This window comes from Pan paniscus, chromosome 3 (assembly GCF_029289425.2).
Source record: "Pan paniscus chromosome 3, NHGRI_mPanPan1-v2.0_pri, whole genome shotgun sequence".
In the NCBI taxonomy this organism is placed as follows: Eukaryota; Metazoa; Chordata; class Mammalia; order Primates; family Hominidae; genus Pan; species Pan paniscus.
The window spans coordinates 130,458,931-130,531,019 of record NC_073252.2 but is presented as its reverse complement, the minus strand read 5'-3'; positions in this window follow the sequence as shown (position 1 = coordinate 130,531,019).

The window sequence follows — 72,089 nt, the reverse complement described above, 5'->3', positions numbered from 1 at the left end:
CAGGCACATATACATTGCATTTATTTCTAACAGAAATATCAAGGTAGCTCAATAGCAAAATGACTTTTTATCAAACCTGATATAACTGCATAAATATATCAAAAAATAAATGTCAAGTCCTGTATTAGAGACTCATAAATGTAGATTTGAAATGACCATAGAATTAAATATAAAATCAAAGCTATAAAGCATCTAGAAGAAAGTATAATGAAACATCTTTGCAAACTCTTAGTAGTTAACACTTTTTTTAAAGAAAACACAAAAGTCACTAAATATAAAAGAAAAAAAGGTAAACATAACACAACCAGACTAAAAGCGCCTTTCAAAATATTCCGCTACAAAAATTAACAGGCGAGCTATAGTTTGGGAAAGTATTCGCACCATGTACATCTGTCAAAAGTCTTTTGTCCAGAATACATAAAGAACACTTACATAATTACAATAAAAGAAAAAATGGCTAAAACACTTAGACATTTCACAAAAGTGTATAAAAGCCAATAAGTACATGAAAGCATTCTTAGCATCATAGGTCATCATAAATATGTTAATTTTAATCACAAAGACGTCTCATTTTATATTTTCCAGAATGGTTAAATTTAAACAACAAACAAAACAACAACAAACCTGACAGCACAAAATGTTGACCAAAATGTGTGTGAAATCAAACCCTCATACCCTGCTAACAGATAAGTATAATCAGTCAACTACTTTGAAGTAGTGTTAAGCTCACTTTTAAAAGTTAAACACAGATTTACTGTATAATATATGAAGTACACTGCTAGGTATTTACTCAAGAGAAATAAAAGTATATGTCCATAAAATGTCTGTACAAAAATGTTTCTACAGTTTATTCATAACCACCAAAAACTCACACCAACCCTAAAGGCCATCAAATGGAGAGCTGATAGGTAAATTATTTCATACTAAGTACAATGAGATTCTGTTCAGTAATAAACAAAAAATAAAATATTGATACATATAACCATGGTATGAAGCTCAAAAACATTATGTTGACTTAAGAAGCTTTAGAAAATTGTACACAGTGTGTGGTATACCATTTATTTGAAATTCAAGAAGAGAAAAAAATAATGTAAGAATGTGCAATATTAATCTCTAATAATAGAAATCAGAACAGTTGTAGCCATATACAAGATGAGAAAGATAAGAAGTTACGAATAAATTCTGGGTGATGAAAATATTTTATATAGTGATTAAGATGGTCAGTATATGGGTAATCACTTATCAAAACTCATTGAATAAGAACTTCACATCTTTGAATTTTGCTATAAATAAGTGTGCCTTAATTAAAATCAAATACTTTTAACTCAGTAATCTAATGCCTGGAAATTTATAGAAAAAAATTAAAAAGGAATTATGTGCAAGAATATTTATCACGTTATTTGTAATCAGGAACCCCTGGTAATAAAGTAAATGCTTCTCAGTAAGAAATGGTCAAATAAGTCATTCTATAATGAATTATGCCTCTAACGAGAAATCAAGCCTGAACTCTTTTAAGGGTTTTGCTAATGAAATGTTTGTGGCAAAACCACTCTCTCTCTCTCTCTCTCTCTCTCTCTGTCTCTATATATATATATATATCTGAGAGTGAGATATCTACCTATATATATAGAGAGAGATACATATATCTATCCATGTATGTAGATAGATAGATAGATCTAGATCTATAATCTATAGATCTATAATATATACATACATAATATATAGATATATAGATATATAATATATAGATATATAATATATGTAATATATAGATAGATCTAGATATAATATATCTATATAATATATAGATAGATCTAGATATAATATATCTATATAATATATAGATCGATCTATCTATCTATCTATCTATCTATCTATCTATCTATCTGGATAGATAAAGAGAAGAAAAGTTCCATGAAAAGTTTGGATGCAACACCTTATTCCAGTGAACAGTTTGCAAACTGAGGAGACACAACCTTCAGTGTAGAATGTAGAATAATGTGTTGCAGAGAACAAAGGGAAGATTCAGGTTTTACAGCAAATTTCGAACCCGGGTTCCTAATCTGGTCAATTTTTGCAAATGAAGGATTGAAAATGGCTTATTTTTATTGGTTAGTGTAGTTGAGTTCTGATTGGTCAACTTAGATAAACCCTAATTGGTTGATACAGCCAAACCATGATCAGTTAGTACTTTCAAACCCTGATTGGTTGATTGCCAAGACAAAACTAGAAGTTTCTGTCAATTTTTTTTTTTTTCCAAATGGGAAGGGGAAGGTGGTGCTTTCTGGCTGCTGTTTACCTTGGCATGGCACTTGCAACAGGAACTGGATTGGTTTGATTGGAGAAAAGTCAGTCCTGTGATGCTTTTACATCTTTCTGAGAGCACAAAGTACATACATGACTGCTCCTTCACTCAGTTATCACCACCTGGTTCTGTTTTAAGTCTGAGAACCACAGTTAGCCATAGGGAGTCCATTTTGTCTCTCCCTCTCTCTATTTCCTCTCTCTTTGTAAATGTATGAATGTAACATGCCAAATCTCAATTTGTTCTTTACTAACTAGTTTGTTGCCATGAACTCATACAATGTTTGAAATACAATGTGAACTATAACATTGTGCATATATCAATGGCTACCAAACCCAACAATTTGCTAAATGTCACAAAAGATACTGGCTCCATCAGGTCTAGAACATTAGAACAAAGAGCTTTGTTTTTCTAGCTTTTACTGTAAAGGATATTTTCCCAATTAAAATTATGAAGCCCTATGCATTTGTTTCAAGGTACATTTTAGAATTTGTGTACTTTCAAACTATTTAAATATGCAACTAAAATACTTTATTAGTGATTAATTTTATGTAAGTTTACTTATATGTTCATGAAATTACTCAAATCATATAAGAATAGCATTACTTGTAACTTTAAAAATATCATGGAAACATAATAAAAGCACCTTAGGTAAACTGTTTATGATCTTAACATTTTCATTAAAGCCCAATACAACTTAAGTAAATTGAATCATTTAAAAATGTAAAACATAATTACATAGAGAATAATGTGCATTATCTAGTGAGTTTCCCAGTAATTCTAATATTATATCTAAATATTAGAGATAAAAGCTAAAAGACAAGTTGCCAAGTAGAAAACTTGAAATTGGGGAGAAAAGAAAAATAAGTCCCATGATAACATAGAGAAGACAAGAAAATAGCAATCTGGTTTAGTGATAGGAGATTTCATTTTCTCCACAAAAACTGTAAAACTTTTGAGAGGTGTAGGACAATAAAATACAAAATTATGGATGAAATAAAGAATTATTGACCTTCTGTGTCAGAAATCCTAATAGGAATGGTCCTATCCAATCTCAGAGAAAATGTGCAGTTAGTAGATTAGAAACAGCAAAGCTGCTTGGTTCAAGTGACCTCGTGATTAAATTCAATATAAGTTAGAACAGTGACCTAAATGCTATATCAAACTATAGCTTGAATTCTCAAAGGCATATTTTGAAAGCGTAAGAAAAGGAATGGGGAAAGTGGTCTAGGAAATAATAAAGCTAACATAGCAAGAATAGAGGAATTAAAAAAGAGAAAGAAAAACAGAATATGGGCAAAGTAACTTCACAGGATAGCCACTTTTAATATATTTTTCTTTAAGGTGAATAAAGTATTCCTCTGCTTTTTTTTTTCAATGATTTATTGTCTTGGTGGTCATCACATATTAATGTCAGCAATAATTAAATTTCATATTAAAGCAAGCTGGATGCTCCTTCCCTGAAGAATGAGTACAGGTTAGCAATAATTCTTATTGGATCATAAAGCTCTTCCTTAGAAAATGGAACTAAAAAATTATTCCCTAAATCCTATCCAAAGGAAAAACCTCACAAGTTTTATTAAGTTGTTAAATAAAACAGCAGGCAGAATTGGGAAACTCAGCAAATGAAATAAAGAAATTTTAAAATGTAGAAAATTAACTTTTTATTGAAGGTAAAATTACATTATAATGTGCAGGAATGCCTGACTTAACCAGTACCTGGCCAATCAACTATCTATCAAATAGCTGGTGTTGCCATAAAACTAACAGTCCTAAGTGTAAGTTAGGAAGGCTATATAGACTTCTCTGAGGTCCCCTAAATTAGAACTTTATTAGTTTTTTAAATAAAATATTAATGCAAGAGATATAGGCTCATAAAATTACATAATCTAATTTATCAAGAATCAAATTATAAGGAACCTATAGTTAGAGTGAGGATATCTTTTTTAACAATACAAATCAGCTAAACTAACAATGAAATTCACCTGATTATTCATTATTTCCTAAGAACTACTAAAAAAAGTCTTTTTACTCTGGTTGACCATAATTATAAAAACCTGTTTTAGCCCTTTTATTCTCATTGCTTTAACATATATGCTCAAAGGCCAGCATTCAACTTCAGAATGATATTGATTATCCAATAAAAACCAACATTGTCCTTTACATTGAATTTATTACAACTATATTTTACATTTTTAAACAAAATTTTAGGTAAAATTTACATTTTTCTGCACAACTTTATTCTCTTCACGAGTAGTAATAGCAAGTTATGATTTTGTAATTTTATAGATTTTTCCAAAGTCCTCCAAAGTTGCATTTGATTATTTTGTAACTAAACATAATTGTAGAGGACTGTGTTTATTGAGATAAATTAGTGGTAATTAGTGTGCAAATGAAGGATGATTTTACAGTTATAGTGGCTATATTTTGTTTTTGTCTAGATACTTTTATTATATAAATGATAGAATCTCATTTATGTGTAATTTAGCTAATGAAAACACATTATTCTACACCATGCCCTTGAGTGTTCACTATGAGCCAGGAACTGTATTTTGCAATCTCAAAACTGTATCTAATTTTATCCACATTACAGTCTTATTGAGTTGGAACGTTTATCACTCTTATTCACAAAAGAATAAACTGAGAGATAGAGTCTGAGTAAATTATTCAGTCATATAGCCATAGCAAGCATATAGGTCTTATTTTTCCAAGCTGCTTCTTGTTAGAAAGCATTAACATTTCTAAAAAATGCTGATTGCAGTGTCCTTTCTGTGCAACCTTTATAATTGTTGCTATATCTATGTATAATCTTTATGATTAAATGTATCATCCAATATTGCTATTCAGGTTGACCCACTTTTTACTCCAAGAAAACTTAAGTGTGAAAATTTCATATTATCATAAAGGAAAAAACAATGTGCACTGACATGAAATCAGAAGAACTATATAATATAAGTGATGGCAAAATATTATTATATTTAACATTTTAAATGTATTTTAAAAGCTCATGATAAAGTAAATTATTCTTTAAATGACTCTGTCAATATTTCTTATATAGAAAATAAAAGTATTCATAATTGTTTATTATCAGCTTTATATCACTGATTTTAAAATAATTTGAACTTTTAAATTTTACTAGAGTAATGCCTAAGCTGTATTATTACAAAATTAAGATGAGAACTTTATGACTTAAATAGAGAAAAAATTATTACTCTATCTTATAAAAGTATTTGGAGAGTTCAGATGCAGAACATGTGGGGGCAGGTGGATATCATCTGATATGGTCTGGCTATGTCCTCACCCAAATCTCATCTTGAATTGTAGTTCCTATAATCCCCACATGCCATGGGAGGGACCTGGTTGGAGGTAATTGAATCATGGCAGTGGTTACCACCATGCTGCTGCTCTCGTGATATTGAGTTCTCATAAGATTTCATGGGTTTATAAGGGAATTTCCCCCCATTTTGGCTTGGCACGCTCCTTGCTGCCACCACGTGAAGAAGGATGTGTTTGCTTCTCCTTCCTACGTGATTGTAAGTTTCCGAAGGCCCCCGTTAGCCATGCTGAACTGTGAGCCAATTAAACCACTTTGCTTTATAAATTACCCAATCTTGGGTCTGTCTTTATTAGCAGCATGAGAATGGACTAATACATCATCTTTGGCTGCAAGATGGCTGCAGCATTTGTCACCCAATCTGTTAGACATGACCAAAATAAGGAACATGCTTATGCCTTTAAGTGTGTGACTTTGAAATGTCTTACATCATTGCAGAATCTCACATACTAATGGGGAAAGGGAAACTTAACATTGCAACAAAACCTGAGACGTTTAATTCTGGGTTGATGACCATCTGCCTAGCCAAAACTCAGAAGGAGAAATATTGATGTAAAACTAGCAGTGCCAACACTAGTTTACTGTTTTACATTTTTTAAACTTTTATTTGAAGTTCAGGGGCACATTTGTGGGCTTGTTATATAGGTTAATTTATCATGGGGGTTTGTTGTACGGCTTATTTCATCACTCAGGTATTAAGCCTAGTACCCATTAGTTATTTATTCTGATCCTCTCCCTCCTCCCAGCCTCCACCTTCTGATAGTCCTCAGTGTGTGTTGTTCGCTTTATCTGTTCATGTGTTCTCATCGCTTACCTCCCACTTATAAGTGAGAACATGAGGTGATTGATTCTTCTGTTCCTGCATTAGTTTGCTAAGGATAATAACACAATTAAGTCTTGCTGTTATCTGGCTTTAACAATCCACATCTTGCATATGTGTTAGTAGAAAAGGCAGAATATATTTGAGTGTCCTCTATGAAAATATTACAAGTTGAGAATTATTTTCTGGACATATGGTTATGAAGAAAATTTTTTCCAGCACTTTTTTTAAGAAACTCTCTGAATCATTCTCCATAACCTGATCTTTAGAATGTGTTCAACTATTTAGTTATAGCTTCAAAGTTTTAAGAAATAAGTTTTTTCCACTTGCTGGTGCCATCAGGTTTTGGAAACATTTTAGAATACTTTTTAGAAAGTCTTTAAGTGTTTCTCCATAATATCCAGAGATTCTTCAGATGAAAATAACCTTACCATTTAGATAATGAAAGAGACTCACTTAACACAATCAAAGTATGTAAGCTGTGACTCCATCTTTCTATTATATTCATTCTCCCTTGTAGAGGCAATACTGAGAGACTGCTTTGTATGGCCATATTTAGGATTTTCAAATGAGAAACTGTATTTAGAAAATATGCAGGTTTTAAAGTCATTTCTATTTATCTATATACTCTTGCATAATGAACTTTTTGCCGAAGGAGGACTGAAGGTCTTTCAATTAGAAAATGTGAATGAAGAATTAAAAAGGCTACTGCTGACGGATTTTGTTTGAAAAATAGACATTTGTAGTCACTGGTCCAATCTTTGAAACCGAAAAGAAATACTGCTGCTATGTAAGACAGTATGAAGGCTCCCACAAAATAAAAATTAGAGATTCCATACGATCCAGCAACTCCACTTCTATTTTTCCAAGAAATTGATGTTGAAGAGATACCTGTACTCCTATGCTTATTGCAGCACTGTTCACAATAGCCAAGATGTGAGAACAGCTTAAATATCCATCAAAAATGAAGAAGTAAAGAAAATTTAGTTTATACATACAACAGAATACTATTCAGCCTTAAAAACAAGAAAAATTATGCAATACTCAACAACATGGATGACACTTGAGAATATTATGCTGAATAAAATAAGCCAGTCACAGATGAATATTGCATGATTCCACATATATAAGGTATCTAAAATAGTCAAATTCACAGAATCAGTGAGTGAAGTGCTGGTTGCCAGGGCCTGAGGACAGGGAGAAGGTAGGGGTTACTAATCTGTGGGCATTGTTTCAGTTAAGCAAGATGGATGAGCTTTAGAGATCTGCTGTACAACGTTGTGCCCAGAATGTATGTCAACAATATATATTGTGCACTTAAACATTTGTTGAGAGTAGAATTCATGTTGCATTCTTACTAAAATAAAATATTTTTAAAAGGAAATAAGGTAAAAATAGAAAAGTTGTAGGAATACTTGGCCTGCACTTATTTTAAAAGCTAGAAATATTTATCTGCTTAATTGAGGACAATGATATAAATGGACCAGAAAAACATACTATATACTACCTATAGGAAACTAGGTGTACTGAATGTCCATGTATCTATTCTTTAATTATAATATTATATAATACTTATTTATCAATCACCTCTTACACAGGGTTGGGTAACATAACAAGAATACAATAAAAATCTAAAGAAATAGTTCCTGGACTAAAAAAATGGTAGTATTATGTGGGTGAGTGACATTAATAAAATAAGCACACTACATAAAATTACATCTGTGACAGATGCAAACAGAGAAAGGTCAATGGTTTTATAAGTGACTGAATTATTTCAAGAATGGTTGACTGAGGCAGGGCAAGAGAGCATCACTCATTGAGAAAGAAATAAAGTTACACATGAGGAATAAGAGAAACAACTAGTTGAAGAAGGAAGATGAAAACACTGGCAACGTCATAGTTGAAACAAGTCCTGAACTCCAGAGGTAAATCTTATTTCAAGTAAATGACAGTTCTGACTGGGCAAATTTGGACCAACCACTTTGCTGAAATAGATGAGATCTCACTGATTTCAGCAATAGGGCCCTACTGATAATCATGAGTGTAGGATCAGTATGATGCAAAATTCATAAATGCTATGTACTGATTAATAGGTGGTTTTGCCAGAGAAAATTTGTGTACCTCTAGAAGTAAAAAGAGAAAGAATGAAGGCTTCCTGGGTGACTGTTCATTTATCACTGTGCTTTCCGCAAGTCTCTACAAGTTGGACCTTTCTTCCCACTCCCTTACCATTCTGAACTTTCTGTAGTATGAGCATATTTCTGAAATTACTTGCTTGCTGGTTTGTCGCTTACACTAGACTGTGGATTTCTCAACTGTAGTAAATTTATTACCTTCATTCTTTTCTCAGTTATAAATATTCTTGTGTATATGCTAAGTAGATATTTAATACAAATATTTTTGTGTGTATGATAGGTAGACATTAAATGTTAATGAAAAATTATTGAAAGAAAAAATAGTAAATGAGGTAAGGCTGGAAAACTCAAATGCCAGTCATTCAGTTAGAAAATAAAAATGTCCACCATGGCACATGTATACCTATGTAACAAGCCTGCACGTTCTGCACATGTATCCCAGAACTTAAAGAATAATTCAGAAAAACAAAAAATAAAAATAAATAAAAATGTTTTACGAACTCTAGACAGTATGTATACAGCATTTCTTACAATGAAATATAGAGGATTATAATCTGAATTTAATATCTTCTCAATATACTATACTTATACTCTATAATCTAAGCTAGAAATCATAAAAATTGCCTTAGCAAGTACAATCAAAAAATTCAAAGTATTTACATCAGTATGCTAATATATTAACTTTTAGAAAACACTAAGAAATTATTACAAAATCACAAGTTAGAGTCATAACACATTCAGGGATTATTTTCTGGCTTTTACTGCTTTGAATCAGGCATAATAAAAACACTACCTCTTAAAAAGCATGAAGCAATGTAAATTGAACCTATACAAAGATGTGTGTTTCATTGAGTTTAATGGCTTTTCTATTGAAATAAAATAAATTATTATAGTTCATCAGTTCGCTATAGGTTATGTAATATGTGGCATTAACAATCACAAACGCAATGCAACTCAGGATATACAGCCAGAAGAAAGGTATTATTAATACTTTTATGACTGTGTGTAATAAAGTGAGAAATATAAGCCAAAACTTTCTTAATTAAAAAATTGGTTTTTTCTTCCTTTTTTTTAAAAAAAATTTTTGAACTATGATGTTTACACCTTGTGATGGTTAATTTTGTGTGTCAACTTGTCTGGGTGCGTCTATGATGGTAGTTCCAGAAGAGATTAGCATTTGAATATGTAGACTGAGTAAAGAAGATCCCTCACCAATTTGGGCAGGCATCATTCAATTCTTTGAGGGTATGAAGGACAAATTTTTCCTATCTCTTCTTGAGCTAGGACATCCATCTTCTGCCCTTAGACACTGGAGGTCCTTGTTCTCAAGTCTTTGTACATGAACTGAAATACACTGCTGGTTCTCCAGCTTGCAGATGGCAGGTCGTGGGACTTCTCAACTTCAATAATTGTGTGAGGCAATTCTCATAATAAATCTCCTCTCCTCTATTGTAGTTATATATAAATATCCTATTGGTTCTATTTGTATGCAGTATGCTGACTCACACATCCCTCACTGAAAAACTGAATAAGTATTTATATTTATAAAAGCATTTTCTCTGTCCTTTAACTTAAAAAAAATTAACCTAAAGATATTAATATACACTTTAAGTAGAATGCTATGTTCAAGAATAGAAACTAGCTAAAGAAAATTGGCACCTTAATATTAGTCTTCAAATTCAATATGTGCTATATACCTCATTTTTTTGTTTTGTTTTGCTTTTCTTATGTGGTTATGTGTGTATGTGTGTTGTCATTCTTGTACTACCCCAAAAACAATGAGATTGTTAATCAATCTACACTAGTGTTACATCATCTCTAAATTCTCTCACTCATCCACTCTTTCTATATATATATAAATGTGTGAGTTTATATCTGTGTATACATATATGTACATATATGTGTGCATATATATATGCACACCTGCATATATATGCATATACATATGCATAAATATAGATATACACAGATATGTCTTTTTAATATCACTACAAGTAGTGATTCATTCAAATTCACTGTACACTGATCAAATAGTATGCTGTGAAGTGAAAGTGAAACCTTCTAAAAAACACATTATTGTTTATTAGACAATTCATACATTTATTCCAGCCCAGTGGCTACAGCATCAGGTAAAATGACTTATTTCTTTTTGATACCTAGCAAGTTATAATTTCTTTAACGTTCTGAGGCTACAGAATTACAATACTGTAAACCATAGGAGGATCATTTTCTTTTAATAGCTATGCCAAAATGCAAAAAAAGTGATATACAGGTTAATACATGTATTTTAAAAGGTGAGATGAGAAAACTGATTGTTTATACAGGAGCTTACTCCACAGGTGATTTCATGAGCAGCTTTCTGTTTGCTCTAAAATTCCTTAGGTAAAACAACACAAACAAATAGGGGATATCTGATGTTACCATAGCACATTACCAGGTACTAAAATTCTGTTGACTTGTCACTTAGAATAGATCTGCAGGCCAGGCGTGGTGGCTCCCAACTATAATTCTAGCACTTTGGGAGGTTGAGGCAGGCAAATTGCCTGAGCTCAGGAGTTTGAGACCAGCCTGGGCAACACAGTGAAACCCCGTCTCTACTATAATACAAAAAAATTAGTAGGGCATGATGGCACACGCCTGTAGTCCCAGGTACTCAAGAGGCTGAGGCAGGAGAATTGCTTGAACCCGGGAGGTGGAGGTTGCAGTGAGCCGAGATTGCACCACTGCACTCCAGCCTGGACGACAGAATGAGACTCCGTCTCCAAAAAAAAAAAAAAAAGAATAGATCTGCAACTTGAAAACTTGAATGTAGGCATTTGGAACATCAAGAGAAAAGTAAGGAACACTGTTTAGCACTGTTTAACAATGACGCTTCAGCATACATTAATAAATATATAAACATAAATTAAAAAGTGGATTATTTTATTGTTCATAGCCTGCCAGTCACAGGTGAGGCTAAGACCCAAAGAAGAGCCTTAAATACACACAGTGGAGGTACAGCTGAGCTCATGAACTCTCTAGTGGAGTAACAAATGTGCAAACTTTGCTTCAGCCAAAAATTTAAATTTATTTTACTTGAGATAAAATTTATTTACTTTGTCAGTTTTCTTCTGAGAAAAATCAATACTAAGTAAGAATATTAGATTTGGCAGTGCTTTGTAAAAAATGCTTTGTCACTTAGTCACATGGCAAGTTAATTTAATTTTCAAAAGAAACGGAGATGAGGCAGGTCTAGACTTGAGAAATTACAAAAGTCATTTTGGTGGCCTTCTACGTCTATTTGCTCATATTCTGTATCTTTCCCAAAAGCACAAACACCATTGTTACTGCTCCGTAGCTTTTCTTTGAGCACTGCCACATTCAAAGATTAGTTCCTCCCATTTTAAATCCATGACGTTTGTTTCTGATTTATCTTTTTTTTTTTCTCTCATCATGGCCTTGCTAGATTTGTGTGATTAACGGTTTTACAATATTTTGGATACTTCCATTTTACCAGAATATTTCTTAAAAAGTGGAAGTTTAAGTCTTGTTATAGGTTGAGAAATACTGTTTAGGCAGGACAGTTTTGTACATATTTTCTGTTGTTTATCAAGCATATTATGGAATGCTAGAAGCTTGTCTAACGCTAAGCAACTTTCCTGCTAAAATTGGTGGTCACATTGTTTGACAGATGGTGATCTATCATAAAACTTTCAATATGAGTAATCAAAGAAGACTTTTCTGAGGGGATGACATTGAGCTGAAATATGAATATAAGAATATTCAGCCAGACAAATATGTGGTATAGAAATTAAGCATATTGCAAGCTGAAAAAAACAAGCAAAACATGTAAGTTGGGAATGGGATATTAATGTTTGTTGTGAGTAAGAAAGATGTTCAGCAAAATTACAGCTTTATGAGGGACAGGGAGGATATGGAGAGATGTAGTTACAAAGACTATCTAGGGGAAGGTCATACTAGGCTTTGATAGATATGGCTCGAGGTGGGGATTCCAGTTCTGAATAAATTGTTTATAGCAATGAAAAGGCATTACAGGGCTTTAATCAGAAGAATAAATGGTATAATTTTGTACTTAAGACTGTCTGTCAAGCTTGCTTTAGAGATAAAGATTGGACTGTAAGATAAAATGAACAGAGGGGAGTATATTATATGGAGAATGGGAGAAAATATCCCAGGGGAGTGATAATGATGGCTTTAACTCAGGTGGTAGCAACGGCAGTAGTGAGAACACTATATTTTAGGGTGTATTTAACAGGTAGCACCAATAGATCTTTCAGATAAATTTCATATGATTTATTTTGTGTGGGATGGGTATAATCAGGATGATTTTTAGGCCTGGGGAATTGGGTAAATGAGTCTAGCATTTACTAATTAATATGTGGAAGAATTAAGTGAAAGCAAATTTGGGAGTTGGATGTAGAAATTCAGTGATTCTGTTTACATCACATTAAATTGGATATGCCTTTTAGACAGCCAAATGGACATCTCAGGGTGGCTGTTGTTTATGAGTCTGGCATACTAGTCAATATCTATCATAAAAAGAGAGATTCTGTGGTTAATATGTATGAAAATGACATATTAATTCATAGGAAATATGAGCCATTGTAGGAAGAAAACATAGATACAAATAATAAATATGACAATTAAATAATACCAAGAGTACTAAGAGATTCAGTAGATGAAAATTGGAAATAAGCCATAGGCATTGGTGAGCTTGCTATGAGAATTTTCAGTGGCATTATGAGAAGGAAAGACTAGTTGGAGAACCTGGAGAAGAGAACATGAGATACTATTTGAAGATAAATAAGACAGATGACTTTTTTTCTTTTTGAGAAAATCTGCTGGTAAGTAAAAAAATGAGGTAAATGATATGAAAGGAAGTTTAGTGTATTCACTCTTAATTCAGATTTTTATATAAAATGGCTGATATAATACAGATAGAAAATCATAATTCAAGAGAGAAAAATAATTAAGAAGCAAAGTTATTTATTTACTTAAGAATAGAGTAGAGGAAATGAAGATGAGGTTAATTCTACTAACTGTGCATTCAACCTGACCCTGAATGTAACCATAGCTACTTTCCAAATCTTTTCCTTCTGAAAACAAAGATTTCATATTTTATAACTATACTTCCTCAGTCATAATTAATTTTCTTTATCTCATCACTGAAATTATACTTTTTAGATAACTATTATTAACTTTTAGATGGTAGATAATGAACATATTCACAATGCCATTAGCAATAAACATTGAGAGAAAAAATATGATACCAAAGAAAGGAGACAAAATTTTATAAGTGGATTCCTTGAACAATTGAGATTTGAAGGGCTTACCTACAAATGTTACAAACTTGGGGTCAATGAACAATTGTTATGTGAATGACATGACCTAGAAAAGTACATGATCTATTCAAGCACAGATATTCAGTGAGCCTGGCCTCTCCTTTGTAAAATGTAGTTATAGGAGAAGCCTGAAAGACAGTTCAAAATAATAGAAAGATTTCTGCTCAGTCTAATATTAATATATTCAATCTCCTTAAAATACTATTACTTAAAACAGAGTTTCTTAGCAAAGATATTGCACAATGGTATGAGTTATAGTTAGAGATTTTGTGAATGAACATGACTGAAAAAATATACATTTTTTGATTTTTTGCATACTGCAAAATGCTAGGGCTTGCCCTTATGAACCTCTACTGTGCAGGCATGTTAGCAATTTTGATACAAATCTTTTGGTTTTCTATGGCAGTGCACACTAAGTAGGATCATGTCCATTTGATTTAGTCAATTCTCAGGTTTTGACTTAAAACATAGGCAACAGCTGAAGGTAAACTCTTCTACAGAAAGAAGAACCATTGGCTGGTGATGCCATCCTCTCTCTCCTGAATTAACTGCCACCAACTGACTACCAAGAGAGAACAAACTGCTGCTGTAAGAGAACATCAAAAGATGTTTTCATTCTTAAAAAGAATTTTTTTTTACATTCCTTGATTCAGCTTCCCATAGCATCTTACTGTTGTGAATGGTGCAAAGCATAAATTATATAGTTAGATATGAATTACATGGTTAAACTTTCATATACAATGGGATTTAATAATTTAGTTTTATATAATGTCCTTCTGTTTTTATATTAGATTTTAGTTTATGTTTTACAAAGACATCTGAAGTTCCAGTGTGGTAATTTTTGAAAATTAGTTATGTTTCAGGAAAGGAAGACTCCAGGCCTAGGGCCTACAGACAATTCTGATGAGGTTTATGAGGAAAGACGATATAGTCATTTCTCTAAAATAAAAAGGAACACACAAACACACAAACACAAATATGTCTTTACAATGAAGCTAGTTTTTAGTGAATTTCATAGGAGCTGGTACTCTTCTATTGTGTAAAATTAAAAATATACCTAAAATCATAGTCATTTGAGAAGTAAATGTATTATTTCATGTGAATATTGAAATCTCATTAAATTTTAACTACATTGTTAATAAAAAGTCTCAAGGAGCAAGTTTGTTGACAGAACTTATTACCCAGACAAAGATAAATCATAGATTTGGTGAGAATCTTACAATGAGGGGAAGTAATATTATAGTTAGCAAAAGCCTACAAGAAAATGAAAATTTTCCACTCTCAAAGAGCATAATAAATCATTGTGTCAATAGCATGTCACATTAGGCTGAAGAGATTTTCATTAAGAAAATACACAATAACTTCTTTAGGTGGCTGAATCAATTCCTTTTACCAATAAATATTATGATATAGCATTTGTAAATGTCAGAAAATTTAGAAAATTTTTTCTAGAGCATCAGGTTATCCCAAACTAACAATCTGAGGCTCATTTAATATTTTTTCTTTATATCTGGAAACAAAAGATATATCTTGAAGGAAATGTGTCAGAATTTGTACTAATGTGGCCTCATCAATGATTGACTCAAAGAAAGTTTTAATTCTCTTATGAAAATGCAAGAAAGCAAGCAAGCAAGCAAAAAAGAAAAAGGAAGTTGACATCAAAACAAGCTACTTTCTTCACAGAGAAGAGCTAATGTCAAAATTCTTGTAGTTTTTTAATTTTATAAATAAAAAAATAAAATTCTGAATGATGCTATGGATAACTTCATTAAACAAAGACCAGCTAACTCAAGAATGTGTATTTTATTTATTTATTTTTTAACTTCGTGAAAACGTGGTCAAAGAGCATATAGACCTGTTACACACAGAAATTTGGCAATATAGTAGAAATATTTTCAGCCAGGAGTTTGAGTTGGAGGTGAGTTCTGAGAGTACTTTCAAGTAGTCGTAGGCCATATTTAGCTGAGTTATTTGAAGATAAAAACTGAGTGCCCAAACTAGCCTGCTTAGTCTATTTTTATAGTCACATGAACTACTTGACTCTGAAAAAAGCTCTGGAGAACGTTTTTTACTTCCGGTGAGATAATTTCGGGATTTAAAAGGAAAGTAACTCTTTGGAAAAAATTATGTGGTAAAAGGAAATTTTAAAATGTTGTTTTATTGCTTCTTTGGCTTAAGTGAGAAGCGATATCACCAAGACTCAAATTTTATTAAAATTACCATATTTTTTCCTCTCTTTCAAAACCAGGGTTTGGCTGGTAATGGATCCTTTCAATGAAACTTTTGCAAAGCCTGACAGCTTAACTTGGAGGGAAAAGAAAGAACTTTGTTAGTTGGAGACTGATAATTTTAAGAAGATGTAGAGTGATCAGATAAAATATAAGACACTCGGTTAAGTATTCTCACCAGAAAAGAAAATACAAGTATGTCCATTTATGCAAACAAAATCTGTCTTTTTCTTAAGTTTGTTCCACATTTAAATATAGAAAACATTAAGAACAGGTTTTACAATAAAGTCATAAATTTAGTTGTTTAATTTTACTTTTAAAACCAGTATTTTCATTGTTCTTTTTTTTTTATTTCAATAGGGGTAACAGGTGGTGTTTGGTTACCTGAATACGTTATTTAGAGGTGATTTCTGAGATTTTGGTGTATCCATCATCTGAGCAGTGTACACTTCACCCAATGTGTAGTCTTTTCAAAATCAGTAGTTTTATGCATGTATGGTCTTATACCTGAAATCAAGGTAGCAAAATATGTGGTAATAGTTTCATAAATGCTTAGTGTTTTTTGAGCCTGATCATAGTCAACAATAAAATTAAAAGTGTTATATAAAATTGTCTTAACCTAAATTTTCATTCATATTGAGCTGACTTATAGCTTTAGTAGCTTTGCTATACAATGTTGTTAGTCAATTTTCATGTTGCAAATAACATTAATTAAAAGCAATTTATAAACTTCGTTAAATCTGCTGAGCCAATCTTTATATAAATAAATCCTATTTGACCTAGGACAGTTATTTAAGATGAAAAATTGTCTTATGTGTTGAAAACACTTTTTTAAAAAAGTTTTAAAATTCTTAGAATGGTAAGCAAAGCTTAAATACCTTTTTAATATGAATAGTTGGCTAAAAGTAATTTTCAGCTTTACATAAGTAAAACAAAACACTTTTGCCCATATCATATATCACACATTGTGTGTCCTTAGTATCTGCATAGTTGAAATTTTTGACAGGATTTCTGGGTTAACTTTGGAAAGGCTAAAAAATCATGTTGAATTTATTTTTTTAAAGAAATAACATGAACTTTACTTACGTTACTGATTTACATTAAGGTTGATAACTTTTACGTGAAAAAGAAGAATCATACAAAATAAAGGTCTAACATGCTGTCCAAAATGAAAATATAATTCTGTATTTGAGAAAAAAATGGTGATTATAATTACATTCTTATATCTACAGCTACCTGATGCTGATACACTATGAACTATAAATATAATAATTTCTACACAGGGGATCTTTCAGACCTGAAAATTATTTCTAGGGATGCTACAGGAAAACAGAGGTCTTTGTCAATTATACCACTTAGTTGATGGCACATTCAAACATCTCTTTGCTTTAACTTAAATGTCAATTTTTCTCTTCTTCATCCTACAGTTGATTCCTTTTCTCACTAAAGTAATTAACATATTCTGGAACACAATATTCACAGGATCTACCAAAATGGAGGTTAGAGTCTGATAAAGGAGAACTATATTAAGTAATAGTCTCACAAATAAATGATTATGCCTTCTAGTAGCAATTACGGGGGAAAAGAATTTTGCTTTAAAAATAAATTACGAAGGTTCTAGTTGACATGCAAATGTCAGAAATGGCTTTTCATTAGTGATCTGAATAACGGTGCACCAGGAAAAAATTGGATGGAAGGGTTTTTAGGGTAAAAATGCCCTGTGGAATAAAAATACTTGATGTCATAAAGAAGCTTGAGAGTAGAGTGTTACGCCTGGAGAATAGTTGTCTTAGATTCAAATATATGTGGAAACCCAGTAGTAATTGGTAAAAAAAAATTGTCATTGTTGTTGTTTGAGAAAGAAATCTTTCTATTCATAGCAAAGCTTATTACAGGAAGGAAAACAAGTGTAACCTTAATGAAGAGATTACAGCAATTCTCTTGTTAAAAAATGACCTTTAATTATGAGTTGTATAGGTACTGAAAAAAAGAGACAAATGGATAAGCTTGAGAAATATTTTATAAGCAAAATTTGATTTTTTATAATTAAGATAAAAAGGTATAATAAGGCAGAGAGGAAGATATTATGGGTAAAACATAGGTTGTTGCCTTAAATTACTTAACTAATGAATATGCTTATTTGGTTTCAAAAGGAGAATGTTCAGTTTGGAGCTTTTTGATGTTAAGATAGCTGAAAGACAGTCAAATGAATGTCAAGGAGGCATTAGGATATACAATCTGGATCTCTGAAGAAGTATCAATATTAGATTACTAAATTTAAATATTCTAAAATAGAAACATTACTTAAAGCCATTTGAATGGGTGACTTCTCTAAATGAGAAAGTATATGTAGAGTAAGAATAGAGAAAATTCAAGATACAACTCTGAATAACTTCTGTTATTATAGTATAGTTAAGGAAATAGGTTAACGAAGTTCAAGTAGCCAGAGAAACAGTAAGAAATTAAAAGTGTGTGTTGTCATTAAATCAGAGGATGAAATTATTATAAGAAAAAGGTCATGTGTTGTACAGAATGCTGCTGAGAGATCTAGTAAAACAAAACTAAAAATTGAGCATTGTAAAGATCAATGTGGAGATTACATTGGCAATGTGAAAATCAATGGCAAAATTAGCAAAAAAGTCTTGATATATTGGAAAGAACAGAATTTCAACTCATGAATGAATCGAGTAGCATATATGAATATTTTCAAGAAAATCACCTGTTAATAAAAATAGATGAAATTTTAGTATTTGAATCAGTGGAGAAAAACAACAAGCACTTTTCTTAAATACAGAAAGTACTAACACACATTTGAATAATGATGGAGATAAAATCATTACATTAGGAGAAGGTAGGTTGCAGGAGGAAAAGAAAAAAAAAGCAAGGAACTATACCTTGAGAAGTAGAGATAGGATGAAGCTTGATCTTTGATAGTTATTTTGTATGTAATTTTAAATATCTGCTATAGACACAAACATGTATTGGATATGCACAGCTTAAATGCAGAAAATAGAAAATTATTATCACACACACATTTTCTTAGTATACTTTCTCTATTAAGATACTCAGAAATTAAGCATGTGTGTGTGTCTGTGTGTATGATTATCTCTATATCACTCTCCATAGATAAAGAATGTAAGTTCCGTTGGAAGAAATTCATTTAAGTTAGTAGCTTATATTATGCTATTTTTTCATATCCTAACCATTTAAAAAATAACCTATTTTTTATATTATAAACTTTCTTCAGTACTTTTTTATCTAAATGAAATTAATAACATAAAAATCACGATCTTAACCATTTAAGTTAACAAGTCAGTATTTGTAGTGTGTTCAGAATGGTTTTCAACCATCCCCACTAACAGAATTTCCAAATAGTTTTATCAGCACAGAAAGAAACCACATATCTACTAAAAGTCACTTCCAGTTTTCCCCACCTCCATCTCTCATCAACCATTAATGAACCTCCTGTCTCTATGGATTTGCCTACTCTGGATATTTCGTATAAATGGAATCAGACAATAGGCAGTCTTTTGTGTCTAGATTCTTTCATTCAGCATAATGTTTTCAAGCTTCATCAGTGCTGTGGAATATATAAATATCTGTTTGTCTTATGTGACTGAATAATATTTCATTATATGGATACATGGCATGTATTTTATCTGTTCATTGGTTGATAGACATTTGTATTGTTTTTGTTTTCACTTTTTGGCCAGTATGAATAGTGCTGCAAGGAGAATTTCTACTACATTTTGCGTGTGTGTGTGTGTGTGTGTAAGTACCTAAGAGTGAAATTGCTGAGTAGTATGTTCATTTGTTTAACTTTTTGGAGAATTGCTAGATATCTCAAAATAGATCTGACACGTTACATTTTCATTAGCAATGTATGAGGAATTCATTTTCTTTCATTTCACATTCTTTATTGGTTATTTGTATATCTTCTTTGGAGAAATGTCTATTCAAATCTTTTGCCTGTTATTCAATTGGATTATTTGTCTATGTTATTATTGAATTGGAAGAGTTCTTTATATAATCTATATGATAGACGGTGGATATGTAATTTACAGATATTTTGTGGTTGGCCTTTTAATTTTTTTGATAATATCTTTTGATGCAAACAGTGTTTTTTTAATTTTGTGAAAGTCCAATATATCTATCTGTCTTTTGTTCATTATGCCTTAGAATGTCATATTTAAGAAATCATTGCACAATCTAAGGTCACAAAGATTTACACTAATGTTCTTTTTTTAAGTTTTGTAGTTTTATTCCTTACAATTATGTCTTTGATCAATTCTGAGTTACTTTGTGTGTGTGTGAGTGTGTATATGATGTTGGATAGGGTCTAAATGCAACTGTTTTACATATGAAAATCCAGTTATCCCAGCACTATATGTTGGAAGACAATTACTTCCCCATTTAATTGTTTTGGCATTTTTTGGCAGTGCTGAAAGCAAAGCTTAAGGAGCAGGACAAGTCATTTAGGTGCCTTTGAGAAGAATACTGAAAACGAGAAGCTGCATGAAGAGGGCCACCAAAATAAGCATTGTAACTTTATATATCCATAGATGTATGTTTTTATTTCTGTACTTTCAATTCTATTTAATTGATCTATGTCTATCAAAATGCAAGTATCACACTATTTTGATTATTGTATCTTACCAGTGAAATTGGGAAGTGCAATTCCTTCTACTTTGTTATTTTTCAAGATTGTTTTGGTTATTTGGAGTCTCTATTTTCACGTGAATTTTAGAATCAGCTTGTTAATTTTACAAAAATAGGCAATTGAAATTTTGATGGAGATTACATTGAATTTGTAGATTAATTTGGAGAGTATTACAATCTAAAGAACATTTTGTACTCCTATTCATAAACATGGAATGTCTTTCCATTTACTTAGGGTTTCTTTAATTTTGTTCAACAACGTTTTGCAATTTTTAATGTACAAGTCTTTCACCTCTTTGATTAAATTTATTTGTATTTTATTATTTTAATATTGTGAATAGAATAATTTTCTTAATGTCATTTTCAGATTGCTCAGGCTAGTATGTATAAGTGCAATTACTTTTTTATATGTATCATTTATTCAGCAACTTTGTTGAACTCAGTTTCGAGGTGGATTTTTTAATATATAAACATTTGCATCCCTTTTATTTTATTTTCTTGCCTTTTTGTCCTGAATAGAACTACCACTACAATATTGAATAGAAGTGGTGAGAGGAGACATCTCATCTTGTTCCTGATTTTAAGGGAAAAACCTTCAGACTTTCATCATTGAATATAATGTTAGTTTTTTCTTTCTTTTTTTTTTTTTTTTCTAACAGATGTGCTTTGTTAGCTTGAGGACTTTCCTTTCTTTCCTAGTTTTTTGAGTATTTTTATCATGGAAGTATGCTGGATTTTGACAAATGATTTTTCTATTGCTATGACCATGTGTTTGTTTTCCTTTAATCTAGTATTGTTTATTATATAGTTTGATTTTTGTATGTTAAATCAACTTTACATTATTGGGATAAATCCTACTTAATCATGTGTGTAATATATTTCATATGCTGCTGATTTTGGATTGTTAAGTATCGAATATTGCCTCTGTCTTCTAAAGAGAATGTGGCACATATACACCATGGAATACTATGCAGCCATGAAAAAGGATGAGTTAATGTCCTTTGCAGGGTCATGGATGAAACTGGAAAGCATCATTCTCAGCAAAGTAACACAAGAAGAGAAAACCAAGCACTGCATGTTCTCTCTCATAAGTGGGAGTTGAACAATGAGAACACATGGACACAGGGAGGGGAACATCACACACCGGGGCCTGTCGGGGGTTGGGGGACTGTGGCAGGGATAGCATTAGGAGAAATATCTAATGTAAATGACGAGTTGATGGGTGCAGCAAACCAACATGGCACATGTATACCTATGTAACAAACCTGCACGTTCTTCACATGTGCCCCAGAACTTAAAGTATATATATACATAAAGAATATTGCCTCTATCTTCAAAAGGGATACTGAACTCTTGTTTTATTTTCTGGTAGTATCTTTAACTTTAGTGTCAAGATAACACTGTTCTCCTAGAATCCGTTGGGAAATGTCTCCTCCTCTTCTGTTTTTTAAAAGAGTTCGAGAAGAATTGGTGTTAAGTTTTCATTAAATGCTTGGTAGAATTCACCCATGAGTCTATTTGGTTCTGGGCTTTTCATTGTTGGAAGTGTTTTGATTACTGACTCAACTGCTTTTCTTATTGTATGTCTATTCACATTTCTTTTTCCTCTTGATAATGTTCTGATAGTTTGAGTGTTTCTAGAAATTTATCCATTTCATCTATGTTATCATATTTGGTGGTATACAGTTATCATAGTATTATCTATATATTTTTTTAAATTTCAATATAATGTACATACTTTTATTCTATTTTAGTAATTTGAGCCTTTTTCTTTTATTGGTAAGTCTAGCTAAAGGATTGCCAGTTTTCTTGATATTTTCACAGGGTCAACATTTATTTTTATTGATTTTTCTCTGTTGTCTTTCTATTCCCTATTATGTTTAATTCCAGCCTTTATTATTTTCTTTGCATTTCTTGCATTAGATTTAATTTTATCTTCTTTTTCGTGATTCTTAGAGTGGAATGTTAGATAACTTACTTGAGATTTTTCTCTTTTTTATAGATGGTTTATAGATGTAAATTTTCCTCTGAATGCTGCTTTCACCACATCCATAAGTTTTTGCATGTCATTATTTTGTTTTCCTTAATTTCAAAATATTTTTTTAATTTCACTTATGGTTTATCTTTGATCATTTATTTAGAAGTGTGTCATCTATCTTTGAAATGTTTGTTAATTTTCCCCACATTCTGTTTTAATTTATTTCTAATTTCACTCCATTGTGATCAAAGCACATAATTTGAAAGATTCAGTCTTTCCAAACTTATTTATACTTGTTTTGTGTCCAATAGATTGACATGGTCAACAGGAATAGAATTCCATTAGAATTCTAATAGAATTCAATTCAACAAGAATAGAATGCACATGATTCTCAAGTGCACATGGATTTCTTTTGCATATGCACTTGAAAATTATGTGCATTCTATTCTTGTTGGGTTGAGACGTCTGTTGGTTGCATTTGGTTTTCAGTATTGTTCAAAACTTAAAATTTCTGGAAATTTTATCTCCAATTGTATCCAATATTTTAAGTAGGTTGTTACAATATCCAATTATTATTTTTGAAATCTATTTTTGTCTTTAATTCTCTCATTTTCTGATTTATGTATTTGTGGTCTCTGTTGGTAAGTACATTGAAAAGTACTTGTTGTATCTTCTTGTTAGATTGAATTCTTTGTTTTTATATAATATATTGTTCTCTCTCATGACAATTTTTGTCCTAAAGCTTATTGTGTCTAATATTAGTATTGACACTCAAGCTCTCTTTTGGTTAATATTTGTAAGAAATATGTATTTTATTATTTTTTTCAACATCTTTGTGTCTTTAAGTATTTATTGACTCTCTTGCAGATAGCATACAGTTGGATGCTCCTAAAAATGTATTCTGTCAATCCTTACCTCTTCCCTGGAGCCCTTACTTCATTTATATCTATTCCATTAAGTTACAAAAATGGACTTACTTTTGCCATTTAGCTTTTGTTTCTTATGTGGCCTCTGTCTTTTTCTTGTTCCCCAGTTTCTCCATTACTGCCTTATTTTATGTTAGGTAGTTATTTTCCAAGGTACTCTTTTTATTCTTGTGTCATTCCGTGTACTATGTATTTTGAGTTAGTTTCTTAAATATTGTCCTGGAGATTATCATAAACTAATTAATAATATAATTTGGAGTAATAGCCACTTAATTTTAATAATTTACAAATTTTATCTTTTATATAATTTTACTCCTGTTCATTCTATTATTATGACAAATTACATTTTTATAAATTGTGTGCCCATTAACACATATTTATAAATATTATGTTATGCAAATAGAAAATAATATGTAGAAAACAAGAAGAGATAGAAACAAAAAATTAATACTGCTTTTTATTTTTACCTATGTAGTTATCTTTACCCTTCATATGGTTTCAAGTTATTGTTTGGTTTTCTCTAAATTTACCCTGAAGGACTTTAGCATTTTTTTACACTGCAGGTATGTTAACAACAAACTCAGTTTTGTTTTTATTTTTTTAATCTGAGAATGTATTAATTTATTCTTTATTTCTGAAAGATCATTTTGACAAATATAAAATTTATGTTTCACAGATTTTTCTTTTCTTTCTGCAGTTTAAATATGGCATACCATTGATTTCTGGCCTCCATAATTTATTATGCACAATCAGATGTTAATCTTACTATATGTATTAATCCCTTGTATGTGAGGAGTCACTACTTTCTTGCTGCTTTCAAGTTCCTATTTGTGTTTCTGCTTTTATCAGTTTGATTATAAGATGTATAGGCATGGCTCTCTGTTAGTTTATTCTACTTGGAGCTGGTTGAGAATCTTGGATGTGAAGATTAGTATTTTTCATCAAATTTGGGTTTTCTCCCATTATGTCTTTAAATATTTGTTTCTGCCCTTTTTCCACACCTTCTGAAACTCCTATTGTGCACATAATAGTGTGCTTGATGGAGTCTCATAGGTCTTTGAGGATTTGTTCTTTATCTTCTCATCATTTTTTTCTCTATTTTTCTCAAATTGAAAATCTCAATTGATCAACTTGAATGAGTCTTCCTTCTGTATGTGGAGATCTGATGTGTAGCCCCTCTAAAATATTTTTTTTATTTTAGTTGTACTTTTCGACTCCACAATTTCTGTTTGACTCCTTTTAAAAGTTTATATTCCTTTATTATTATTCTGTATTTGGTGATACATTTTAATGTTTTTCTTTAGTAATTTAGATAAGATTTCTTTTAGATCTTTGAACATATTGGAATTATTTAAAGTATTTGTCTAGTAAATTAATTGTCTGGTTATTAAATTAGTTTTGATTACTTTTTTGTGTGTGGGCCATACTTTCTTGTTTCTTTGCAGATCTCATACATATTGTTGAATTTGGAACAGTTTGAACGTTATGATGTGCGAAATCTGGATATCAGGTTTTTTCTTCTCTGTAGAGTGTTCTTGCTGCTTTTCATTTTTGACGTTCTTGCGATAGTTTACTGAGAATGATGATTTCCAATTTCATTCATGTCCCTACACACGTTTGTTTGTTTAATAACTTCTCTGATTTGATTTTGTAAATTATGTATTTTTTTTGGCATTTGTGTTCACTGAATTGACAATTTTGTTAGCTTAATGTGTAATGATTGAATAATTTTATTAAATGCTTGGAACCAAACTGTCTTCCAGTCTTTGCAGAAATGTTCTGTGTGTGTTATGGCACACTTTCAAAACTCAGTTAAGAAGTTTAAAAGTTTACCTTAGCCTTAACTTTCTTTTTCTGCAGAGTTTCCAGATCAGACAGATGTGAGAGGTGAGGAATTTTCAAGCCTTTCTGAAGCATGGGCAGAGCCATGGACTTATGTGTATCTTTCTTGTTTTCCAGTAATATGTCAAAGCTTTTCAGAGCCCTTATTCTAAGCAACTCACTATCCAGTCTTTACTTTCAAGCTTTTGACATAGTTTAGTATTTGCCCCAATTATTAACCAATTCCTCAGCAGCAGTGTCTAAAATGTTTGTTTATAAATGTCTTCAATAAACATCTCTGCCTAGCAGCTTTAGTAAAAGGCAAATTTCAGTCAGTTGAGATAAAGACAAGTCTTCTAAGCAGGTCTTCCAGAGATCCACTAGACCAACATATAATTAATGCATAAGTTCCATTCTTTTCCTTTCTCTACCAATACTTGGAATGATGAGGCCTGTGATTTCTCAAGCCACCCCTGAGCTGGGGAACAGAGCATGGTTAAACACCATAAAATTTGCTTTTTTTTTTTTTTCCTGAGTAAAAGCTCCCCAGGTTGTGGCAAGCTTTCAGGTAGTTTTCAGAGTTCTAATAATGTTGATTCTGATAGTTATTTTTCCAGTTTTTAATATGTTTTTATGTACAGACTGGCTTTTTGAATTTCTTACTTAAAAGTAGGGATGTCACTGACATCATTCTACTTTTGATGACTTTATTCTCTCAGTACATTTTCAAAGAAATGTTAATTATGATGGTCAAAGAAAACTCTTTGTTGCTACCAATCTTTCATTTTTACCACATATGACACAATTTTACTGAAATGATATGTGACATCTTAACTATTTTAATATACATAATTATTATTTATATTTTAATATATATAATTATTATTTATTATTAAACCTTTAAATATTTGGCTATTTTCATTGTTTCTGGACCAAACTGACCTGTCTTCTTCGTTGTTTTGGTTTTAATTTGTCTCAATAAATGTCAAAGTGTTTTTGGAACTGAGACAGGTCTACCGTAGTTAGGTTTTGAAAATTGTACTTACAATAACCATAGCAATACCTTAAAAGACATGCTGATATTGTTGGCTGTCATGTACTGCATTTATATGAATGGTTCCACTCCCAGTAATTCTGAGCCCAATTTTGGGAAATTATGTAAAATTAATTATTAAAATATTCAAAATTATATGCACTGAAATAACTGACTTTTTACTTTTTTTCAACAACAAACTATTCTTAGAAATCTTATCAATTGTCTAAGATAATGCAATTCATTCTAAAATGTTTTTATTTTATACTATCAAAAGGATAAGGGTGACATTTGTTTTCAATATTTTATGGAGTTCCAGGAAGAATAGGCCATCATATATTTGACAAAGGCTACACAAGATTGCTCATTGTACCTTTAATGAACTCTAAAAAAGATCTTCAATGATTGTTTCTTGAAGATAATTAATCAGTTATTTCAGAAATAATATTGCTCTCTTCAACATCATTATCATATTAATCATCATAAAAAATTGCATGTGCAATACTCTGTAGTTTCAATCTGTATTCTTTTTGTTTCTTTTGTTTTCCAAAAACTCTTTAGCAATGACTGGCAGTCAGACCATTAAATTAGTTATTATTTCAAATCAAGATTTTAAAATGCAAAATGTTTGCTTATAATTATATGACTAAAAAATTTTAGAGACAGGACTAGAACTTCATTTTCCCAAACTATAGTCTAATATTCAGTTTAACATACTACACTGACTAATAATCTTACATTTGTTCTGCACTGTAAAATGGTTTATAAAAACGTCAATTCAGGGACTTAATTATACAGAAAAGGAAGGAAACATTATTAGTGATTAGAACATGTACCAGTCCATAGAAATCATGGACTATTCTTGGCAAAATGTGGATTTTTTGGAATTCACTTATCTGATTCTGTCGCCAATATTTTCAGCTGTGACACGGATTTATCTGTTTCTAACCATGAAACAAATTTTCCTGGGAACAGTATTTTCCCATTTATTTTTAATTGCTTTGAGAGACTCTGACAAGGTGCACTATAGAAAGAGGCATATTATTATTTCAAGAGATGTTATCACACTTTCTTATCTTAAACACTGAAACTGCACAGCTTATTAGTGTGCAGAATTGGTGATTCATAATGCACTTTGGTGATGATGCCAGGCATTACATTTAAGAAAGATAGATGACATACTAAAAAATTTTCAAGAATAGTACAAGGAAGAAAACTATTATAACGTTAAAATAGACATACATTATTGTACTTTACATGCATGTTCTACTGAAATACAGCTTAATATATATGGGATTGTTGAGAGCATTTAAAAGAAAAAAGGTACAATGAACACACTAGTTATTAATCTGTCTTATACTTTTAATGCTAAACATTTTTCCTTATTGAGATCAGAAAATTTTGTTAACTGAAAAATCAAAATGTTTGGAGAATACAAATGTCCCAAAATAATTTAAACTAAGAACTTCGGAAAGTAATTGCTTATAAACAGTTTGTTTAGGATGACACATTGCTGTTAACACACCTCTCTGCAGGAGCAAAAAGGAGAAGAATTAGCTATATCTTCAGTGAAATAAAAGATGCCAAGTTTTAACTTATTCTATAAAAAATAAGAAAAGTCAGACATAAGCAAGCTGCACCACTGAAAAGGAATCTTATCTCATTTATTGCCTTAAAAGGACAGATAAGAGTAAAGGTCTGTTTTCTCTGTTCACAGATAAGTGTGCCTCTGATGATTCAAAGGAGAAAACGCTAAAGATTGATAACAAAAACTACCATATATGGCAATTCTAGTACACTTTTGGGACTTGCTTTTTTAATATAAAAAGTTGCTGGGATATCAGAAAAGTTTCTGATCCAGGACAGAATAATCACTATGTTTGCTAAATTATTCAAACCAACATTGCACAGTGGTTACCAATGCAAGTGCTTAGGTTTGGATCCCAGCCTTGCCACCCAGTAGTTTGTGTATGTTTCGAGAGCAATTTTAATAGCATCTGAGCCTCAATTTCCTCACTTGTATAATGAGAGAAAAATTGTGTCCCAGTGTTGTCACAAAGATTAAATAAGTTATTACATGTGAATTGTTTAGAATGTTGCCCATATGGAAATAGTCCATGAGTATTAGTTCAGGATAGTTTCTAAAATCCTGTAGATTCATGTAACTTAAAACTGTATTTCACTTCCTGTGTATATGTAATTCTTATATCAACAAACTCCTTAGTCTAGAAGTGTGGCTTCTATTTATAACTATATTTTATGTAAGCAGAATAGATAGCCACCTTATGGATTCAACGTTAAGGAAATCTGAAGGTCATTAATGTCAACCCTTAACAACTCTCTCTTCAGAATAAATTTATAAATGAGGGAGAAAATTATTTTTTCATTTTTCCAATTCTTAAAATTCAATATTTTATATTTATATCTTTGTACAAAGACTTTTTTCCTCTGACAAAATACAAATATGTTGGAATATATACTGATTTATCAATCAGCATGCTTTAATATATATCAACACATAATTTCCTATTCATATACTAGAATTTACTTACTTTGGGATTGTTTTTTTTCTTCCTCTTTCTGAAAAGTAGAGTCTTAAAACCATTAAGACGTGATAGGTCCGCATCTTGTGGTAGGCAGGGGAAATGCCATTATCCTAATCCGGAGTCTCAGAACCTCAGCAAGGTAAGGAATGCATTTATATGGAAGGGCTACCCAGTGTGAGGAATCAGAGAACAAATGGGGTGAGCAGCCATGTACATGGGAGGGAAACCCACTTGAGGTGTCAGAGCCTGGGCAGGATGTGGAGCAAAAGCACTCATGTAGTTGGCCTAGTATGGGAATTAGAGCCAGAATGAGATGAGAAAGGGATTGTATTAGTTCATTTTCATACTGCTGTAAATAACTACCTGAAGGCCAAGTGTGATGGCTCACGCCTGTAATGCCAGCACTCTAGGAGGCCGAAGTGGGGGGATCACTTGAGGCCAGGAGTTTTAGATCAGCCTGGCCAAGTGGTGAAACCCCATCTCTACTAAAAATACAAAAAAAGTAGCTGGGTGTGGTGGCAGGTGCCCGTAATCCCAGCTACTCAGGAAGCTGAGGCAGGAGAATTGCCTGAACCTGGGAGGCGGAGGTTGCAGTGAGCTGAGATCACACAACTGCACTCCACCTGGGGTGACAGAGCAATACTCTGTCTCAAAAAAAAAAAAAAAAAAAAAAAAGAGACCTGAGACTGGGTAATTTATTAAGAAAAAGAGGCTTAATTGACTCACAGTTTCTCATGGCTGGGGATGATGCCTCAGGAAACTTACAGTCATGTTGGAAGGCAAATGAGAAGGAAGGCACTTCTTACATGGTGGCAGGAGAGAGAGAGTGAGGAGGAAAGTGCCACACTTTTAAACCATCACATCTCATGAGAACTCACCATCACAAGAATAGCATGGGGAAAATCTGCCTTCATAGTCCAATCACCTCCCACGAGGTCCTTTCTCTGACATGTGGGGATTACAATTCATGAGATTTGGGTCGGGACACAGAGTCAAACCATGTCAAGTATCTAGGTGCAGGCTTTCAGAGCCAAAAGACAGTGTCCATATATAGGGAACTGTTGGTATGGATGGTCAAAGTCCAAGGGTGGTGAAAACATCCTTGCAGAGGATGAGAACATACAATACTAATGAGATAGGTTAATTTCAAATAATTTGATTATATACATAATTATATCAAAAATAATGACAGACTGATTTCCTTCTGTTGGAAGAGTTTCAAATATGTAGAGGAAGAAACTAATAAACTCTCTGTAGGTATATTGGAATACATTATTTGCAATACATAAAGATAGATACAAAAATAGATACAAATATAAATTAGCATGTAAATATACATGTATGTGTGTACATGTGCATGCACATAATTTGGCTCCTAAATAACTTTCTCTACTAAAGGAACTAGGGCTGCCCTGAAGAGCCTAATGACTCTGGAGCAGAAGCAAGAAATTATAAGAAGTTTCTGAAAACCCTTGTATTGCCAGAAAGCAAAGAATTATGTAAACAAGGCAGGGAGCATATTAGCAGGAACAGAGGTCATTAAAAGGATTCCAACTCGTAAAACATGGGAAATAATTAATATCAAAATAAATAACAGTAGTAATGGATTACAATCCTTGCCATAAGGTAGAGTACCATGAATATGTTCTTAAATAATTTATTAAACAAATAAATTGAAGGATTAATGAAGAATGAACATTTACATAGTTTCAAAATTCCACTCCACAAAATGCTGATTGATTATGATAGAGAAGGAAAAACTTTATGGTGGATTACCCTGGCCAAAAGTCACCTTAACCGAGTGATTAAAATGAACATCATATTTAATAGGGTAAAATAAAATTGTGCACTACCTGATAGGATGCAATGAAAATAACACATTATTGTTTCTGTGTTCCTACGAAAGATGCATAACCTGAATCTAGTTATAAGGAAACAGCAAATAAATTCATGTTGAGTGAAATTCTACAAAACAACTCCCATATAATATGAAAAATACCAGGGAACAATTTTAGAAAATAGCCCTGGTAATAAAATTGAGAAAAAGTTTAGGAAATAGCCCTGTTAATATAGAGACTGAAGAGACATTTTGACTAGAGGAATGATTTGATTCTGAAGTAAATTCATTTGATATGAAGACAATATTGTGACATTTGGAAACATTTTAATGGTGTCTGATAATTAAATAGTAATGTATCAATGTTAATTCTGGATTTGGTGGTTTTGTTGTGATTATGTTAAAGACTGTCCTTGTTTGTAAGAAATAACTACTCAATAATTCAGAGGAATAAAGTAACATGTTGACAATACTACCAAATAATTTGAGATATACAAATTTATAAAGTTAGAGAGAAAGAGGAACTGAGAGAAAGAAGGGTAAGATAATGAATTTACTTCATTCTTGATGGGAGGCTATGAATTGAGGGTGCAGAAATAAAGTGAAGAAATAAGCCAGGCATGCTATATTGTGCTTGTAATCTTAGCTACTTGGGAGGCTGAGGCAGGAGGATCACTTGAGGCCAAGAGATTGAGAACAACTGAGCAACATAGGGAGACCCTGCATCTTAAAAAAATAATTTAAAAAAAAAAGAAGAAAGAGAAAACAAATTCCAAGAATTTTATAAATTTACTGAGAATCGCCTATCATTTTACATCTTTATTCACATTAACTTGAACTGCTGTAGGCTTATAGATTGATAAATAATCAATAGTCATATACAATTTAGAGGTTATAAAAGGTTTCTTAGCTGTTGTGTAATATCTTCTGTATACAATTTTAAGGCAGACATTGGAATCCAAAGTTTAATAAAACTTCGGGAAATTCCAGCTCAGATAGACAGAATAAGTTATTATGTCTTTTCAACCTACTCATCTGACAAAGGGCTAATATCCAGAATCTACAATGAACTCAAACAAATTTACAAGAAAAAAACAAACAACCCCATCAAAAAGTGGGCGAAGGACATGAACAGACACTTCTCAAAAGAAGACATTTATGCAGCCAAAAAACACATGAAAAAAATGCTCACCATCACTGGCCATCAGAGAAATGCAAATCAAAACCACAATGAGATATCATCTCACACCAGTTACAATGGAGATCATTAAAAAGTCAGGAAACAACAGGTGCTGGAGAGGATGTGGAGAAGTTGGAACACTTTTACACTGTTGGTGGGACTGTAAACTAGTTCAACCATTGTGGAAGTCAGTGCAGCTATTCCTCAGGGATCTAGAACTAGAAATACCATTTGACCCAGCCATCCCATTACTGGGTATATACCCAAAGGACTATAAATCATGCTGCTATAAAGACACATGCACACGTATGTTTATTGCGGCACTATTCACAATAGCAAAGACTTGGAACCAACCCAAATGTCCAACAATGATAGACTGGATTGAGAAAACGTGGCACATATACACCATGGAATACTATGCGGCCATGAAAAATGATGAGTTCATGTCCTTTGTAGGGACATGGATGAAATTGGAAATCATCATTCTCAGTAAACTATTGCAAGGACAAAAAACCAAACACCGCATGTTCTCACTCATAGGTGGGAATTGAACAATGAGAACACATGGACACAGGAAGGGGAACATCACACTCTGGGGACTGTTGTGGGGTGGGGGGAGGGGGGAGGGATAGCATTAGGAGATATACCTAATGCTAAATGATGAGTTAATGGGTGCAGCACACCACCATGGCACATGTATACATATGTAACTAACCTGCACATTGGGCACATGTACCCTAAAACTTAAAGTATAATAATAATAAAATAAAAATAATTAATTAAAAAAAATTTTTTTAATTGTTTTAAATTTTTTCAGACAAAATCTCATTCTGTTACCCAGGTTGGAGTGCAGGGGCGTGATCTCAGCTCACTGCAATCTCTGCCTTTCGGCTTCAAGGGATGCTCATGCCTCAGTCTCTTGAGTAGCTGGAACTAGAGGCACATGCCACTACACCTGGCTAATTTTTTGTAATTTTAGTAGAGATGGGGTTTCACCATGTTGGCCAGGCTGGTCTCAAACTCCTGACCTCAGGTAATTCACCTGCCTCAGCTTTCCAAAGTGCTGGGATTACAAGTGTGAGCCACCATGCCCAGCCTATTATGTTTTGTCTGAGCATTTTCTGTCATGCCATTTTTTTCCTATGTGACTGTTTAAATAAATCGCCATGACATAGTGCAACAAAGAAATATGAGGAATTAAAACATACCTTATAATGTAATGGAAGACATTACTTTAGAAAAGGAATAATTTTAATGTATCGTAATACTGATCTATTTAAAGAGTAATATTTAGAGTGTCACCCAAAGTAAAACTACTTGAGTTTACATTCTAAGTCAAATATTTAATTGTTATGCAATTTGGAACTCTTCGTTTAAACTTTCTAAGACTCAATTTCCTCATCTGCAAAAGGAAACTAATAATGCTATTTCATTCATAGAATTGTGGTAAAGCTTAAATAAATTAACACATTTAAAGAATTTAGCTCACAGCTTGGCAGATGATATACCACATACTTATAGATATTATATTATTATGAATGTTGTAATTAAGATAGATTTTGATGTAATGATAATTGTTGATGCACTTCTAGCTCTTACTGCTGAGAAATTATTCAGTGAGTTATTCCAACCCAGAAACACTATGAAATGATAAGTGAACTGATATAAGGATAAAATTTGCTAAAGTAATTATGTGTTTGCTATTGCATAAATGAGAACACAACAAATGAAGTAACTGCATTTTAAGATTAATTTGTAATTTATACTGTCTAGATTTGTTTTTTTGTTTGTTTGTTTGTTTTGTTTTGAGATGGATTGTCACTCTGTCACCCAGGCTGGAGCACAGTGGCACAATCTCGGCTCACTGCAACTTCTGCCTCCCAGGTTCAAGCAATCCTCCTGGCTCAGCCTCCCTAGTAGCTGGTACTACAAGCACACACCACCATGCATGGCTAATTCTTGTGTTTTTAGTAGAGACAGGGTTTCACCATGTTGGCCAGGCTTGTCTTAAACTCTTGACCTCGTGATCCACCCAGCTCAGCCTCCCAAAGTCCTGGGATTGCAGGCATGAGCCACAGCGCGCAGCCTGGATTTTAATTACTTAAACTTTTGCTGTATTTCATGAATATAAGTAATGAAGAATTTGAATGTAATACATTAATAACTTTTCAATAATATTCTGTAAGTGCAGCCTTCTTAATTGATATGCCTTGGTTGTGTCCCCACCCAAACATCATCTTGAATTGTAGTTCCCATAATCCCCACGTGTCATGCAAGGAACCTGGTAGGAGGTAATTAAATCATGGGGGCAGTTATCACCATGCTGCTGTTCTCCTGATAATGAGTGAGTTCTCATGAGACCTCATGGTTTTATAAGTAGCTCTTCCCCTTTTGCTCAGCATTTCTCCTTCCTGCCACCCTTTGAAGCGGGTGTCTTTCTTCCCCTTTGCTCTCTGCCATGACTGTAAGTTTCCTGAGGTTTTCCCAGTCATGCAGAGCCGTGAGTCAATTAAACCTCCTTTCTTTATAAATTACTCCGTCTTGGGTATTTCTTACAGCAGCATGAGAATGAATTAATACAGTAAATTAGTACTGAGGGAGTGGGGAATAAATATAAGAATACCCAGAAATGTAGAAGCAACTTTGGATCTGGGCAGACGTTGGAATATTTGGAGGACTCAAAGAAAGACAGGAAGATGTGGGAAAGTTTGGCACTTTTTAGAGACTTGTTGAATGGCTTTGACCAAATGCTGATAGTGATATGGACAATAAAGTTGAGGCTGAGGTGGAGATGAAAAACTTGTTGGGAACTGGAGTAAGGGTCACTCTTGCTGTGCTTTAGCAAAGAGACTGGTAGCATTTTGCCTCTATCTAGAGATCTGTGGAACATTACATTTGAGAGAGATGATTTAGGGTATCTTGCAGAAGAAATTTCTATGCAGCAAAACATTCAAGAGGAAGCAGAACACAAAAGTTTGGAAAATTTGCAGCCTGATGATGTAATAGGAAAAAACAAACAAACAAACAAACAAAAAAAACATTTTCTGGGGAGAAATTCAAGCCTGCTGCAGAAATTTGCATAAGTAGCTAGGAGAAAACTGTTAATCACCAAAACAATGGGGAAAATGGCTCCAGGGCATTTCAGAGACCTTCAAGCAGCCCCTCCCATTACAGGCCTGGGGGCCTAGGAGGAAAAAATGGTGTCCTTCTGAGTCCAGGGCCCCCTGCTGTGTGCAGCCTCAGGACATGTTGCCCTGCATCCCAGGTGCTTCAGCTCCAGCCATGGCTAAAAGGGGCCAAAGTACAGCTTGGGCCATTGCTTCAGTGGGTGCAAGCCCCAATCCCTGGTGGCTTCCATGTGATGTTGAGCCTGTGGGTACATAGGAGTCAAGAATTGAAGTTTGAGAACCTCTGTCTAGATTTCAGAGGATGTATGGAAATGCCTGGATGTACAGGCAGAAGTTTGCTGCAGGGGTGGAACCCTCATGTGGAATCTCTGCTAGGGCAATGTGGAAGATAAATGTGGGGTTAGAGCCCCCACATAGAGTCCCCACTGTGGCACTGTCTAGTGAAGCTGTGAGAGGAGGGTCAGTCTCCTCCAGACCCCAGAATGGTAGATCCACTGACAACTTGCACCATAAGCCTGGAAAAGCCATAGACACTCAACACCAGCCTGTGAAAACAGCTGGGAGGAAGCTGCATCCTGCAAAGCCACAGGGTCTGAGCTGCCCAAGGCCATTGGAACCTACCTCTTGCATCAGCGTGACCTGGATGTGAGACATAGAATCAAAGATTATTTTCAAACTTTAAAGTTTGATGACTGCCCTATTGGATTTAAGATTTGCATGAATCCTGTAGCCCCTTTGTTTTGGCCAATTTCTCCCATTTGGAATGGGTGTATTTACCAATGCCTCTCCCCTCATTGTATCTAGGAAGCAACTTACTTTCTTTGGTTTTACAGACTCATAGGCAAAAGGAAATTTTCTTTTCTTAGATGAGACTTCGGACTTGGACATTTGGGTTAATGCTGGAATGAGCTAAGAGTTTAGGAGACTGCTAGAAAGGCATGATTGTGTTTTGAAATGTGAGGACATGAGATTTTGGAGGTGCCAAGGTTGAAATGACATGGTTTGTCTGTATCTCCACCCAAATCTCATCTTGAATTGTAATTCCCATAATCATCACATGTTTAGGGAGGGATCCTGTGGGAGGTAATTGAATCATGGGGGTGGTTATCCCCCATGCTGTTCTTGTGACAGTGAGTGAGTTCTCAGGAGACCTGGTGGTTTTATAAGGGTCTTTTTCCTCTTTGCTTGTCACTTCTTCTTCCTGCCATCCTGTAAAGAAGCTATCTTTCTTCCCCTTCTCCTTCCACCATGATTGTAAGTTTCCAGAGGCCTTTTCAGCCATGAAGAACTGTGAGTCAATTAAAACTCTTTTCTTCATAAATTAGCCAGTCTCCAGTATTTCTTCATAGCAGCATGAGAATGAATTAATACATTAATTATCCTTGAGAACACTTTCATAGTAAAGTAAACCTTATGAAAGAATTATTGCATCAGTATTTTTTTATTCTTTTAAAGATTTTCTAAAGTTTAAACATTAGAGTTATTGTTCTGGGGACTTAAGAAAAAATAAAAGTACAAAGAAATTATTCTCACCAAGAAGCTAAGGATTTGAGATCATTACAATTAAATGGGCTCCATGTCTGAAAGTGAGGTCAGATCTTTAAGGTTTGGGATTTCTCTTTTTCTTGTTAATTGTGACTTCCTTTATGGGAAAATCATAGCCACAAAAGCCTCATAATAAAAGACTCTACAGGCTTTCCAGTCATCAAATAGGTCTTAGAAAAAGAGCACTTTTACCATTTAAGTGTGAATAAATTGAAATCATTCCCTTAGCATATAAAAACTGTTATAAATAAAAGGACTAGCAATCAATTGGTACTGTTTTTCAGAATTTTGATAAGCAAAAATGGTTATATATATATATAAACATACAGATACACACATATATTCAAAAGCAATATATATTGATATATGTGTGTGTATATATATATATATATATATATGCAAAAATGATGGCACAATGGAATATATGGTATACCTAACCTACCCTAAGTAAGGCACCAATTAATCAGCTCAAATAATTTGGAAAAAGTAAAGAAGAAAATAAAATTTTTTCTGAGGAATGTGAGCCCCTTTAAATTATCAGTTCTAGAAAGGCAATGGAATAAAACAGCAGTTATGTCACTCCCCCTTAAGCTATAAAACACTCTTGAAGCCACTAGCTATATGGGCTCTAGAATAAATGATGCCCAGAAGCCATAAAATGCTATTTGCCTGATACCATAATTCATACTCTATTGTTTAACAATGTATGACCAATCACTAATCAATGTTATTTCTGCAATCCAGTGAGGATTCTTGTCAAATAACTTTGCATTAGCCCACTTCTTGTTCCCTTTGTCATGAAGTCCATTCCTCTCACAGTATCTTGTCTACTAGAGACCAGGTTTAGATTAAAGGCAGTGAAAACTGAGTGGAATGTTTTTCTTTCTATAAAAATGTTAAACAATGTGCAATAGAAAGTATAATATTATATTACAGAATAAAAACTGTGTTTCAATTGGGCTCTTACACTACTATATTATTGTGCTGAACCTTAGTTTTATTTACTGGAATATAAGATGCTAAATAGAACCCTAGTCAGTAAAAGAGTGTTCACTTCCTTCCTGGCATAAGGATTTGTGTATTTATCTTTTTTAAATGTATCATGACTTAGTCTGCTATTCAAATTGTCTAATAAGACATGTTGTTAACTGGTAAAGAAGTGTTAGGCATTTTTGAAAAGCATGGAATAGATATTTTCTGGTGAGAGGCCAAGGATCAAAAAATTGCCTGAGGGACAAAATAAAAAATAGGACCTAGGAGAGCTGATTTTTATTTCCATTTCTTCCACTGTTTCACCCTGCTAGACCCTAGTATCTACTTTATAACACTGAATTCTAATACTCAAACCATGCTCAATACACAGAACATACTGGTAATGTAATCTAAAATATTTAATACTTGCTCTAAAAAAGACCCAGAACATGAAACCCTGATATGAGTTATAAATATTATAAGTAAATTTAAGTATACTAATACAAATATGTAGGAGTAATAAAAATAAATAATTTAACATTATTACCATAAAAACATTTAAGCAATTTTTTTAAAGCAAAAAGTAAAATAATGTATTTTGAATTACTTATTAAATGTAGTTATTTGTTTTACTTATAAATAACACAACCATTCTGAAAACTTGCTGAAAATAAAATCACTTTATTTTTCCAAAAAATAATTGAAGCAAAATAGCAAAAAACAATTTCAGTGTTCCAGGAAAAATTTTCTTCTGCATGATGAATACAGAGTTTTAAAGTTTACATAGAATGTGGCATGAATATTTATTTTACTTAGAGAATGTAAATGCTATTTTTATGTATTAATGATTTACATTGCTTATTTTATACATTATAATTTAATATATTTTATTCATTGCAATATTTTACACACCAAAATATGGAGGTTTATTTTGTGATCATTATGATAAAAAGCATTTATTATTCAAATAAATTATCCTGGAACAATATATGCTTTTGATATTGATGGCTGTAAATAGGACCCCATATGTCTACTCATAATAATCATTCCCCCAACATTGTCACTTAACATTTCCTCTATAAAATAAAAAGCTGAGGTAGAAATTGTTCATGGCTTTCAGTCATCTATATTACACAAAACTTATCTTTAATTATTGTAAACATAACTACATTTTACCTGACATAGATAAAAATAGATCAGATAAACAGGACTTTACCCCCGCCTTGAGAATTTGGAAGCAATCTAACCTGTTCAGTGTCCAAAGCTTTTAATATGGCTTCTCATATATTTATGAAAACTCCTCACCAGACTGTAAGGCAGAACACAAAGCAACATCCCAGCACCTGTCAGGCATGACTGACTGAGCAGCTACCAGAATCAGTCTTCATACCCTGCCAGTTTCCATCCCTGAGAATCTAAGGGAAATGAGATTCCAGCTGCAGCTGAATTCAGAGGTAGACTGACTTTCTAATCATCCAGAGGACACTGAAATGTGTTTGCCTGACTAAAAGCTAAATATATCAAGACTCTCCTGCTCATTTCCTTACTCTGAACACTGAATTAAAGCCTCTAATCTGGTTATCTGAAACTCTTCCCTCTCACCTCCAATTACTTTGTACTTCGTTTAACCAAAATTCTTAGACTTTCTTTCTTTTCAGTATGTCTTCTTCAGCTCCTTATTAAGGCATAAAATCATCTACTTCTTTAATGTTTCTTTGCTTAAAATAAAATCTACTGTTCCACTAAAGACTTTATCATCCCAGGGGTTGTTACAAAAAAAGGAGGCTGCCCTTCGATTACACCAAAAACACCTCAGGTTTGCCACAGAAATGTGTATTAGGTTTTGCTGGTGAGCTCTTTGGCCTTCAATCACTCTTATCCCAAAACACCAGTCAGGCAATTTGACTGCTCTTCTTTAAACATAAAACAAACAAGCAAAGCAATCATGTTACGATCATGTCATTTAGCTGTGCTACTCTCTACTTCTTAAAAATATTTGAAATTATTTTGTCATCTACTAATAATAATATCTTTGAATAGATATAACAATGTCACTTATTAAAGGCCTTGCAACATGGATCAAGTGTTTCTGCACACCCACAAGCACAGATCTGATCTGTATGAATGACCAATTCCATACCAGGGCTTATCATTTTCTATGTCTGCTTATCACTTCTGCTCTTGGATCGACCTACCACACCCACAGTCACAACTCCAAACTGCTAAACTTCCCAAAGTTTCAGTAATTCCTGGACCTATAGTCTTTTGCTACAATTACATATTCTCAAATCTCTCAGCCTCTTTTTGGTCTGATGTTCCATTCTATACATTATGAAGTCCCTGGTTGATCTATTAACTATCATTTTACTGAGACATCTACCATTTTAGTGTGATTCTCATTCTGTTCTTATAGTATCTCTGTGATGATTAATACTGAGTGTCAACTTGATTGAGTTGAAGGATACAAAGTATTAATCCTGCCTGTATCTGTGAGGGTGTTGCCAAAGGAGATTAATATTTGAGTCAGTTGTCTGGCAAAGGCAGACCCACCCTTAATCTGAGTGGGCACCATCTAATCAGCTGCCAGTGTGGCCAGAATATAAAAGCAGGCAGAAAAAGATGAAGAGCCTAGACCAGCTTAGGCTCTCAGCCTACATCTTTCTCCTGTGATGAATGCTTCCTGCCCTCGAACATCAGACTGCAAATTCTTCAGCTTTGGGACTCGAACGGGTTTCCTTGCTCCTCAGCTTGCAGATGGTCTATTGTGGGACCTAGCAATTGTGTGAGAACCCCTGGTTTATGAAAATACCTTCCAAGGAATCTCTCAAAGCATGAGGATCTTTAAGGAATCAATTTTAAATCTTCTCTTCTATTTGTACTTACTCTTTTCTCACTTGCTCTGCTTGAGAAGGCCCTCAAGAATAACTTTATTTCCACCTTAATAAATAAAACCTTATCTCTATCTCTTCTTGAGACTCAATTTGATACATTTATCAAGAGGTAAAACCTTAAAACAAAGGGACTATTTTAAATTTTGATGTTTGAGAAGCCTATTCTCTCAAGCCAACGTAAAATTCTGTGTGACTTGAATTCTTTCCATGTGTTACGCATATAATTGTTAAAAGGGAAGCATGGCACTAGAGATGAGATAGTTTGACCTCTGTTTGGATATTCTGAGTACACACATAATAGCATAAGGGAGCAGGATTTTTGACAGTTTTCATTTAATGCACTTGGCTTGTCAACTTCCAATATTACAAAAGGTTTTATAGCTTCTGAGGAATAATCCTGAAACAACACAAGGGGAAGACATTGAAAATAGCTTTCACTCATCAGCTTCTCTCTTTATTTATTTATTCTACTTACATACTTACTAGAATAGTTCTAACAGAATATGCTTTTCCTCTATGGCAACTAACATATCAAACATTAAATACTTTCTGTAGGTTTCACACTTACTAGAGGCCACATACATTTTGTTCGTAAATGTTTACAGATTAACATCATTCTAGTAATAAATACTATTTGTACATGAACACAAAATAATTGAAAGAGAGCATTCCTATAAAGGCCATTTTTGATGCATTTCCCATATAATTTTATTTGTGTTTATTACTTTAATCAGTCTCTCTAATACATTTATATTTTAATTAGCTTTTATTAATATTCACAATAATGATTTAATCCTGAAGATGCTTGGTTAGAAGTTTATAGTCCAAGGAAAAATTTTAAATACACTAAATTTCATTTTACATAGTTTTTTATAACATAGTATGATATATTGCACAGAAATTGGCAAGCAAAAAATATATATTATATTAGGATAAAATACTGTAGGCTGGAAGTATGTATTTAGGAGATCAAGGAGAAAATGAGTAATCCAGAATCTCTAACTTAAACAAAATTAATTCATGCATTTTTTAAATGAATTATTATGAAGATATGAAATGACAGTAAGAATAGTTTGTGTGTTTCTAATAAAATTTGTATTTAGAGAAGTTTTAAGTTCACAGCAAAATTGAGTAGAAAGTACAAAGAGTTTCCATATAGCCCCATTTTTTATTATGCAATATTTCAGAGACAGAGAACAAAAATTAATATAACAAATAAGTACATATATATACATATATATTAGATACAGAGAAAATATGGGAAAGCACAAAAATAAAATGATTAAGTACATTTTCTTGGCCCTCAGAGAAAACTACCATTAAAAGTGTATTCTTTAGGATCTTTTCCTATGTTTGTATAAACATATATATTTTACAAATTGATATTGTACTTCACATAATATCTCCAGGCATTTTTTAGTTAACAATAATCATTTTTCATGGCTATGTTTTTTCAGTTTCCAATACCCATTCCATGTCCACATTTTTCCAATTGTCCTAAAAATATTCTTGTAACAGCTTTTTTATCCCCAAATGATATACAATTTAGTACAGTATCAGATTTTATATTAACATTGCTTTGTTCTCCAGCAAATGCATCCCCACCAATAAGACTGCCAAAGAAAATTAGGATACATAATTAAATTTGAATTTCCAGTGAGTAATAACTATTAGTTTGTTATAAGTATTTCCCAGGTATAAAAATGGATTATGAAAATATTTGTAAGACTAGGATTGTATTTTGTTGTTTTAATTATCATTGCCATTGTTATTATTTCTATTATTATATTGCTGCTAAATATGTACAGAAAGCATGCTTACATTTATTTTACATCTTTCAGATCAGAATTTTATTACTTTTATGGTCAAAATAATTATATGTCCAGGCCCCAAAATTGTTGTCTATTCCTAGTATTTAAATGGATAAAATGCCAGTAGCAGTTAATATATTAAGGTTCTCAATTTCCATATTTTTTGTTGTGATTAATATTTATTATTTTAAGATGAAGTGTTGCTCTGTCACCCAGGCTAGGAGTGCAGTGGTGCAATCTCGGCTCACCGCAATCTCCACCTCCTGGGTTCAAGCGATTCTCCTGCCTCAGTCTCCTGAGTAGCTGGAATTACAGGTGCACACCATATGCCTAGCTAATATTTGCATTTTTAGTAGTGATGGGGTTTCGCCATGTTGGCCAGACTGGTTTCAAACTCCTGAGCTCAGGTGATCCGCCTGCCTCGGCCTCCCAAAGTCTTGGGATTGCAGGCGTGAGCCACTGAATTCGGCCAGTAATTATATTACTATTCTTAACCTGGATTCAAGGCCTATATATTTCCTAGATTCTTATAAAATTTAACACTTCTATTAGTCGCTTTCTTACTTTTTATTTGGATGACAATTTGACTGGACAACAATGTCATGTGTCCCATTTGTTCTCCCTCAAAACTTTGTAGAACTGACTCCACAGTTTTTTGACCTCAAATGTGCTGTTGGATGCTTTCCCATCTGTTCAAGAACAAATATGTCTTGAATTCTTACCTTCACCTCAAAATTAAGTAAATATGCTAGGTTTTCTCTTGTTGTTTACAAGTCAAATATGTAAGTGCCTTTCAAAATAATTAATGTGTATTTGTTCGGAGGAGACCAGATGCAAGTTGAAACTTCATCAGTTTTAATTTGTTATCCTGCTTATTAACGACCCCATCCATTATATTCTTCATTCCAGATGGGCCATCTTCCCTCATTTTCCCCTTTTCATTGGATCAGTAAAGTTCAAGAAAAAAACAAACAAACAAACAAAAACACCCTTTAGTCTGAATCCTCAGTATTGTAATGTAAATGATGTTATCTCTTCTTTCTATACTTCACTCAAATAAAGAAATCTCAGTATACACAGAGTGATTTGTTAGACGGTAATGATAGAAGGTTTTCTAGCTTTATTCCTGCAGTTCTGCCACGTGTTGTTTTGCACGTCTATGGGAACAGAATATTTTTTCTTTTCCCGCCATCATTCACGTGAAAACAAAAGTTTGAGAGAGCTTAAATCATTTCCCATCTTTCAGTAAAGATTTGCTTTAAAATTTTTGAGTTTTAGATTATTTTGGTTAGTAAAAGCCATTTCGATTTTAATTGAAGTTAGCATTTATGATTTTTTTGTACTTTTTATAATATTTTCAATGTTTTTTAAAGACATAAAATGGGATAAAATATCTTTATGTTGAATGTTCATTGCATTTTACTTTGACATTATTTTAATTATTATAATTCATCATGGAAGAAACAGAGGTTAGTTTGATAAAATACTTTATTGAAAAATTAATAGTATCACCCTAATCCAGTCTTTCTGACCAACCCTCACCATGACATCTCCTTTCCCTTTATTCATGGCAACCAAAATTAAAGTGTTTTTGTTTTACTTTACATATATTTATTTATACTTACACAAATATAACACATGTATACATACAAATACATTTAACAGATTTTAAGAGAAGTTAAAATTAGAAAATACTCTGTAAGTTGCATATTATAAACACATGTGCACCTGTACATCTGGCTTATTTGCGTGTTAATACATAGCCATATATAATTATTTTAATAGCCTTATAATATTTTATTGCAGAATTATTAATTAGCTTTTGCAGTAATAACAAATAACTACTGAAGCTCTGTGTATTAAATCAACAAAATGTTATATTTCTGACTCATTTTATACTAAAGCTACAGTAAACTGCAGCTCTGCTTCAGGCTGCTAGTCACTTGCTTGTCTGTTCCATGTACGTTCTCATTCCGTGATCAAGGCTGAAGGATAAGCCCCTAAAATGTGTTGTACACATAGCAAAAGGCAGATTGAAAGGTGCTGAGTGAAATCAAACAACTGAATATAAAGCTTTCCTTAGACAAGGTATAGGTAACATTTGTCAAATTCCTTTTGCCAAAGTCACGTGGCCAAACATTATATAATGAGTCATATATGAATATAATGTAATTATTCTAACCATTTCTCTAATGGTATCCATTCAAGTTGTTTTTGGGTTTTGTTTCTCTCTCTCACCCACACCTGTTTATTTTATTTTATGTCTCCTTTTTTATCAGTTCATACTACAATAAAAAATTTTAAATATACCTCCTACAGTGACATATTTAATTATATAAAGTAGAGTTGGATGAGCATGATTGCCTAGTAAAAGTCTTTGGAAATCATATAATAAAGAGATACTTCCAGAATCCAAAAATGTTGTAGAAATTTCACCCTTTAATATTGTCTATTTAATTAATGACAATGTTGTGAATACTGTGGCCTTTTTTCTGTATTGCTTATATGCCCTTTACTCATGATTCCAAGTTTTCTTTCTTAGTGTAATGACTTCTAAATAGTCTATACAGTACTGATACTTATAGGTAATAAGGTTAACATTTATTGAACATTTACCATGTGTCATGCATAATGCTAATTTATATAATTATAAATAAAGCTGTAAGTTAGCTGTGTATACTTCAATTTTTATCATCATTCTTAAATGAGAATTTCATATATTGTATCACAAAAATAATAAATTAATTCATAAAATAAACCATGCAATCTATCCTAGAACTTACTCTTTTAAATTCAACATGATACTATGTGCTGGCATGTAATTTTATTGGCATAGCAATCCAACTTCAGACTTACATGTTTTGCATATTTTCTCCCATCTTAGAGTTATTTTTGTTTTCATTTATATAGTCTTTGCTTTACAGAAAATTTATCATTCATTTAAAATCGGTATGTAACCTAGTCCTCTTGTTTTCATATAATTCCCATACTTATTTTTGAAGAAATAAAATGCTTGTCAGTTTGTTTTACATTTAACTTGCTAATCAATTTGAAATTTACTTTAGAGATTGTATAATTATGTTCTGTTTTATAACCGATATATACTCAATTATTCTAAAACATTTTAAAATAAAGCAGCATAATTCAATTCAATTTAAATTTAATTGAATATCAACATATTATAATTGTTGATATTTATTAGGGTTCTCTCATAGTATATGTTAATGAACATTGAACATTTTCTTCATTTTTTTATGCTATATTTCTTAGAAATTGCAATGTTCTTTTGTATGAACTATAAAATTATTGGGACCAGTTTTTAACATAACTTCTTAAAATGATGTGCAAATATAGTATTATATTAATTTGACAAAAACTCAACATTTTTATAATACAAAATCATGTGAGTGAGGAATGTGTTTCTGAGTTTATTTAGATCTGTTTTCTGCCTTCACCGTAACGCCATAGATTTATTTTCATTATTTGTTTACTTATCTTTATAAATTCTATCTTTATATTTTGTAATCTATAAACTAACTACAAATTTAACCACTAATTAGTGCACTCTATAGAAATGTGTGCAAGCAAAAATGATATGGTTGATTTGTGCTGTTCATCTTTCTGTATTTGATCAGAAGACTGTAGTTTATTATTCATAACTCCCTTTTTCTAGTAGTCATTCTCTAAAACCCCTTTCTTCTACAGTACCACAGTGAGTTGTGATACTTCTATAACTACGAACATAGTTCTATAACTATGAACATAGTAATTTATGCCTTAATATTTTGATACTTTTTGTTAATTAATATAAACAAATTTGTATGCATATGATTTATCTTCTTGGTATATTTATTTGTATTTTTAATTGATAGTAATTTCAAGAAACAATATATTTTCTTTAATTTTAAGCCAGATTTAATTTAAAAACACAATCCCCATTTTTTTCTTAGGCAGTATTTTTCTGTGGCTGTGGAATTCTAGAAAACATGTTATTTTCCTACAGCAATCAAGGTAAACTGTGGCCTTGGTATTCCCAGGCAGTAATAAATAGAACAATATTGAGAAATTGCATTTATGAAAGAGGTTGATAGGTGGATGAAGTAGACAAGATACATAAGAATATATTTTCCTTTCTTTTTTCATAACTAATTTTATAAATATACATTTTGATTCTTCATGTGTTCTAAGAAGTATAAACTGTCATATTTTACACTGTTGACAACAATGCTAAACTGATTTTTTCAAGGGAAAACAAATCATAAAATTGTGGAGAAGCAGTAAGTAGCGTAAAAAGAAGTGATTCAGTAGAGGGAAACGGAAATAGAATTGGGTTAAAATAATTAAGTTAATGGAGAATTTTTTTTTTAATTTAACATGAGATAGGAAGATTAAACAATACTTGTGACTAAGTTTTTTTTATTTCATTGAACAGTTTATGAGATAAGAAACCATGAATAAATTCAACATTTGGGAATCTGATTTCATAGTCAAATTATTTCCATTAATAGAAAAAAAGAATGAAGTTTTAATTTTCAGATATTTTTGCGAAGGAATTAATTTTATATTATGAAAGTATTCAAAAATGTAATTTAAAATTTTTAGAGATAAAAATAATTTCCTCTGCTTTTATTTAATACATATTCATATACAAGTCTGTGTTCTTGTCAATTAAACTACTTTCCACTTTTCATAAGCATTTTTTACTATAACCCTATTTTGATTTAAGTCTGGTTTTCTAGGCTACAATACATGTACACACACACACACACACACACGGAAATATGGTATTTTCAAATGTGGAATGACTTCCAATAATGAGCCTTTAAAAAAGCACTTTCTATATTAAATTTTTACGAAAGCCAACAAAACATTCTGATCATTAGTTTTGATCTGGAATATAATAATACATGTATACAATTCAAATGTAATAAAAAGTTCAGCTTTATTGGCAAAATGTATGTGATAGACTTCATTATAAACAACAATTATTTTAAATTACTCACAGTTACCTAACGGTTAACTAATATACTTCACATTGCTTAGTTTAACTTTTACATGCTTTACACAATTAAATATGGGTGGCCTTGGATAAGATGTGAAGAAAAAATAAAAATTTGACATGATTACTAATTGAACTGATAGGAAAATTGCTTTATATAAATCTAGATGTTGAATGAGAAATTGCATACAACAGTCACTTGTTACTAATATTAATAAAATTCCACTTTTAAAAAAAGATTCAGCTTTTATTTTAGATACAGGGGGTACTCGTGTAGGATTGTTATGACATATATTACACCCAGCTAGTGAGGATAGTACTCAATCGGTAGTTTTTCAAACCATACTCCCCTCCTTTCCCCCTCTAGTAGTCCATAGTGTCTATTATGTCCATGTGTACTCAATGTTTACTCCCACTTATAAAGTGAGAACATGTGATATATGGTTTTTTGTTCCTGCATTAATTCACTTAGTATCATGGCTTCCAGATACATCTAAGTTGCTGCAACTAGACCCTTTCCTTTCACCACATGCAAAAATTAACTCAAGATGGATTAAAGATTTAAATATAAGACCTCAACCTATAGAAGTCCTACAAGAAAACTTAGGAAATACTTTTCTCGACATAGGCCTTGGCAAAGCAGTTTTGGCTAAGTCCCTAAAAGCAATTGCAGCAAAACCAAAAACTATTTTGTTTACCTCCTGAAGTTAAAATTTTTGATGATACAGAATAATATGAAAAGTTTAGTTGTTTCTTTATTTTTGAATTGCTATCTCCCTATTTATAACACCTCTACTGATGGAAAGCTGTAACTTGTTTCCATTTCAGCAAGGTGATGTGAAAATTAAATGTTGAGATTTAGAAGCTATGATTTTTTTGTTTGTTGCCATAAAATCAGAGGATGAAGTAAAATTTTACAGATGCAGAATTTATTTTGAAATTTGTTTCTGTTACTCAATAACTTTCTGTGGTAAGTGGCTTTTTTTAAAGAAAATAATTATTTTAAAATTGCAATTTTTCACAATGTTGTAAAATTGTTGCAGTTACTTTAAAGTAGCAAGTGATCTCTTTTCTGTTTGAGACATTTAAAATACTTCTCTGAATACCTCAATGTAACTCTGAGATATCTTGGAAATAGAATTGTTTTGAACTCTTACAAGTTTGATTGATATTTCCAAAATATGTTTCAGTACCCTGTAGTTGTTTTGTTTTTAGTAAGTGCAAGTTTTCTCATGATTTCTGGATGTTTTTAATGGTCGTACTGTTAAATTATCTGTCATTTAATGAATGCAGTTGTGCTTTCCCATTTCAAAATGTTTAATTGTTTAGTAATTTGTTGAAAGTATGAAATATTTGTACTGCACTACAAATCTTAACTCTGTGGACAATATGTTTTAAAAGATATAATTTAAATTTTATAATTTAAAAAGGTTGAATTTTTTTAACATTTTGAAAATTAACCATACCATACCAAAATTTCCCCATAAGCATTTCTCTTTTGTAGTATTACATAGATAAAGAAATAGCTGCCAGTGGATTTTATTTTACATACTTGTAAATGCTAAGGCTAGAGAATGATAAATGTTGAATTTCTTTTAAGTTGTTTCTTACCACAATTATTAAATTATAAAACTCTCAGTAAGACTGCAGTTTGTTGTACAGCTTATACAAATACGGTACCATTGATAAACTGTAACTTGTGCTTGTTGTTTCAAATTGTTTATTAAATTACTAAAGCTTTCTTTAAAACCAGTAGAGTAAAACTCCTATAATAATGTTTTAGATTAATTTAATAATCAGCGATTTCTTTACAAACAAGAATTGCTTTTGAAAAATAAAACCCCTAATTATTTTTTGTTGTTTTAAAATCATTTTTTAGAAAGTTTTTGGTCAAAGAAAAATACTGCTTTCAAGATTAGTTTGTGCTTACAAAATTACAACATTATTTATGCCCATATTTCTTTGATGTGTCATAAGCTTTGTCAACCTGGTCAGCAAAACTGACTCTACTGAGGATTCTGTATACAAAGATTCATACTACTTCATGAAATTGAGTTAACCGATGTGTTCTTCCTACATGGACCATCTGCTTTAACCTAGATTTTAAAAAGATTTTTGTTAAGATCAATATCTAGAAAAATATTTATGGTATTTAATAAGCCAATAAAAGTTCTAAAATAAAAATAAGGGAAAACTAGCAGTTCACCATCTTTACCAGAACTGAACTGAAATTATTCATTCATATTTAATAACTAATAAGCCTAGGATATACTATCATTTAGTAAGGTATTTTGAAGAAAATAAGGAGCATGTATTTTTAATCATAGAATTAATGTAGATAGTAATATAATGGATGAGGAGTACAAATTTAAAAAGTTATATTATTTGGCATGTATTCAATAGATAATAAAATAAGATTGTTTCTAGTAAATTCACACTAAAATCATAATCACAACAGTTAGCATTTCAATGTTTACTGTGTACAGCAATTACTCCCGTCAATTTGTAGGAATTAAGTATTTAATTTTGGAAAGAACATTGTGAGATAGGTATTAATGTCATTCTATTACAAATGAGGAAAAAGGCACAAAAAATGCTAAGTAACTTGCTAAAGTCAAAGCTGTTAAATATCAGAACTAGGAAAAAACCTCTTAACCATATGAAGATGGATGTTGAAAATTAATAATATGGATAATACTGAAAAAATTAAATAAACTAATTTAAAATTAAATAAGTTAAGAGTTAAGTTAATTAATTAAAATTAGCAATCTGGATAGCACTGGAAAATGAGTTTTTATTTTTGACATATTATAAATGGATTAATTAGTCAGGTATGTCCTTGGCACAAACCCAGCAGAAAGGACGCAATTAAGTGTGTTTGTAAAGTTAACAACACAAAGTAAGAAACAGAGAGATAAATTTTGGGTTGCAGCAGGAATATTCAAAAAGGCAACTCTAAGAGAAAGTAGAATCAAATTGCGAAGCCAAGATGAAGATCTATAGACTCAAGTCCATAGCCTGAAAAAGCAAAAATGGAAAGATAAATCATATTAAGAGATTATTTATAGGTTTTTAATACTTTTTATTTTAAACAAATGAGTTCTTAGTTTTCCTTATTGATTATTCCATTTAGCAGAAAGAGAGAAATAATTGTGAAGTTCACTGTTGCCCAAACAATGAATATTAATACTTGACTGAGAAAAACTATTGGGAACTTTAGGCAAAAAAAAAAAAAAAAAAAATTGTATCATTCTACAATTTCTAATGGCCAGGAAGAGCTTTGGTCATGCCATACATATACATGTTACAAAGTATAATGTAAGAAAACTTATACTATTTATTTGACAGTATGCTGTTACTAAAATGATGTGAATCTGAGTGTAAAGGCGCAAAGGAATTTTCTGCAAATTTGAATATATAAGTCTTAGGGATTGCTATGGTCTTAATGTCAAAACTTAATCACCAACATAATAATATTAAGGGGTAGTGCTTTTAGGAGACAATTAAATTATAAGAGAGGAGCCATCTTGAATGAGATGCGTGACCTTATACAGGAGGTTGAAAAGAGCACTGTAGGCCTTTTGCCTTTCCATCTCTTAAGCCACGCGAGGAGACAGATTTTATTCCTTTTTCCCCCCTTCCACCATGTGAGGATACAGCAACAATCTTGAAAGCAAGACTGGGCCCTCAGCAAAGAACCTGCCAGTGCCCTGATCTTGGACTTCCCAGCCTCTAGAACTGTGAGAAAGAAATTTCTAGTATTTATAAGTCACTCAGTCTGTGGGATTTTGTTATAGTAGCCCAGAGTGAACAAAGAGCTATAAAGAGTCAAACTTCTTCCTTTTTTTTTTTTTTTTTTGAGACAGAGGAGTCTCACTCTGTCCCCCAGGCTGGAGTGCAGTGGCACGATCTCTGCTCACTGCAAGCTCCACCTCCTGGGTTCACGCCATTCTCCTGCCTCAGCCTCCCAAGTAGCTGAGACTACAGGTGCCTGCCACCATGCCCGGCTAATTTTTTGTATTTTTAGTAGAGACAGGGTTTCACCATGTTAGCCAGGATGGTCTCGATCTCCTGACCTCGTGATCCGCCTGCCTCGGCCTTCCAAAGTGCTGGAATTACAGGCGTGAGCCACCATGCCTGGCCAAAGAGTCAAAATTGAACTTGTATCTGTACTGGTCTTCAGTAATAGGAGTTGAAAGTTGAACTGGTCAACATTTCCACTGAAATAGCTTTTAAAAAATCTTAAAGACATTGAAGATTTGAAAGGCAATTTCCTCATGAACAGAGATAAACTTAATATGAGAGTAAGAACTTGGCATGCCCTTAGAGCATGTACCAATACTAAGCAATGGTGCTCAAGTCCTGTTTCTCTTTCAAAATCCAACCTCTTGGGCTTAGAGGAATAGAAATCAATGCTTAAGTTGAGAAAATGGGAAATCTTCTGAAGGACATCCTCACACCCATGTCGGTGCCCTACTATTACTTGCAGGCTCGCAGGCATCTTGCTTGTACCCCTCCATGTTCTCATCTAATCTGCATTCCCTCAGCAGCCCTGTGAGGCTCACCTGTTGACCACCAGGCCTTTAATTTCTCCCCCATGCCCATACTACCTTACTACCAGTTGTGGCGGCTATTCTCTTAAACTCCAAGAGACTGATTACATTGTTATAATCACTTACCCTTATTATTTTAGCTTTTATTTCTATTTTTCTCCATCTTTAAAATATCTCTTTCATTGAGGAATTCTTCTCAGTTATGGACAAGCAAAAGTGTTTTTCATTCTAAATAATTTCTTCCATTATGTATTAATCCACTTCATCTATTAACTTCTATCACTTGTCCATTTATTATATAAACTTCTCAATAACACACTTTTTGTACTCACTTCTCAGTACACTTACATCTGATTTTTACCAGCAAAATTTAATTTAATTAAGAAAACTAATGTGCTCCTGTTTATCAAATCCAATTCCTTATATTAAAATTCATGAGCCACATTTAGGACTGTTTTCACATCTCCTTGAAATGTTTTGTTCTTTTTGAATTTATGAAACTTTTGGTTATTCTTTTGGTTGCTTTAGTCATATTTTTGTTTGTTCCAAGTACTTGTATCTTACCCACATGTTGTCAAAAAAACACTCTAAAATTATTCCTCAAGTCTATATTATTTAAACCTAGCTCTTACATTGGCCACTTTTTCCATCCAAAAAACAAATAGAAAAGTTTAGGACCCTTGCCGGAAAGCCTTTAATATCTTGGGGAGAATATTAACACTTTCTTTTTGAATGATAACTTATTATTATTTTTCAGAACAAAGTAAGTTGAAACTAATATTCTCACAACAAAATTACATATTAAACTTTAACTTTATTTGCTCTCAAAAAAAAAGTAATTGTCGTGGCTACAAGGAGATAGAAAAAAGAAATTGCAAGATAATATATCTCATGCTGTTGACTGTTCTCTCACTCTTAGGTGTCTAGGATAGTGGCTCCTCACTTTTACTAGAACCTAATTCTGAAAATAAATAGGAAATAAGTCAAAAAATGTGGGAGAATGCAGAGGAGGGGAAGAGTTTGCTAATGTCGGTGGATTACCTTTCTATTGCTGCTTTAACAAATTGTCACAAATTTAATGATGTAAAGTAGCACCTACTGGATTTGTCACCGTTTTTGTGGATTAGAAGTCTGAGCACAGTGTAGCCCATTTATCTCTCTGACAGAGATGCATAAGCTTAAAATCAAGGTTTTAGCAGGCTGTGTTCCTTTTTGCAGGCTGAATGGAGGAATGTACTTCCAAGCTCGCCGAGGTTTGGGCAGAACTTAGTTAAATGGGACTGTTGGACTGAGTTCCTGATTTTTTTTCCTGATTGGCCAGGGATCCTTCCCAGCTTCTGGAGATAAGCTGTAGTTCTTTCTCCATCTTGAAAGCAATGAATGCTGATGATTCATTCTCATGCTTTAAATTTGTCCAACTTCTTAAGCTTCTTCCCTCCCACTTTTTTCTGCTGCTTTTGGGATTATGTGAATATGTTGTACCTACTTGGATAATCCAAGGTAATGTCTCAATTTTAAAGTCTCCTAATTGGTCATCTTTACTATATCTGCAAATATATTATTTGTAATTTTACCTAGATTAGGAGTCAGACATTTGATGAAAATTGCTAGAATCCAGCTCATCATATCTGGCCAAATCCCATTCTTCTAAGAGGAGAGCTGGAAGATGGAAGTTTTCACTCTATATTGTTTCACAAAATTGAAAGAATAAAGGCAGAAGACTCCCGGAAACTTGTATCATTGTCTCTTGGATTTTTCTTTCTGGAAAACAAGTCTAATTTGCTTATTTTTTCTAATGTTTAAAAACCATTTAGTTTTCAGAATATATGAATATCCTTCGAAACATTTTTACATGCTTTTAGAATAGTTTGATCAAAAATAGCTGTAGAAAAGAGCTGGTTCAATGATGTAATGATATGTTATTTCAAAAGAACATGAATAATATATGTGTTCCCTAACCTTCCAAAAGCTATCTATGCACTAATCAACTTTTAAGCCATATTTTAGATATTATCTTCCCCCCAAATATGTGCATTTTCTTCCCCATACCCCCATATTTCATTAACTACTCATCAATATACTTCCCTAGCCCCTTGTACATACCCCTCCTATATAGAATTTATTTCAGTAACTATTTGTGCAACATTGTTTCACATCAGAATAATACTTTCCTTCAACCAATGGCCATATGACCATATCTTTATCTTTTGTTTATTTTTAAATAAGTGCGTAGAGTATTGCAGAGTATATGAATGATAGAGATATAAAATCTCCATGTCAGCTTTGGTTCAATTGCCTTCATAAATAAAGATGCCTATATTTAATATTGAGTGTGAGGAAATAGAAGGAACTATCTGAAATCTGAGTACCTTAACTGATGTTTCTATAGAAGTTTGTAGCATCAAAAGTCTGTCAGCATGAGTCTGTAATAATAATGGTACCAAAGAAAAGATAAATATTAATCACCCCCATTCCTAGTGCCTGCTAATGAGCCAGGTTTTTTAATTATTATTTCACATGTTATAAGATTATACGAGGAAATAAAATATGACCTTCAATGGTATATTGTGTGTGAAAGATCCCTTCAAACAACAGCCAAGATATGATTATTTCAAACAACTCCATGATGTTTCAGCCTTCCAGTTACTCGTGAAATTGGAAAAGACTAGGCCACCAAAAACAACAAAAACCAAAAAGCAAAAAATAATCTCAGAAGATATTTTAAAAACAACAACGAGGTGTGTATATCCCCTGGACACTGTGAAGATTTAAGGGAAAAGTTTCAACAACCTTCTCACATGACCTCTCTACAATTATTTGGTTTCTTTTTACCAGCAAACTCCTGCAACTTTTTCTCTCACATAAAATTACTATCTTATACTCCTGTCCTGATCTCTTTCAACTGTCAGTTTTTCTGTATTTGATTCTTTTGTGAGGCAGACAAGAGGAATGTGATAGGATGAAGCAAGGTGGCAGCCTGTCAGCAGGATTAGCACCTCATAATAGTCAACTACATGTTTGGACAACTGGCCGTGGACTCCCTTGGTTGGTCCTAAGATGGCAGTGTGGGGAGAAAATTATACTTTTCAGATCCATTCTAGGCGTTTAGCGCCTTGAAGCAGAGGTTACAGTTGGTGTATTCAGAGTCCAGAGTGCTCACCGTTACACCATGTAACCTCACACTGTAGAGGTTAGAGTTGGGAATTACCTGACCATGTGCCCTGACTATGCTGTGTAGCAGAAAAAGGCTTTGAGCCTAAGAGAAGCTAAATTACTTCAATGCACATTCCCTGATGCCAGGGTAACAGGTGGATGGCTGTGTGATTTGCTGATTGCTGGCTTTCACCACAAGCTATTGCAGGCAAGAGGAAAGGCTTCAGCACTAACGAAGTGGAATGAGTCTAAATGAATTCAGAAAATGTTTGCTATGTTTTAGTTTATGCAATTGGAATGTAATATCTTATATCAACTTACATAATTCTCATGTCATACATAAAGTGATCTTGGAAATATGTATGAAATTATGTGTTAATTTCAAAATAGGGAGAAATTTATGATAATATTTGACTCTTTAACCTCCACAGTACTCCCACCAAATGCAGTCAGTAACTTGTATAATATTGGAAACAATTTTTAGGATACCAGCAGAGACCTGGAATAATAGGTATTTTAGATGACTGAATTAGAATCTCAAAAAGATTTTGGCACATTGGAGTGACAGAATGGATCATACAGGGTGACACTTAGCAAGCTTGAGAAGGTGTTTAGAAACTTCAGGCTCCAGGTTAAATTATAATTAAAAAAGAAAAAAGTGGATTAGATTATGTCTTATTAATATTATTAAAGATGAAACTTAGAGTAAAAACATTAGAATTCTGATTTACAGCAATTTTCAAAAAAATTATTACAATTACATTTACATTTCTGGGGCACAGTTATTAAATATATATATATTTAAAAAGGTATGTATATATATATATATATTGAGTTATCTGATCCATCCACTATAAGGGTGAGGTTAGCAAGATACTATTCTATTATATTTCTTTGATCCTGTGTAAATCATGCACTTGTGCTTTGTTTCGCCCCCTTCTAGGTATTGACTTTGTATGTTTGGCAGTAAAATCAAACAAATATAAACAGATCACTTGCTTTTTGCTGATTGTTGGCATTTAGAGAATCTAAGCTTGAAAACCTTATTGTTCACCATATGATACAAAATGACTTATGAATTGACAAACACAATATTAATTATCTAATTTCTATATAACGATATTTTTAAACATATTACATTCAATTTCTTCCTCTTTGCAAATTCTTTGAAGACTATTTGCTTGTTATGCATTAAGAAATATGAGTTATGGATTAATGTATTTTCATTTAATAAAACACTACCCTTTAAGGTTACTAAGCTGTGCATTTTTATCTAACTTTCACTGTAATAATTATTCCACTTTAATAGTGCCATCATGATTTTCTTAATTTACTAATATAGTTTTATCCACAAAATCACTTTACATGCTTCTGATGTAAATCTTATCATTGGGCTTTTTTGCAGCAGCTCCCTAACTCTGAGACTTTTCCTATTAGGAGATGGCAAGAAACCTATAACTGGGTCATGATCTTTGGTTGTCTTTTCATTGTTCCTGGATCTATTATATATGCTTTACCTCCCCTGTAGGATTAAGTTGTTTTCAAAGCTAAGATCATGATTCTATTTCTCTGAGACCTGGAAGTTGTCCATATTCTCTTGTGCCTGTTGTCACCATCTGTTCTTACTAAATGGCCACTTCCCAACAATAGTTGGACAGAAGTCTCTCAGGACAAGGATAACATCTTGATAGAAACATATAATGGAATTGGAATCTTTTCTTACTCTCTGGAATTATTAAAACAACTACTTCAGGCAAAGGATATATACTTAGTAAGTTTCAACTTCTTCGCTTGAGGCAAAATTCTGTTTGCTCATTCAGTGGAGCCTCTACATATGGTCACAAATTCATCAGCATGATCAGCTTGCAAAATTATAGAACAAGTAAACTTACTGGATGGCAGTCTCCTACAATTTTTTGAAGCAATCTGGGCACCAAATGGCAGCAATCTTCTCCAATTCTGTTATAATTTCTGATGACCACAGGACCAATAGTATCTAATAGAAAATATAAAAGAGAGTGAGAAAAGATGATTAAACTTTTAAAAGCACAGAACTTTTACACATCTATGAAATAAAAATTGACATCACAAGTTTCATAGAAAATATTTAAAAGAGGCAAAGAAAAGATACGAGAATGAGGTTACTTTCCAAAAAATTAAAATATGTGTCTTTATGCATCATTTGATTACACCTTATTTAAATTCATTTTTGAAGGTACATTTCGGATTGATAATGACCTTAGTAGCAATGTTGCATAGCTAGGTTTTATTAAAGTTGTTTTACCTTGGTGACACAGTTCAAGCTAATGTGCCAAACAAAATGTAGCCTAATTAGTACAAATGAAGGAAAGAGACAATTAGCCAAGGGGGAATAATGAGCAAAGGGAACTGGTAATGTGAATCTAGACAATCATGAAAACTTCCAGCCAGCAGGCAGAAAGATAGATGTACTCACCCATTATTCAAAATACACCTTGAAAAACAAGGATTTTAATTTATCTTTACCTTGATTTTGACTCAGATATATTTACTCAGGATTATGTGCTTGAGTTGATGTTTTTGTTAATAATTGGTATGATTAATAGGCCATATAAATTTTAGTATATATTATGCATCTTATAAATTTTATTAAATATTAGTTAAAATGCAATACACTGTGCTCAGGGGTATTAACACACACTAAGACTGCAGATGCCTAACACAATAGAAGTCTATGATTTATCATCATGTGATTTATATTTAAAGAAAGTAGAAGAGACAATTTTAGTATTATTCATCTCATACTTTAAAAAATGCCATGCACTGTCTCTTCAAAGTAGAATATATCTGAATGATGCATTCAATATACTTGGATACAGTTGCCTCTGTTTGTTTTTTTTTTTCATGGTCAATAATTTTGGAATTTTTATACTGCATTCTAGAAGAAAATTTAGAGGCAATGGTAGAGTATGAAAAAGGTGAAAATATTTGTTTATTTTTTTTATCTGATATGTAAAGCCTGATTATTTGTATAAACTCTTGGGACAAAATTTTTTTATAAATTGAAATATAAAAGCAAAATAACTTCTGTAAAGCAAAAGAATTAAAGTACATGCGTAATTGCTTAAGACATTACTAGAGAGTGATATATATTTGGATTATTATCTGGAAAGTAAAATGGAAGATGATAAACATTAACTTGATAAAAATTGAAACTAAGTTAACACCAAATAATTTCTTTTGATTGCACTGCCAATGGATAAATGTGAACTGATTTGAATCATTCCTGGAAGTATATATACATTTCCAAATTGGAACAAGGCAGAATAAAAATACATTTCCTGAATCCATTCTAGAAGTTATTCTTAACTGATATTCTATTTAAATCCTTGCATATTATATAAATATTTTGAAATTATACCGCAATGTTTGTTTAAGAGGTAATGAAGCCAAATCTTAACATACTAGTGATCTATTTGCCAATTTAACACAGACCCACAGGAATCTTTCTGTTTGCAGAAAGATTTATTCAAATGTAGATATTTATAGCATGTTATATGCATTTTGTACTAATACATTACTCTGAGAAATAGTATTTTCAAATTTTTACTATTTTATATTTAGATACAGCAAAACATTTTGGTATTGAAAAGTACTTTATGTACCCATTTTCACAGAAGTTAACATTTAACCAAAAGCTGCTTTACCTCTGTTTGTAGAGAAGTAAACATTTTTGTGATAGCTTGACTGAAAATAAAGATTGTTTACAGCTATTATTATAGTCTTTGTTCTTAGATTAGTAGTTGCTGGTAAGTTTATCTCACTTTTTTTACAAGTACATATAAATGCTGTTTATTTATCTAAGTGAACTCCTGCTGTTTTGTAAAGGCAATTAATTATTCCCAGCGCCAAACACTTTCTTGTCACTATAAAATACACAGCACTTTCTTCTTTCATTGCTTATATTTAAGCTAGATTTGAATAATACTCTTTTTTACATTGTAGAGAGTCACTGAGCCCACTGAAAATTATATTATAGTAACTTTCCTCTATTCTGCTTCATCTCTCCATGGTGCAACATAGAAGTTTGCACAGATAGAGATATTTTAAAATATCTCTATTAAGTGCATCACTTTCTTCATCAATTGACAAGAAGTAACTATCACAACTGTTAAAAGTCTCTCATTTAAGTGTTCAACAGTATCAAAACAAAGGGTCAAAAATGTGATTTGCATATTATACATGCTCTCTTCAGTTAGATGATGCAATGAAATGGAAAGAAAAACCTTTTACTCCTTGAAAAGCATGCGGTGTAATTTTATTTGGGCATATTTATATGTCTATTTATATTTGTACTTCTGTTGAGCTTGACTTATGACATCACTGTCTTACTATAGCAGCTTTTAAGTGGTTAAACAGGAGAATTTAATAGAAAGGCATATAGAAAAATGAAAATTGGCCAAATTGTCGTAGAAAAGACCTCTACCTTAAATCTAGATATTAAAAACCCCACATCCAAAAACAAACAAAACAACTCCACACATTTTTTATGACATAAGAATTGATATGTGTCACAAAATATGTGTCACAAAATGTTAGTTGGATATTAACCAACTTACAGAAATTGCTATGAACAAGTCCTCTAAAAATCCAAGTTGTTCTAATGTGCTTTAGCTGGTGTCTTAACATTTGTTTCAAGTTTTATCCTACAAATCAGCAAATGTTGAATTTATATTTGTTAAATTTACAAATAGTAATTTAGCATAGGAGAAAATAAATGCCAAAAGTTGCATATAAAAATATACCAATTTCTGAAGATGGTTGACTAGATGCATCTTGTAAGTGCCTCTTTCATAGAGAGGAAACAAAATATCAAGCAGATATTTAAACTTTGAATAGATCATCTAAAAGAGAACATTAGAATTCAACAGAGAAGTGAGGGAAAGCACCGAAAGCAAAGAGAGAAGCCAGAAGCAAGGTGGCCTGCACTGCTGGGCTGAGATCTGCTGGGAGCTGAGAGGAGCTCCCAGACATGAGGAAATGTTAAGTGAGTGACTACTGGGGCTCCACTTTCCTTCCACAAACTTCTAAAATCTTAGCTTCAGGAAAGCCCTTTGGTTTCAAAGACCTTGAGACCTTACACACGGTGCTGCCTAGAGGCGAAGCCAAGGCACTGCTCCAGAAACACAATTCACACTGAGTTCCACAGTCTGCTGGCACCATTCTTAGAGTCAGGCCTACAAAGGTCTGCATTTTGTTCTGTGGTTGTTGTTATCACAGTTGCCACTGAGCTGAGTAGGGATAGGGAAGGCCGGGCACTGTCACGGACCTTGAGGACAAGTCCCACTGTTGCTGCTCTGATTGTTGTGCAACCATGATGTGAGGAAAGCACAAGCCCCACAGCTGTCTGCCTTCACTGCCTCCATTGAGCGGGGTCCTGCCCTTCTTGGAGGCAGGTCTGCAATGCAGCTGCCACTGCTTCCACATGAGCATTCTGCTGGTGGTATGGGGACAATCCCAACCCTGCCTATCACAATCAGTGCCAGAGCTTATTTTCAGAGAGCCTGAAGACCAATCTGCCAACCCAGTCCTATGCTCCGAGTGTACCATCCGGGGCCTGGAGATCACCCAGCCCAGTCCACCACTATTGGCACCTTAGCACTCCTCCCAGGGTCTGAGGTAGGGTTGACCTAAACTGGTGATACTACCACATCTGATGACCACTTACATGAGCTACCTATGGGTGAGGGGACTGGCCCACTCAGTCTATCATATTCACTGCCACCACCAGCATGGATTGCTAGGGTTCTAGTAGGTTGTTTTACCACTGCTGCTGACATTGCCCACATCACATGCACTGTCCAAGGGCTCAAGAACATGTCCACATGCCCAACCCACCACTACCAACTGAGCAAACCACGTGGAAGCCCAAGAATTGGCTCAACTGAGCTCACTAACAGTGAAGCCATTGCATACCACTCTGGAACTCAAGACAAGGTATGCTCAGCCCACTACACCTACCACCACTAGGGCTTGAAGACTGGCCCACTTGGCATTCTGGTCCCCAGCTAAAACTCACCACAGCCTCCACTAATTATCACACCAAAAACCACTGAAGAAATCACAGATATCACTGGTGTTGTTTATAACCAAAGAAATCATACCGAGACTACCCTACTGCATGCATCCAAATTCAAGGCCAAAGTACCCTACCTAACCAGTAACATATATAAATATTCAGAAAAAAAAATCCTCCCCTACAAAAGAAAATTCGAAAAATTGGAAGAAGCAACTGTTACACCAGATGCACAGATGTCAACGTAAGGATCCAGGAAAAGTGAAAAAGTAAGAAAATATAACACCTTGAATAGAAAGCAATAATTCTCCAGGAACAGATCCCAGTCTAAAAGAAATTCACAAAATCCTAGATAAATAATTCAAAATACCAATTTTAAAGAAGCTCAGCAGATACAAGAGATTTCTCAAAAACAATACATTGAAATCAATAAAACAATTCATATGTTTTTCTAGATATGAATGGGAGATTTACTAATGAAATAGAAAATTTTAAAAAAGCCAAACAAATTCTAGAACTGAAGAATTTACTAAATGAAATACAAAATAAATTTAAAAAATTTAACAATAGACTAGGTCAAGCAGAAGAAAGAAACTCAGAACTTGAAGACAGATCTTTTCAAGTAATCTAGTAAAACAAAAATATAGAAAAAAGAATAAAAAAGAATGAGCAAAGCCTTTATGACTTTCGAGAAAACTTAAAGCAAATAAATAGTCAAACGTTCAGTGTCCCTGTGAGGAGAATGTGAAAGGGTTAGAAAACCTATTTAACTAAATAACAGATAAAAGCTTTCCAAATCTAGCAAGAGAATTGCATGCCCAGATACAGGAGGCTCAAAGATCCCCAAAGAGATACAACGCAAAGAAGTTTTCACAACACATTATAGTCACAGTAGTAAAGTCAAAGACAAAGAGAGGATTCTAAAAATAGCAAGAGAAAAGTACCTACTCACCTACAAAGGAACACCCATCAGCCTAACAATGAATTTCTCAGCAGAAACCTTATAGGCCAGGAGAGGATGGGATGACATATTCAAAAGGCGAAAAGAAAAAAATAAATATACTGTCACCTAAGGATAATATATCTAGCCAAATTATCCACAAATGAAAGAGGAAGTATTTCCCAGATGAGCAAATGCTGGGAAAATTAATTATGGCTAGGTCAGTCCTGCAAGAAATGTTCAAGGGGGTCCTAAACCTAGAAGTAAAAGCATAACATTTACCATCCTGAAAACACATGAAAGTAGAAAACTCATTGGTAAACCAAACACGCAAATGAGGAAGAGAAAGGACTCAAATGGCACCACTATAGTATTAAAATAACCAAAAAACAATTAACAATATGACAGGAACAAAACTTCACATATCAATAATAACCTTGAATATAAATGGTTAAATTATCCACCTAGAAGATGTAGAAATGAGATTGAACTATGTGCTGTCTACAAGATATTCAATTTACTTGTAAAGACACATGTATACTCAAAGTAAAGGAATGGATAAAGTTACTCCACATATATGGAAACCAAAAGTGAACAGGAGTACCTATACTTAGAACAAACTTTAAGTCAAAAACAGTAAAAAAAAAAAAAAAAAAAACAAAGAAGATCACTATATAATGATGAAGAGATCAATCCAGCAAAAGGAAATAACAATTCTAAATATATATGCAGCGAGCACTGAAGCACACAGATTCATAAAGTGTATATTACTAGATCCAAATGAGAGGTAAACTTCAATTATTTCACAATAATATTGGGGGACTTCAACAACATTAAAGAGAAAATCAAGAGAGAAACATTGGATTCAAATAGGACATTAGATCAATTTTAAATACATTTTCTAAATACACTGTAGCGCACAGATTTATAAAGCATATATTACAAAATCTGAAGAGAGAGAGAGACAGAGGCTTCTATACAATAACAGTCAGGGACTTCAACACCCCACTCTCAGTATTAAAAAGAAAATCAAGAAAGAAACATTGGATTCGAATGGGACATTAGAACAAATGTACCTAACACACATTTACAGAGTATTGTATCCAACAACTAGAGAATATATTTCCTTCTCATCAGCACATGGAACATTCTCTAAGAGAGAACATATATTAGGCCACAAAACAAGTATCAACAAGTTTAAACAAATCAAAATCATACTAAGTATCTTCTAAGACCATCACGGAATAAAACCTGAAATCAGTTCCAGGAGGAACTGTAGGAATGATACAAATACATGGAAATTAAACAGCATGTTCATAAACAATCACTGGGTCAATCAACAAATTCAGATGGTTATCAAAATGTTTCTTGAAACAAATGAAAATCAAAACACCACATACCAGAACCTGTAGGATATGGCAAAAGCAGTGCTAAGAGGAAAGTTTATAGCAATAAACAAATGCCTATATCAAAATGGTAGAAAGATTTCAAATATAAAACCTAACAGTGCAACTCAAGGAACTAAGAAAACAGTAACAAACCAAACCCGAAATTATAAGAAATAATAAAGATCACTGTAGAAATAAACAAAGTAGAGACTTAAAATATATAAAGGATTAATGAAGTGAAAAGTTGTTTCTTTAAAAATGAAGACTAAAAAAATAAAGGATTAATGAAATGAAAAGTTGGTTTTTCAATAAGATAAACACAAGTGATAAACCGCTAGAAGGCTAACAAAGAAAAGAGAGAAAACCCAAATAAGCAAAGTCGGAAATGAAAAATAAGACATTACAAATGATATGACAGAAATACAAGAGGTTATCTGAGACTATTATGAACAACTACACACTAATAAGCTGGAAACCCTAAAGAAAGTGGATAAATTTCTGGAAGCATACAACCTATTAAAATAGAATAAAGAAGAAGCAGAAAATCTGAACAGTGAGAATCAATCAGTATTAAAAAGCCTCCCAAAAAAGAACAGCCCAGGACCTGATGGATTCACAGACAAGATCTACCAAATGTATAAAGAATATAAAACCTTCTTAAACAATTTGAAAACATTGCCTTAAGATGGAAGAATTCTCCCTAACTCTTTCTATGATGCCAGCATTACCCTGATACCAAAATCAGACAAGAACATAACAACAACAAAAAAAAGAAAACTACACTCCAATATCCATGATGACCATAAATGCAAAAATCCTCAACAAAATATAGCAAGCCACATTCAACAGCACATCAAAAAGACAATACCCTACAATAAAGTGGGATTTATAGTAGGGATGCAGGATGGCCCAATATATGCAAATCAATAAGCATAATACGCTACATCAACAGAATGAAGGACAGAAACAATATAATTACCCCAATAGGTGCATAAAATGCATTTGATGAAATTCAACATCACTTTGTAATAAAAAATTTCAGCAAACCAGGAATACAAGGAACATACCTCAAAATAATAAAGGCCATATCTGACCAACCCACAGCTAACATCATACTGAATTGGGAAAAGATTACAACTTTTTCTTTAAGATCTGGAACAAGGCAAGGATGTCTGTTTTCACCACATCTATTCAGTATAGCACTAGAAATCCTAGACGGTATAATCAGGCAAGTGAAAGAAATAAAAGATATCCAAATTGAAAAAGAGGAAGTCGAATTTTTCCTCTTTGCAAATGATATGTTCTTTTAACTAGAGAAACCTAAGGACTCCACCAATAAACTTCTGGATTTGATAAATGAGTACACTAAAGTTTCAGGATACAAAATCAACACACAAAAATCGGTAGTGTTCTATACACCAATAAAGAAATACCTGAGAAAGAAATCAAGAAAGTAATACCATTTACGATAGTGATAAAAATTTAAAACGTAGAAACAAATTTAACCAAGGAGGGAAAATCCCTCTATGGGGAAAACGACAAAACACTGATGAAAGAAATTGAAGAGGACACCAACCTAGAAAAGGCAACCCAAGCTAATGGATTGAAAAAATTGTTATTGCTAAAATGATCATACTGCCCAAAGTAATCTATAGATTGAATGCAATACTTATCAAAATACCAATGTCATTTTTCACAGAATTCGAAAAAGAAATTCTAAAACTCTTATGGAACTGAAGAAGAGCCCGAATAGCCAACAGCATCCTCTACAAAGAGAACCACGATGGAGGCATTATACTACCTACTTCAAAATATATTACAAGACTATAGTAACCAAAACAACATGATACTGGTATAAAAAACAGACACATAGAACAATGGAACAGAATACTGAGTCCTGAACTATATCCACATATTTATAGGCAACTGATTTTTGATAAATGTGCCAAAAACCTATGCTGGGGGAGGGACACCTCTTCACTAAATGGTGCTGAGAAAATTGGATATTCACATGTGAAAGAATGAAACTGGACCCCTGTCTCTCTCCATATATAAAAACTAACTTAAGATGAATTAAAAACTTAAATGTAAGTCCCGAACCTATAAAACTACTAGAATAAAGCATAGGAAAAACACTTCAAGACATCTATCTAACAAAGATTTCATGGCTAAGACTTCAGTAGCACAGACAAGTATAATAAAAATGGGCAAATAGGACTATATTAAACTAAAAAGCTTCTGCACAGCAAAAGATACAATCAACAGAATGAAGAGACAACCTGATGAAGGGAAGAAATTATTTGCAAACTATTCATCTGACAACAGACTAACATCCAGAATATACATGGAACTCAAACAAATTGACAATAAAAAAACTCATTAAAATTGGACTATGGACATTAATAGACATTTCTCAAAGGAAGTCATACAAATGGCCTGCAGGTATATGAAAAAAAAACCAACAACAACATCACTAATCATCAGGGAAACGAAATCAAAATCACAACGAGTTATCCTCTTACCCAATTAGAATTGCTATTATTAAAGAGACAAAATATAAGAGATGCTGGTAAGGATATGGAGAAAAGGGAGCTCTTACACATGGTTGGTGGCAATAAAAATTAGTTCAACCACTATAGAAAAGAGTATGGTATTTCTAAAAAAAAATAGAACAACCATATGATCTAGCAATACCACTACAGGGTATTTATATCCAAAGGCAAATAAATCTGTATATCAAAGAGATACCTGCACTCTCATGTTCATTCCAGCACTACTTACATTAGCAAAGATATGAAAACAACTTGTGTCCATCAGTTGATGAATGGATAAACAAGACATGCCATATATACACACAATTGAACACTATTTGGCCACGAAAAAGAACATAGGCTAGTCATTTGCAACAACATTGATGGAACAGGAGACAGATAAAACAGATATCACATATTTTCACTCATATGTGGGAGCTTTAAAAACTTACTTTGTGGAGATAGAGAATTTCATTATATCAGAGGCTGAGAACGGTGTGTAGGTGGGAGCAAGGAATGAGGAGAGGTTGACTAGTGGGTGCAAAGATACCCACTAGTATGTTAGGTTGAAGAAATAAGCTCCAGGCTAGGCGCGGTGCTCATGCCTATAATCTCAGCACTTTGGGAGGCCGAGGCAGGCAGATCACGAAGTTAGGAGATCAAGACCATCCTGGCTAACACGGTGAAACCCTGTTTCTACTAAAAATAAAAAATAAAAAAAAAAAGAAAGAAATAAGCTCCAATATTCGACAGCAGAGTAGGGTGACTATAGTTAGCAACAATATACTGTATATTTCCAAGTAGCTAGATGACAGGATTTGAAATGTTAGGAACACATAGAAAGGAGGAATACTCAAGGCTGTAAATACCCTAAATTCCCTGAATTGATCATTATGCATTCTATGCATGTAGCAAATACTCACATGTACCCCATAAACATGTAAAATATTTTGTCTCAATAAAAACAAGAAAATAGAGAAAAATACAAGTGTATGTTGATGGTAACAAATATATGCACAAAGTTATCTGCATATTAATTGCCCATCTCTGGTTACATGACACTTATTCATGTGAGGAAAAAACCTCCACATATCCTTTATTCCATATATTTTTATCTGGCATATATAGTCACTAAATATACACTAGAAATCACATATGTGACCAGTGACATGTGCACCAAGGTGTACCGATGAGGGAGGTTACAAAAATTACAATTTCACCCACCTGTCCTACATATCCCAGTTTGTGTGGGAAGCTGCATCAGAAGTATCAAGAAATAAAACACATTAGAGATATTAAAAAAGAAAAAACTTCTTAAATATAATATACCAGGCCTTAGTATACTATTTTTGTGACTGACAGAGTTGCTAATACTGTCCTATTTTCTTTCTTCTTCTTTCAGACAACATAATGAAAGGAACGAGAGCAACATTTATAATGGAAGAAAAAAATGCCTATGATGATCTCTACCCTTTGGAACAAAAAAGCTCAGTAATCCTTCTCTTCCCATTTGCTAGGGGAGCAGCAGAAAAATCCATTTCAATTTCTATTCAGTATAGGGGTTTTATATGTAGCGCACAGAAATAGAATGTTGATGTCAGGAAATGTGCCATATGTGTCAAAGCAAGTGGGAGGGAGAACTATGAATGGCTTCAGTGAATGAACTGACTTGAATGCAATGTTTCTTTTGTAATGATAATAGAAGTGGGAAAAGTTTGCATGTGTATGTATTTCTAACACTAAAACTATTTTAAAGGGCAAAAATCATTTGAGAGAAACAACTCAGGGGTCAGATAATTGATGATTATTGGCCTGGATTCTTCAAAAAAAGGTCATGTAAAATCATTAAATAAATAAAATGTATATTTAAAGAGTCAATAGTAGAATTACAGTAAAATACAATTTGTGACATTTAATTGGATCCTGGCTAAGAAGCAGAACAATTAATGGGGAAATTAAAATATAAACTCAATACTGGAGAAAATTTTTGTTATATTTTAGGAGTAATATTTTAGAAGCTATGATAATATTGTAGGTATTTTACAGATATAGTACTTCTTAAAAGGTGTGAAATTAAGCATTTAGGAGTTAAAAGTCATGATGTCTGCAATTTAATATCTGTTGGTGAATATAAATTCACACACAAAAGCAATGTTTATTTTGCACAGAACCATGTTCATTGAAACACATACTTATCCAAAGCCCATGATTTTTTCTTTCTTTCTTTCTTTCTTTCTCTTTCTTTCTTTCTTTCTCTTTCTCTCTTTCTTTCTTTCTTTCTTTCTTTCTTTCTTTGAACCATGTTCATTGAAACACATACTTATCCAAAGCCCATGATTTTTTCTTTCTTTCTTTCTTTCTTTCTTTCTCTTTCTTTCTTTCTTTCTCTTTCTCTCTCTCTCTCTTTCTTTCTTTCTTTCTTTCTTTCTTTCTTTCTTTCTTTTTCTTTCTTTCTTTCTTCTTTCTTTCTTTCTCTTTCTTTCTTTCAGATGGAGTCTCGCTCTGTCACCCAGGCTGGAGTACAGTGGTGCGATCTCGGCTCACTGCAAGTTCCGCCTCCCCGGTTCACACCATTCTCCTGCCTCAGCCTCCCGAGTAGCAGGGACTACAGGCACCCGCCACCACGCCTGACTAATTTTTTGTATTTTTAGTAGAGACGGGGTTTCACCATGTTAGCCAGGATGGTCTTGATCTCCTGACCTCGTGATCCACCCACCTCAGCCTCCCAAAGTGCTGGGATTGCAGGTGTGAGCCACCGTGCCCGGACAAAGTCCATGATTTTCAAGATTTAGTGATAATTGCAATATAATTCTAGTCACCATGTGACTGTGCAAAATGAGGACTTCCTATGCAAACTGAGGACTTACTATGCCAATAGTAGCAAAATGTTAATAAAATATTTTAACAGGTAGATTTAGTCATTGGGTGTAAGGCAATTATTTTATAATTCTTTCCATTTTTCTCTATTTATAAAAAATTCAAAATAAGTACAAAAGTTTAATTTATTTTACTTATCTATATTCATATAAAATCTGAAACCTTACCCCTGTGATATACACACACACACCAGACACACACATACACCAGACACACACACACACAGACATGCACACACCAGACACTTACATGGAAGGAGAAAAAAATTTAACATATATTAGCAAAAGTATATTTTCAGACTTGGTGTATTTCTGAAACTTCACGAAATTGCTATTAGAATAGTTTGCATTAATGAATATAAATCATTTGAATTAATTAGAATTATATAAAAATCTGACTTTTTAGAAAAGTACTGTCTTAGGGAGTCATTTCTATGCCAATAGGTATCTATGAGTCAATTTGAAATGTGTCACTGTCAGAGTTGTATCATCATAATCATTAAACCATGGAATCAAAGACAAAAATTTAGAAATCATGTAGATAATAGTATATATGAAATTCTTATCCTAAATATAATTTTTTACCTAAATAAATTCATTTATCCTAAGTAAAATCATTTTATAATTTCTTATTCTGGCTCTGTTTTTTACATCCCAACATAAACACATACACATATTTATATGTGAAAAAAATCATGTTACAGAAGTTCTTAAAAAATTAACTAGAACCATAGGACTTTAATTGCTGAAGATAATGAAACCTAGAGAATGTATACAGTGGTCATGACTAAACATGTCAGACACTGAGAAAAAGTTAATTATGTACTTGAAAACATCAACAAGTAAAATTGTTTTATCTCAGCTTGGTCTGACTAAATATGGAAATATCCAAAACATGAAGAAGAAAGAAGTGAAACTGAAATTTAGTCAAAGAGTGTTCATGTAGCAGGTTATGTTTTCTGGGATGCAGATTCTGAGATGGAGTTTAGTTTGCAGAATAAATATTTAGGACTGCCCTTGAGATCAACAACTATTGAGTGGAGCTGGAGGCAGTAGGAAGTAGGTTTGGGCCAAGGAAGTGTTGAGTTGTCATGCAGGCCCATAACATGGACAAATCCATTATGATCCACAGCCTTGGAAAAACTCATTATTAGCCATGAAGTAACAATGCCCTTTCAGAGTTGACTTTAAGATTAGCTTGAGATGGCCTGGTGTTTAGACTCATACATATATCGGTTAATGGAAGTGAGTTGTCCCAGGGAATGAGTATGATTTTGGGCAGGGCACCTCTGCAGCTGAGGCAATTCCTGGGAATGACAGCTAAAGGTTAAATGGAGGCACATCACAGATGCCATCATTTGCAGCTCTTAAATCCACTTCATGTACACTCTGAATCTTCTCTGTATTTCTAGTGGATTCTCTGCTTGGAGGAATCTTATGGGAGGAAAATTAATGCATTAAAATCCGGGAACTTCTTCTGTAGCTGGCTACAACTAACAGTCATCACTTCCTTCTCTATTATCCATTTAAACTCTTCCTTCTCCTCGACTGTTAGCTTCATTTGTCTCAATGGCTTACCATGTAGTGTGACCTAGATTTTAATTCCTAGCATCTGAGCCCATGGTCACCATACCTTACTCAGGCCAGAATGGCTGCACCTGTCCATTTAGTGTCAAAATACAGCAGGAGTATGACCATAGGTACCCAAACGAATCACCTCTGCTTAATAAATATTCTTTCTTGAACCCATGCATGACAGCAGCCCTAACACCTACTGATGATCACGGCTATTTATCTCTTCCAAGATGTCAATTATCTTAACTTTTCTTCCCCGGTGATCATTTGACACAAGTATCCCATAGTGAAAAGTGTCACTCTTACCATATAATTCAACGGAATTCTTCCTGGGTCCTCTGGACCTGGTGGAAGTATTCCCCTTTAGGAAACTAAGACCTCTAAACATGTCAAGCCTAGAATTCTATTTCCTGTGTGGCTTTTTGAGAATAAAGGTAATGAGGCCCACTCCTGCTTCAACTTTTTGGTTTCCAGACCCATGTTGGATGTCCACATTCTAAATTTCCCTAAGTAGCAATTTAATGTGATCAAATAACAATCCCATAACAAGGACAGAACAATGGTTTTGTTGCTGGCAGGTTGGCCATTTGATAGCAGTAGGAGTTACATGAACTTTGATAAGTCAGAACCAATGTTTCAGAATCCATTCTGAGCCTCTACTTTGGCTAGGCAGTGGGATAGTCAATGAGAATCTGGCCGATGTCAACTGGTTGAGTCACTTTATCTACTTGGTTTGTTGAGTACGTTTTCCATGATAGAGGCTCACTGGTGGACTTCAATAATGTGATATAAAAATCTTCTCATTGCTCCCACTCTCATACATTAATTCACTAAACAGGAGTTTCCTGTGAATTATCTGCTCTTCCTTCTTTTTTAACTTCTTGTCTCCTAACCAAGGAACTAAGCCATTTTCCAATATCTACAAGTAAGTATAAATTATAACCTTGAGCTATGTCTCTTTTTACACAAAGTGGATGACTAGGTGCTCTGCACACAAAGGAAATTTTCTGTTGCCAGTGCCTCTCAAGGTTACCACTGAGTAAATATGTAGAGAATTTCCATTCACTTTTTAACTTATATGCACACACATAGATATTCTACCCACCTATAGGCAAAGTGTGGACTTTTTCTCCTCCATCAGCTGGCCACATAGGTTCCTGCATATTGTCATAAAGTAAGTGTAAGCTGAGGGGGGGGGTGGCAAATGAAATAATGGTGGTCAACTTGGGAGTCTGCCTGTGTAACTTGTTTGTGGTCTCTGATTCTGCATGTGCTTGATCCAGAATGCATCACTTCTTTTTAATGATGGATTGTTGTTTTAGTCACCTCTCTTTATGACTGATGGATCTGACATAACTCAGTTCATGATGGGCAGTTGTAGCCATATGGTCAGTTAGTGGTGATAATTAGGTGCTCCATGTCTACCATGGCCCAAAAAAACACCAGAAATTAGTTTTGAGGTATAGAATTTCCTGCTGATGGCATAACCTTATTCTGGAATGCTAAGCATCTATGTTATAATTCTACC